Source organism: Nyctibius grandis, chromosome 7 (genome assembly GCF_013368605.1).
Source record: "Nyctibius grandis isolate bNycGra1 chromosome 7, bNycGra1.pri, whole genome shotgun sequence".
Taxonomy (NCBI): domain Eukaryota; kingdom Metazoa; phylum Chordata; class Aves; order Nyctibiiformes; family Nyctibiidae; genus Nyctibius; species Nyctibius grandis.
In genome coordinates, this window is record NC_090664.1 from 7,341,535 (window position 1) to 7,402,482 (window position 60,948).

General features: G+C 41.2%; 1 protein-coding gene across 1 annotated transcript; it reads left to right on the forward strand.

Annotated features, from left to right (window-relative positions):
- Nucleotides 1–25,337: 25,337 nt before the first annotated feature.
- Nucleotides 25,338–60,622, forward strand: ITPRID1 (ITPR interacting domain containing 1). The gene is given in 13 exon segments (XM_068405138.1): nucleotides 25,338–25,369; nucleotides 26,170–26,256; nucleotides 26,830–27,032; nucleotides 32,689–32,880; nucleotides 32,883–33,280; nucleotides 36,225–36,279; nucleotides 52,935–53,020; nucleotides 53,401–54,873; nucleotides 58,317–58,444; nucleotides 59,284–59,321; nucleotides 59,474–59,547; nucleotides 60,235–60,278; nucleotides 60,280–60,622. Coding segments are annotated over 13 exon segments (3,153 nt in total).
- Nucleotides 60,623–60,948: the final 326 nt, after the last annotated feature.

Below are 60,948 nucleotides of genomic sequence, written 5' to 3' on the forward strand. Positions count from 1 at the left end.
TTTCTCTCTTTCTTTATTCTGTTTCATCTTGTCTGAGAAATAAAAGACTGCATTTCAAGCTCAATAAAGCACTTACATGTGTATTTACAATAGCTTTACATATTTAATAAAGGCATTTCACAATGTTTTTGATGCTTTATCTTGTCACAGTGAGAACACTTCTAATAATGTTTTCTTCTTTTATATTTCAGCGCTGGCCCTTCCTGTCTTGATCTCAATTAGAGAAAATAAGGGAAAACGGAAAACAATCAAACACAATATTTCACACTTCTCCAGAGGTCTGTGATCTGCTTTGTTTCAAGTTCAAATAAAAGTTTGTGTCATTTCTTATTTAACAACATTGTTTTCCCTTCTCTGAATTAATTCATCCTAGAGGCAGAATTGTCTTTGGATTTTTCTCGATTGCTTTTTAACCCAGTCATAGAATGTACAATACACTAGTGATGCACTGTTTTTTTTGAACAGTTGCCTATAGTTTGGCAGTCTACTAAGTTTAACAGCTTTGGTCTCTGGAATTAATGTGTTCACACTTTGCTTGATCTCTCTGTATCTAGGGTGGACTAAGTGATAACAATAGTTCTGATAAAAAAAATGCATTTACTTAGGTATTTAAATTCTGTGACTAACCGTGTAGTGAAGTGCTGAACTGACATTGGGCATAGAGGAAACTAATCAAACTGTGGGAACTGCGTTTTTGTCACAAGAGCGAGCCCAGCATGTTTCCTGGAAAAAAAAATACTTGCACATGCGCTGCCCAGTAAGTGGACAGTATTTGGGGAACATCAGATATGTTGCATATATGCAGACAGTCTTTGTGGTAAACACTATGTGAATCAGATGTATCTTGGAAATGTCAGATTCAGTATACCTGGACTGTAAGATTTGTCCATACTTGCTCATTGCCAGGCACATATTATGACAAAAACTTATATTCCACCCAGCAGGAGAAGACAGGCTGGAGGGACCACAAAAAACAGAGTAGCTTTATGCAAACACCAGTTGTAGGTTTTCTGTTTGCAGAGAATTTAACTACTTACGGATGACACTTGAGGTTGTTTATTGAATGAAAGTGCCTCTCCCACCTTTGATGAAAGCAACAAAATTACCATGTGGAGACAAGTGAAAACTGACAAGAGGCTTTGTTTTTGCTGCTCCACTCCATGCACCTAGAAGTGTATCTGTGCAGCTTTAAAATTTAATTTAACAGCTTTTCAACTCAGATAGAACAAATGTTAAATGAAAAAAAAAGACTAGCATCCTTACTGAAAACATAGGATGTAGCAGCCAGAAAGAGTTTCTGCAAAACTTTGGTGTAAATGGTGGCACTGCTATTGCTGGCATTACTATATGAATTATTGAGATGCTTGCTGGTAAGTGGTAGAGATGTTTTGACTTCGCTACAGGAGTTTGGCAATAAACTTTATAACTTCCATATATTGCAGATTATATAGGATTAATATTATACACACAATGTAAGCAAGTACTCTGGTCAGCTGAATACACAGGCTGGGTAAATTAAGATACTAAGGAGTAATTACCTGTCTTGTGACCTTTGAGGTATGTCTCTCCACCTCTGCAAATAGCACCTTGCATGCAAAAATGTGTATTTTACTGGTGGGGCCTTAGTCTTAAAAAAGCATGCCAATATGAAGTGTCTGCCATAATGTTAAGGAATCATGATCTCAAAACCTGCTCTCATAGATGTACCAGTCATTGCTTTCCTTACTGTCTGCTACCAGTTAAACCTATGTCCTAGTTATGCCATCGTAGTGGATAGAGCAAGTTCAGGTAGGTTGCACACAGCTGCAGAATTTGAGTTTGCTTGTCAGAAACTGCTGGTACTCATGTTTGCCAACCAATGTGCTGCTTTTTTTTTTTTTTTTTAAGCTAAGTTCAGTGGTTTGTGATCCATAAGCTTGCAACCAGCCTGTTGTGTGCTGCCCTAAAAGCACGGCATCCTGCAAGGGCCCCACATTGACGCAGCGATCCTGTAACAGGTACCTCATTTAGCACAAAATGGGAGCTTTCTTCCCCAAATCTCCTCCCAGAGAAGAAAGTGTGGGTCATACTGCAGCTGTGAACAAGCTCAGACCTGGCCAGGATGGGCCACTACAGTGCTGTAGGAGATGTGGACTTGTTACGGACTGTGCTTAGAAGAGCCTTGCAGCAGGATGGGGACAGTTATCAAAGCACCCGCTCGTAAGTTGGCCCTTGCAATGGAAGAAAAAAGAAATTTTCTGCTCTGCTGAGCTTGTGTTTGGAGGCAAGACATTTATTCTGAGAAAGAGGAAGCAGAAGGACCATGTTGACCAGTGAGACAGCTGACTGTTGCAGGCAGAGCTGGAAAGGCAGGACGAGTGTTTCTAGAGTTTCTTCCCTTCAATTAGAAATGCAGAGGGAAAAAAAAATAAAGTTGTTCTCCCACTAAATTTTTTATCCCAGAAGAAAATGAGAGGAGAATACTCTCATTGCTATATATCAGTCCTTCAAAATGGTTTGTGTGCAGAATAAGTATTTCAGGTGAAGTTACTGTTTCTAGACAGTATTAGTCCCTTATGATTCTGGTGTGCTCTAAGATAAATATGTTGTTAGTTTTTTATAACCAGGTTTGTTATGTTCAATAAGTATTGGGAAGCTATGGTAGCTTTTCAAACTCTTTAAAAACAGGTGTTTCTCTATCTCTATGAAAGCGTTAGGAGTGGGATGCATCACATCTCACTCCAGCTGCTTGGAGTGCAAATATCTGTGCCTGAGCTAGTGAGCCTGGCTCCCTTTGCAGTTGGTCATCCAGACAAATGAATCCTGTTCTAGATGTCTGAGTTTTGTGGATGTCATCTTGCTTTTAGAGGTCATGTAAGCAAGACTGGTGGTTTTCATTTTTGGTATTCCACTCTTCCTGTTTTTGAACTCTATCACTAGGTAAACCCTCTCTTCCATCACAAACTTGGTACTGCCATATGCTGTTATTCACAAGAAAAGGTTTGTACTGATGTAGTTTATAAAGATACTAACAGTACTTTATATGTACTAGCTGAAACCTATTTACCGTATTTCTTATTCTTAAAGAGCTCAAATATTTGTTTGTATGATGGATGAGTGAAAGCTATAGATTCCCCCCCACCCCCCCCTCTAATTCCCCACACTTTGGGAGAGAAAAGGCAAGCAGTTATGCTTCTTAACTATTGGAAGTTTTATTCCACTGCTTTCAGCACAGTGTAGACATTGTCAAGTCCTTTGCAGTTTTTGTGACAAATGCAGTTTTTAATGAGCCATTTGCTGGAACAAAGTGAGGTGGTTGTGTGAATGTTGTTAAGTTTGAGGGAATGTACAGGATATATCGTGATGGGATTTGTTTGCAAATGTGGCACCAGACTGAAGGAAGATGACCTCCCATTTTGAGGTATCATTGCTTTCTTTTTTTCTTCTTCTCCTGTTCTCCCCTAACATTCAGAAACCATGAGTCAAGCCTCAGAGGAACACCATCAAAAGGAATGGAAAATAACTGACTTGGCATGTTTTTCATTTGTCCTTTCACAGTTGATTTTGCAAGCCTTTTTTGTAAAGACAACCACAAACACACTTTCTGTTCTTAATGAACAACTTTGATTGTTAAAGGTTCACATGACTCCAGTAGCTGGAGCGGTAGGAATAATGTCATGATACATTCATTATAATTGTGATATATTCATGGGAGCTAGCAGCTATGAAACAGATCTGGGGCTGAAAGTGTAGTAGTAAGCTTCCTCTTTCTAGATACTTCGGGCTAATGGAGCTGTAGCCTCCTTCCATTGGTACTTCCTTGGGGAGACTTTCCTGGCTATAGGGAGGCAGCATAGTCGCCTCACCAGTCACCTGCACTGTCGCTGCAACCAACTCCAGGTCTTGGTTTGAGATTTTCCTGCCATGTCCTCCCACACACTGTTTTTAGGGGTTGTCTCTTCTTGGCTGTACGATCAAAAAGTCCAGGGCTTCCTCTGTGATGGGAGCTCAGGCAGCCCAGGAAGGGAAGAAGTACTGCTTCCAGTTTGAAACGTACACACGTTAAGGGGGGATCTCTGAGCAGCAGTGGACCCTGTAATCATGATTTCTTGTGTGTCACAGTGACCATTTAAGTTTTGTGAAAAAGCCTCCCTTCATCAGTGGGGTAATATGGACAGCTTTTTATAGTTTGATAATAATTTATCAGCCTCTCTTCTGCAGTTCTTTGTATGCTGGCTGCTCTAAAAGCACACAGTCAACAAGAGAGCAGTGAACAGAAATATTTTCAAGAGCAGATGGGATGTACCTTCAAAAACCAGGATTATCCCAGTGAAACTGGGACATCTGGCAACCCTAAAAAAACGCAAACTAGATGAAATAAAAATTATGAGATGTAGGAGCTGAAAAATATGTCTTTGCAGGCAAAGTCATTAATCTCCTTCAACTCCCCTTTAGGTCCTTGGTGTAAAACAAGGTGAAATAGGATATTACTGCTTTGCCAAGCATTAATTCCTGTATAGTGATTGCCGAGCAGTGTTTTCAGACTTAGAAGTCTGAAAACACATCTGATTTCACATCGTTTCCTCCCTCTTTCCTGTTGTCCCCAATGCCATTTATAAACAAAACCCATCCCTTGCCAGCTTTGTCACTGGACCTAATTCAAAGGTTTCCCATGGTCTTTCAGGTGCTTTGGATCAAACTCAAGCCCACCTCTGCTGAGTGTGTTATTGTGCATGACACCAGCCTCTCTACAGCCCAGTTTGGAACTGGCTATCTATCTATCCTGGGACTGCTTTATAACAAGTCGATGTATATTGGCCTTCTCAAAACACCAGACAAAAATAGCATCATCTCCACAGTTTCACATGCATCATCTTAGTCCCACAGTAGGTTTTGGGATAGAAAGTTCACCAAAATGCTGAGTGTGAAAGACAGGGACAGTTGATCTGTCAGTTCAAGAAATCAATGTATCTTGCTAGAAAAATGTTCTAGAACTCCAAATGAACTATAAAATTATGTTCCTTGAATTGCAATGATTTAGAAATTATTTCTATGCATTTAGAAGGTACTCAGTGCTTGCAGCATTTACACAGTGTCTAGTGCAGTGGGATCCTTACCCCTGTTGGGGTGGGGAAAAATCTCACATGATGTTACAGATTATAAGGTCTGTGGGAATGTTAAACAACAGTGGTTTTGTACTGTGTTTCTTCAGCACGTAGCACAAGATCTCCATAGTGAAAATTTGTAATTTCAGTAAAGTAAAAAATTAAATAGTAGGGAGGTGTTTGGCCAGCGAGGCACAAGGAAGAAAAGGGAGAAAACAGATGGCTCCCATTTGCCTACTGCATTTTTACTGAGACTTATATGAAGTTTTAGTGTTGCATAGGCAAGTTTTTCCCAGAGAAATATAATTGCTCAGAAAATATATTCAGGCCATCAGGGTTGCTCAAACTGACCAATCCCATATGCATAAGAAATGTGAAAGCAGGGGGTTTGTTGATATTTCACAGCACAGACTGAATTTGTTTGATCAAATTAAGAGCATTTGCTCAAGCTTTTAACATTCTTTATATCCTGTCCCAGATTACTTGCTTTGATGAGGAACACCCCGGGCATTGGGACTTTTTAAAATATTCCCTTAGATAAAAAGACAGAGCTTTTTACGAGCTCATTCTAGAGTGAAAATGACCTCTACTGGTGGAAATTTGCATGTCTGTTCAATTAATCAAGTATTATCCAGGTCTTTTCATAAATATTTGTGTCCAAATGTTGTTGCTCTGCTTTCTCAATGTATTTTATTGCAGCGATCTTCTAAGCGTAACTGGAATATTTCACAGATGCTATATGTTGGACAATTGTCAGCTGTCTTCAGTATCAAAAACATGTAGGCCCAAGGAATATTAGGGAGGATGTCACAAATGAAATACTAAGGAAAAGACAGAGCAACCCCAAAGTATTTGTTCTTCTCTGAAGCATTTTGACTGTGGCACCTATTCCTGTGGCACCTCTCCTTAAAAATAATGTACAGACTCCTAGCAAGGAAAAAATTAGATCGCATAAGTGGTAGTAGATTCATTTTACTCCTTTCTGTATGGAAGATGGATTTGATTTCGAAGAAGATCGTTATTCTGCACTTACTAATAGAATCTATCTTTCTAGTTTTTCTATAGGATCCAAAAGATTTGTGATTTCAATCATGTTTATAAAATATGTAATTTTCTGTCTCCTCCTATAAAGGGCACTCAGTGAATGATAACAACCAACAAACTTTGCATAGACAGTGGTATTAATATGTATGCAGGCATGGAGAAATAGAAAATTATGGCCATACAGATTTCCTAGATTATGGCAGTTTTGAAAATGTTACCTGAAGGCACAGTACAATTCTCTAGACACCACCTTACTATTTTCTATGCCATTGTCAATAACCAAAGTGTGCGGACAAAGATCTGAACATAATCAAGAAAAAAAAAAGGGTGTTGTGTTTTTTTTTTTTTTTTTAAACTGACTTTTTGTAGTTGCTGTGCAGTGCTTGCTGGTTGTAACATAGTAGCAGAGTGGGGAAAAATGAGATGTGAAAACACGAGTGTCTTTCTCAACGTGCTTGTTTAAAAACATTTTTTTTAAAAAAAACACATTAAAAAAAAATCCCAGCTCGTGAAAGCTTCATTCGCATAAGAATCTGAATTTCAACATAACCCTGTTTTTCACGCGGGAAATAAAGTTCTGCAGAAACTTCCCAACCAGATGTCTCTAGGGAGTGTGCAGTCACAGGACAGGGCAAGCCCTGTCATTTACATGCTGTTTTCCCAAACTGTCTTTAGCTCTCCTACTTGGAGTCTCCCATGTGACAAAAACGAGGCAGAAAAGACATGGCACGAGCCCAGAATGAGCTCTTTGTGCCATGGGTTGCAAGAGAACACATATTAGTTGTTTCCCCATCCAGGTTTGTTCTTTGTCATGTTTCTGGCTAACTTCACAGAGAATGCTGGAAAAATATACTTTACGCACTTTCTTCTAATTTTGTACACTTCCCTCACACCCCCATAGAAAAGCAGACACATGCACACATGCAAATAGCTGTTTATTAATGACTGTCCTGTTGAAAAATGTTCTCTTATTTGCCTGATATTCTAGAAATAGCTCTGAGAGGAATAGTTTCTCTTCAGTGTCACAGGTCATCAACCAAACTTTTTGATTTTATTTGTACAGAAAGCATCTGTGGCTTTAAATCTCTGAGGAAAAAGCTGAGCAATTTGATTTTTTTTTCTTTTTTACAGGAGATGAAGAAGGAAAATTTAAAAGATTATTGCAGAAAAGTTGATAGAAAATCTAGCACTGAAAGGCTGAGTCCAGCTTGCTTAATTTCAAGCGTAAATCTGTATCAGCAAAACAGTAGAAGCTGTGCTTAATTCTAAGCACATGCTTTGCTGCTTCTGAGCCTATACTCTGGCCAGTTGCTCTGGATTCAGTGGGGGTTGCACTGAGATAAGGAGAGAAATTTGGCCATTGGGGTGTTTGTGCAAATCCACTCTGTCTACCGAAAATATAACCTCAGATTTGTCAGTGGGAGAGACTGAATCCCCCCAGTAATGAAATGAGCAACATTTTAATACCTGGTCTTTGGCATAGTCCTCTCTTGTGGCTCGTACGGAGCTGAGGTGACAAGTATGTGCCTTTTATCCTCTACTGGGGTCCACAACAAAGTATATCCACTCTGAAGTCCCAGCCAAGACTTTCCGTATAGAAAGAGAAGAACGTGAATGTGCTGTGGTTTCACATCAAACACAGAACATTTGCCTGCAAACCTGAGGAGCAGCTTACCCCTGCTTGGCTATCATATTCATCATATTGTGTCTCTCAGAAACTTATAACATTTTTTCCTGAAAGACAGACATGTCTTTTAACAGGACATAACTCCTCAAAATAATTTGAGATTGAAGGAGGAGCAGGGAAAGGAATTAGAGATGATTAGAACATGTTTTCATCATTAAAAACATTGATCTGCCAAAACAAGAACATTTTATAGAAATAGTTCATCTTGACCAGCTCTTGACCTGAAAATGTTTAGGATAGCCTTTCTTCCAGACTTGTTCAAAATGTGCCATTATAACATTTTCATCAAAAGATTTTTTTTCTTTCCAGTTCAAAAGGTTTTTTTACATAGAAATGGAGTTTATTAAAATTCATGTTTTCAAATTAAATGATAACAATAAAATTAGTTGGTTTGATATTACTAAAATAGAAACATTTAATGGGTTTGGAAGAGTTTGTAAAATTTCAGTTGGTACTTTTGGGGAAAAAGGGGGAAAATATTAAATAAGAATGGTGGAAAAATCAGAAATCTAAGCAAAATCAAAGGATTTTGTGTACGAGGAATGTTTAGAGAGAAAATGGGGAATGACATTTGACACAGCAGTTACATACTGGAGGCTGAGATGTTCTCTTTGAAACCCAGTTGCTGAGTCCTGATGAAAATCATGAAAGGATTTTTTTTTGTATGGTCAATAAATTGTGTTCATGGTAACGATAAATTGCATCATATTGGCTGTCACAAAGCCATTGGGATACAATGTCTGACTTGGTTAAAAAGCTGTGGAAAAGAAGCTGGTTTATTTCTGTTGGCCTATTTAATTTGATTTTTCTCAGTTCACCTCCTTAGTAGGTCCACTGAATTCTCTGAAAATAAAGGGAGGACAAGTGCAGATAAATTGCTAATCTAGGCTGGAGGACATTTTTCCCTCTTAAAGAGGCTGAGATTTCACTAGGGAAAAATAACATAATTTTGTGAGGGTGTTTGTTATATGAACATCATGCAACACAACTTTGTATTTAGAGACATCCATGCAGGCTCTGCTGGGCATCTTGCTGCATCTTCGAGGAATATCAACTAGCGCTATTAAACTTATTTATCTCTGGTAAAATGACATGCAATAGTGCAAACTAGTTAGCACTATATACCAGGAGTTTGATGGAGATCAGCACAGCTCTGTTGTGCTTATATTTATTATTTCCAGTTTTGAACATCTCTCCTCAAGCGTGAGCGAGGAGGGAGAGCGAATAGACTGAAATTACATGGGAAACCAGTGGTTAGTGTTTTGGACTACCTCACTGATGAAGTGGGAAGCCAAAAAGTGTAGAACAAGATTGGAAGGAAGAAAGGGGGAAGGATAAATTACACTTAATGAAATAATGTGTTATTTATGAGCATTCACGCATGGTAAGTAGCTCCCCTCCAGGAGCTCTTACAGAGATCCAGATTGGATTCCTAGATTTTTCCTTCATCTTGTTTTTTTCTGGTCTCAGTATTAGTTCAATTAACCTACTTGGTGACAGTTTCATGATCTCTCTATTTCACGAAGCCCATCCAGGATGAACTTTGAGCTTTCAATACACATGGAGGGAGGCATTATGAAGACTTTTCTGGTCAGGATTCCTGGTCAAACGGCTGCTTGAGTGCATCCTCATGAGTGTTGCTTTCCGAGTCTATAGCATGTTCTTGCAGAGAGGTTTCATCCCTGGTGAGGACTGACTTTAGATGGCCATAGGGAATATATATAATATTCATGTATAAAGTGGTATGCATACCTTAACATACATGTGCCAGGTTGCTAGAATCCTTAATTTACAAGGAGTGCAGTGTAGAGACAGAGAAGTCAAATTACTTACCCAAAATACTTAGTGGAAGTCAGAGGCTGAGCCAGGCTAAGGATATGAGATTTGCCCTGAGTGATATGCATGCTAGTTGGTCTGCTCAATATCTCTGGTGTACTGGGGCTATTGAAAGTGTCCTTGCCCCCACCTGAAATGGCACATCCTGCAGCAGTTGCTTCTTTGGAATATTGTGCTGCTGAGAGTAGCTTTACAAAGTTGGATTTGGTTTTTGTCAGGCTTTTTATTTTTTCAAGCCTGATGAGAGCAGGTTTGTAGGCTTTGGCTGTGTTGTTTTTTTCATTAGTTTTCAAGTGCTGAGTTTGTTTTTGTTAGCTCACCTGTTTGTTTAAGTCTTGTTTGTTCTTGGGATTGATGTTTGAGACAGCTTTGTGCCATTTCCATGAGTGGTGAAGGCACCAGGAAATTTTTATTGTTCTGATGAACTCTCTGGTTGCCACCATCCCCGAGCATCTGACAGACAAATGGGCCGGCTGGCTTCTTGCGGGCATCTGGACCTTCACACCTGTAGAAGATGGTGTGGACTGGCCACATTAAGGCAGTCCAGTTTTGGATGTTAGTGGGAGAATCTCCTCCCACCCTGTGTCTGCCTCACCGCTCAGGACTGCCCACTGTTCTGTATTCACGTATGACTCTGCACAGACAGGTTTGTTTGTGGCATCAACAGGGCAGCAGCCCTCACAACAGGTCTCACTGGCCCTAAAATCTGCACACCGCCAAATCCCCGCACCACTTTAAGAAAAAAACACAAAAGTATAAAACTTCCTGAACATGTCTATTCTTGAAAACACTTATGTGACACGGACTAGACAAAGTCTATTTGAAAAACAGGTTTCTTTTTGGAGTGAATGGGTGGGAATTATGAAAATATCAGCCCAGGTTAGGCAAATGCTTGTCATCTCTCCTATAGAAACAGGAAAGCTGCAAGAGATTTTCAGAGTTGTTGAGCTGAGATGGCAGAGCTACTGAAGACTCTCACCTGTCCCTCCTTTGGCTTCTGAAGGAGCATTACAGCACGCTCTGTGGTATCCATGCTGGCCCAGGTAAGCCTTGTTTACTTTCACTTATTCTTTATTGAAGTTGTATTTGTGTTGTAAGCCCACCCCTGACAGGCACTGCTGCCAGAAGGTTGACGCCAAGGGAATTATCTTTGGAAGAAAACATTCCTTTTCTGCTGTTCCACTGCGTGCAAACACATCTAATAGAGAGGGAAGGTGTGTCTAACAGCACGCAGTGTCTCGTACTACATTACTCCTTGTGTATGGGACAATGCCATTACCAGCAGCTAAAGCTTGAAGCTTATCACTGAGTAATTAAGTATAGAGTGTCTAATGATACCACTGTCTAAGATATTGAGCTGTGTAGTTTTATTGCTTCATATAAAGTTAGATTAAGTTATTGACTTATCAACTATACACTTTGTTTTCTCAGACATGGAGATAGGATTAGCTGTTGTTGAAATGGCATCTCTGTTTGACTAAGGGACATAAAATCTGGCCTAAACCACAAAAGATTACATATACTTACAGCCCACCCCCCCCATCTGCCCCTGGTATGCAAAGCATACTCTTTATCAACACAGAAAAGTAAAATGTTTGCCCTCGGGGTTTCCTGTGGCAGCTCACAGGTGGGGGAAACTAATGTTCGTGATGGATAGCAGAGTCTAGTGTGGAAGAAGCCTGAATCAAATTCTCAGTGGGTAAGTTTCAATTGACTTCTGTAGTCTCAGAACTAGACCTGAAGTGACTGTCAGTTAAATCGGGAGTAATTTTAGGCAAAATCTGTCTACTTCCAGATGAAAGAAAAATCAGTTGAAACTTTTTACTGAAGAGAGAAAGAAAGGAATAACTATAGTTAAACATTTGTCAGAGCAATTTTGGTGAACGTGTAGTATCTCTACTCTGAGATAGGAGGTCAGCCTCATCTGATTTCTTTCCTGATATGCTGACGTATACCAAGCTTGCTGGCTTCTGACTGAAGTCAGCCAGGATGCTTGTGAACTAACCTAAAGCTGTCCGAATCTGTTCCAAAATCATGTCAAAATCAGGTATGACTAGCTGCAGGCAAGCAGAATCAGTGTTTGCTTCTCTGTCTTAGGACATTACTGAGATATTAGTGAAATACATACCCATCCCATAATTGGTACTGGCTTTTTGAACTGTTATCACCAAATAAGAAGAGTGGGGTAGGGATATAAAAATTGGTGAGAACCAGATTCTGCTTGAACTGTATTGCTAGAAATAGCAACACATGTAAAAAAAGAGATTGCACTGATGCTATACTTTGAAATGAGCCCTGTAAGAATGACATTGCAAGGGCCAATAGACTTAACTATTGCTGTATCCTTTATGACTTAAAGATCCTAGTTTTATTGAGAAGAAAAAACATGTTCTAAATTTCAGTTCTGTAAATTTAGCCTTGTCCATAAGAGTCAGGGTGAGTTATTCCTGGCTCTGACAATGCTAAAATTAAAAATAGCAGGCCGTTTACCTCTTCGGGAGTATCTCTCTAACTCCCTTGAAACCAGTGGAAATAGCAGGATGTCTACCATTTATAGATTCAACATTTATAGAATTTGCAGTAGGGCTGATGTGAGGAGGAAGGGAATACTGCTTTTCCCATCCCTCTTGTGGTTGTGCAGGATTAATAGAATAATTAAAGCAACAAAACATTTTTACTAAAACAAACAGAAGACTGAACACACAGAGGGAACAGACCTATTGATTGGAAGACTAAGCCCAAACTTATTTTCAGACATTAAAGAAAACAATGCTTTTCATAGATTATTCACTCTGAGTTGTTTTGTCATTCAAGAGACATACCATCCTGCCTGCCTCACTACATCTTTTACTGGCCGGTGTACTAAGGTTTAAAGAAATCCCAGGAAAACCGTTTCCTAATCAATTTTGTTGCAGAGGAAGGAAAGGATCCTACAGGGCAGGAGGATGGGACTAAAAGTAAAATAAAATACTAAGTTCAGTTTTCAAGGAGACCTACTTATGGTCGGGATTTACGTTTGCTTTCGTCTGACAAGACAGGCTGGCACTGGTGTTTTCTAAGTTTTCATGTTGTTGCAGGGTGCATCTGGAAGAACACTAAGAGCAGCCCACAGGCAATGCATCCCCGGTCTGCACCACTGCAAGGGGAGACTGAGAACTGGGAAGCCCTAGAGAGCTGTCAGAGGCATGCGGAGAGAGCTGATGGTCCAGGTATTTGCTCCCATTTCAAGTCCCACCCTCCTCCCTCTCCCTTCTTGACCTGCTTCCTGGGCTGGTGTAGAGAGAGAGGAGGAAAGAGTAGACCCAGGACTTTATTTCATTGCCGAGCATTCTGGAAGGGTAGGAAAAGACTGAAGTGTGTGTGTGTATAAAGTCCAGTGGTGCTTATACAGGCTTCATGAGGCTGGGGCAGTATTTCTGTGTTTAACACTTATTCCCTTCCCTGTCCCTCTCCCCAGTGCCACATTCACTGAAGGATCTGGCAAATTCTGTCTCCTTGGTAGTTAACTTAGCTTTAGGGCTACTGGAAAGACCTGAAATAATCCTCAGGGTACATAAAGACTGGTGATGTTGCTGTGTGCCTCTAAAACTGGCCTCAAGGGCGTATATTACTTCACCGCTATGGGGTCTGAGTGGGAGTTCAAGGAGCGAGCTGAGGTGGGAGAGCAGAGCAAAGAAGTAACTTAACCCTTTTGCAAATCTCCCTGTTCTTTTATCATGGTGTTTGCTCAGGGACACGACAGCAGTGGTCTAGAGCTCCCCAGGAGCACAGTGTTAGCTAATGCGTTCAGGGCTAGGCATGGCACCAGTTGCTTGCTTTAGAAGAAAGGGAAAAGGCAAACACATCTGGGGCTGATGCTTCAGATAGGTAGACACCAGCAGGAAACAAATCCACTGATGTGAATGGGATTATATTGGTGCAAAGCTACTATTTTTATGGACCCTTTGGTGGGCAACGGAAGGGTTGGTCATCCTAATTATTCCTCCATACCTATAGAGAGCAGTGGTGTAAGGAAAGCTGCTTAGATGATGCTGGTGCCCTATCACTAGCTGTGGGCCACTCTCCTGAAGTGGGGAGCCAAGAAGAGTATCCTGGAATGATATAATTGCCCTAACCCCTTCGGGGATGGGCCTAGTCCAGTGCTAAGGGAGGAAATATTTTTGCCAAATGTCTGATCTGCTGTTCTGGTTAATCTGTGCCTAAGATCCCTTGGAAAGAAAAGCCTCATTTCACAGATGTGGGCTAACTCTTTGGGATCCAGTTCCTTTTTCACTCAAACCAATGGCAATTTGGCCACTTCTATCCATAGAAGCAGGATCATACTGTTTGTATTCCATGTGACTTGAAATAAAAATGATGTGTGACTACATATCTGGCAGAGCTTGAAACAATAAAAAAAGAATTACTGACAATGTAGCAATCTAATAGAAAAACAATCATCTGCAGTTTGTTTTAAGGAAACAAGACAATTTCCCTCTTTGCTATTAACTGTACTGTGCTGGTTCCCACTAGGTCTGCTTAGGGGACTGTTCATCTTGCTTATTTAACTGGATTTTGTAGAAAATTAAGGTACTTTATATAGTGCTTCTGCAGAATGAAGAGGACACTCAGCTAGATAAAAACTGTTGCATAAAAGCCCAGCAATCATAAGACTTGGCCGCTACCTATTCTATTCCAGTGTTTGTGGAAATCACTTATTCCAGATTACCAACGTATTGGTTCGTCTCTAGTACCCCAGGGGGGAAAGCTGGAAAGTGAAATGATTGCCATACCTATCCATTAGCTATTTCAAGCTAGGTAGCACAAGAAATACCACTTCTTCTGCAGATGTGCATGATTCTGCCTCTTCCTTCTTCATCTGAAATGCAGCATCCTTTACCCTTGTTCTCTTGGTACCAAGCACAGACCCAAAGCTGGTGGTTGTTTTACTTGTGATCAGTCACGAGGAAGAACCTGGGACACTCTGTGTTCAGAATATCAAGTTGGGTGTCCTTCACTGCTCCTGGTTGTTTGCAATGCAAATGGGAGGCTTTGTCTCACATAGTGCCATATCCATGGTAACCAAATGAAGACAAGTTTGCATTACTTCCTTAGTAAAGTGTAATCCTTCCCCTGGTACATGTGCCAAAGAGGCATACGGAGTTAAAGGGACAGCAATATATTGATTGGTTACGGAAACAACCAAAGCAACTTCTGGCTTTTTTTCTTTTGTTTTCCTGTTTCAGTTATCGCTGCCCTCACTCCTTCACCCTCTGTTTCCCATCCTATCTTTTTCTAGTGTTCCCATTGTTAAAAAGTAGACTAGCCTTGATTTCCCTTTGCCCAGAGGCTAAGCAAATAGCCATCCTTCTGAACTGTCAACTTAAATACCTCTTCTTGGCAAACAGCCTTTCCTTGCCCTTCCTGGTATCTTTAAAAAAAAAGAAACACCCAAAAAACCCCCCCCCCAAAAAAATAATGGGGGTGAAAAGCTAAGCCAAGAACACCATTTCTTGTCCTTCAGTTTTTCAGATTTTGGGTCTGTGGCAGAGCAGAGGCGCAGATGCACCAACCTGCAACTATTCCATTATATTAACAGCTGGATCAAGCCATACAGGTTGGAGTTTATCAATTTTTTTCATTGTAGTTGTTAAAAATTTAGAAAGTGTTTTTTTTTTCTCATCTGATCTGTAAGATATAACGTGAGAAATGGTCTTCTTTTTTTTTTTTTTTTTTTTTTTCTGGTTTTAATTCCACTTAAAAGAGCTTAATTCTACATTCAAAGAGCTTTGATTTTCTTCATAGCTTCATAGACTGCCTCTTTTGTCCAGCCCGGGATGTTTTTTAGCAAAGAGACCAGGCTCAAACTGAGTGTACCTCAAAATTATTGCTGTTGTTGCTGTTTTCACTGTTGTTGTTTTGTTCCCTTGCTTGTGACAACCTGTGCACTGAATTTATGCACTTTTCCATATGTATCTGGGAGACTTAAAATACAACTCTTTCTCTCCCTCTTCAGCACAGTCTTATGCTGTTTCAAATGGAAACATCTTTAGCTATCATTATTTAGCATCATCTGTTATGTTTTTTCTGAGTTAAGACTGAACTCACATTGTGATTAAAATGCAGCATGATGATACCATCAGATTCCTATTCAGTTATTCACAGTGAGCAACACTGATTGTCTCATCCAGCTCTAAGGACTTCTACTTTGAAAAGAGCAGAACAAGTTGATATTGTGGCCTCTGAGCAGGAATTTTACCAAAGGCTTCACACAGACAGAAACCTACCCAAATTTATATTTACCAACATGTGAGTAGGCTTGAAGTATTATTACAAGCTTTCACTACCTGGCGTGCTTCCAGAAAAGCTTCATTCCCTGGAGTTACTTCACTGGTGACTTTTCACATGGATGTTCCAGGGTGCTTTGCATATCAAACCAAGTATCTTTCATTTCTTTCAGGGCAAATGGCAGGCATGCTGGAGAGACAAAATAAATGTATCTTCCTATGGTAGCTAGGATTTCAGTGTGCTTAACCACTCACAGATTGATGGGCAGGGAAAGGGGACCTCAACTTAATTTAGCTGCCCAAAGACAGTGACTAAAGTTGAAGACTGAAAAGTTTTTTGTCATCTCCTTTTGCTTCTAGTAAGAGAAAACAAGAGTCCTCAGTCTTCAAGCAGTGGTTTGTCCCAGGAAATGGCTACTGAAAAGAGTGAATACTACAGACCAGAAATTATGATTGTTACTACTTGAGGGCAGTGTGCTAGCTGCATCTTTCTTCTTGTTTACTGGAGCAGAGATGGGTAGATAGTTACCATGAGCTTTCTCCCTGATGGAGCTGCCATAAAAAGCGTAGCCAAGCCAGAATGCCAAACACAGCTTGTCACATAAATTACTCCACAATATTAGTATGAAGGATCTTCTTTGTTGTTTTTCCTCGTGTTCTTTTGTTTTTTTAATGGTTACCTAAACGCAGGGATTGATTCAGAAACTGTATATATATGAGTTCATAGATTTGGTAATAGAAAACCTTCTCATCATAGTTATGAGATCTAAAAAAAGCATTTAGTTTTTATTCTCCATTCTGTATTGCAAAAGCATACTTAGTGTTTTGCTGTCACGATGAAACAACCTGATCACCATGAATATCCTCAGATACTTTTCTGTATGGAGATGGAATGTCTTGGGAATTTAACAGCCTTCTTAAGTCAAAGTATCTGAGATTTGCTGTTCCCTCCTAATTCATATCTGTATAACTACAAGTTTAGTTGCATATTTTTCAATTTTAAATTTAACCATGTGCTGTTTACTCAAATATTGGTGCACCTGGATATGGAGGTGTTTGCATTCATAAATGTCTAAAGAAAGTGGATAAATATTAACCAGGTGTGACTGAGTAATCACTTGACAAATGGAAAAGGAAGAGTAATATTAACAGCTCTATCCAGTAGGTATCATACAATGTGAGAAATATGGTGTGAAGCTGATGAAGTTCAAGATCAAGTGAAACAAACACACTTTACTATAGTTGGTGGCAAGGAGAATGGTTCTGTTAAACGCTGGCAGCCGAAGTGAGACAAATCTGCCTGGGAACCTGCCATAAACTGTTTATGTGTTTTTCAATTTTTAGAAACTTTTCGTTTCTTGCATTCTGTAGTAAAGATCTGGTATAAATTTCTCACTGATGCTGAGTCCTCAATTTCTACCTTGAAAACTCCTTGGAGGGGCGGGGGCGGAGTCGGGGGGAAGAGATTTCCAAGATGTTCTCAGTGTGTTATCAAATGAATAAAACACACAGAACATGGAAACCAGCCAGTCATTCATTCCATCAACAGATTTGCAGAGCTAAATTTGCTTCTGGAGAGCAGTTAGAAATTAAAACACACAGATGATGAGTGGTGCTGGCACCCAAATTGTGATCAAGAGAACACTCTTGTCTGAAAAGATGTACCCTATCAGATTAATCATTATGTGTTAATTAATTTGAAATCAAATGGATGTCTTCTGCTGTCTATGCACAGAAAATTAATGGTGATAGCACTAATTAAATATAACGGAAGTTACCTCTGTACTTTCACATCTGAGGCCAAGCTCTTTATTGCCCTTCATGTTGTGTCATTTACAGTTCAGGCCCATTGTAGCATCTAACCCTTATTGTGCCCTTCTGTAAATGTCTGTGCAAGTCATCAAGCGATTGAGAATCAGGCCAGTGGATTATTCAGCTGAGAAATGAGCTAATTTCAATTAGGCTAGCTCTAAACTTTGACTTCTAACCCTAAGAAGGTGTATCACTGCATCTCCTCTGCTGTGAGTCATGCTTACATGAAAGATTGTCCTTCTGCCTCACTCTCTCCCTTTACTCCCCCAAAACACTGTTGTCCTTTCTTTGACCCCCCTTCTGCTGCACAGGCATTTCTCCTGGCAACTTCTCTGACAGATGGGAGGCTCCATTTCCTTGCAGTTTTTCAATTTGACCAAATGCAGCGACAGATATTTTCCCACCATTCTTGTGTAAATACAATGCTCTGACTGGAAGGACTTTGAGAGGTCACAGCAAGTAGACGAGACTCTGGACTTCCTCTGCCAAAGGACTCAGAAACACAGTTTATGCTGTACATCCCATGCTCTGTACTAATGAGATTGCTAACCTGTTCTTTCAGTCTTTTACTCTTGCCTATTTATTAGTCTTAAGGTCTCCTAAAAGGTAGCAATAGAAAATAAATCAGTGGTTATATCAACCCAATGACAAATGACTTAACTAAAACTGAAAATCTAAATTATTTCAAAGAATGTCAAGTATCCTGGTTTATTTGTTCCACCCCAATCATTGGCAGTTGGCTTTGTGAAATCTTTTGTCTCTGATGTCACATCTGGACTGTTGTATGTGACTACAGCAGACCTAGACATTGCTCCTTTGGGTTTTCAAGCGAGGTGAGTCATAAAACCACTTCTCTTAGCTGCAGTTCACCTTGGTGTGTAGGCTTTTTGCTCAGGAATTGGTGGCAGTGTCCCAAGTGATTCAGATCAAGCAAAGCTAAGTGGAGACATCTTCAGTGGCTGCTGAGCTGTGCCTTCCTTGAACCAACACTCTCAGGGTCAGACAAAAAGCCTCCCAAATTCACTAAATATAACAGCATTTAATAGATGTTCCCTTTCAATGCTATGGCCACTGATACCAAACCACTTAAAAGCTGCTCTTGTGGGGCTTAATCCGTTTTTCTCTCTGAATGTCTTTGACACAGCCTGGTTTCTATCTCTCATCATATGCACCCCCCTTCTCCCCATCCCTTCTCACCATCTCAGGAACAACCCCACCTTGATGAGACTAATAATTGCATTGATCGCTGTGGGAACATTGCCTTACAGGTTTGCTGGAGCAGCTTTCACGGTCTGAGGGGGTAGCAGTTGGGCAACTATGTCAGTGGCATGGTACCAAGCCCACTTTTGGTTGCAAAGGCATCTGAATGTGTGGAAAAAGGTTAATTTCTGAAAGATGTGGGGACTGAAAGGGAACAAGATGCCCCAGCACTGGTCATTGCAGAGGACTTTAAAATTTCTGTTACAGTGGTACTGAAAATAAGAAAAAAAGCGTGTTGTTACACTGATGAGGGTACAAGGTCTTGCTAGCCAAAAATCTTACAATTCAAATGGATACCATTGGAAAGAGGCAGTATTATTATATTTGCATTGTGCACAGGGAACTGAGGTGGAAAAAGAAAGGGAAAACTTGCCCATTCAAGAAGGAATCCATGTTTCCAGAGTACCAGCCCAGGGATTCAGCCTCAAAAATAGCATCCCACCATATGAACAACAATAAAGCTCTGTATTGGCTGATAGGCTCTAGAACCGCTGCTGCTGCTTTATGATAAGCAAGAGTGGGGGATCTTTCTCTTTAGTTTTCAGACTTGTTGTGCGAGATGGCATCAGATCCAGGCAAATGGATCAGCCATAGCTTTGAGATGGACAAGGCAGGGATTCTGTTGTGCAGCAGAACATCACGGACTTATGGAGATAAAGACTCTCTACTGTTAAAAGTGGTAGACCACCCTTTTCCTACACCACTGCTTGGTAAGACTGGGAAAAAAGGATTCTGCAGATTCTCAGCATCCTATGGTGACAATGTATTTTTGCTGTACTAGTGCACTTGTACTGGAGACAAGCATTTGTGCTTTGCTCTTTGTCACTAACTAAGTCTTCTTTTTTATTCTCAGTCTTTTGTTCTTGCCCACGGAGGTTCTAGTGGAATTTGTGCACCTGTTTGTATTTCCTATTCAAACGTTAAATATGTACAAATCTGTTGTTTCCCCAGGCCAGTTTATAAGTACCAGATACTTAAATTGATACTCAGTGTAATATTTGTGGTTGCGGTTTGCCTCCTTTCTCTTCCTTGGATGGCAAAAAAATCACCATGTGTTGCAAAATCTGATCTTATTTTCATCAAAACTTCACCTTTGTTCTACTGTTCTCACTTCTGCCTGGGTGAATGTCACCTAACACCTGGGATCGTCTCACTAGCCATCTCAGAGCTCTGTGTTTTGTCCAAGGCTAGGCTGCTTCTTCCATCAGTGGAGAAAAGCACCTCCAAACAGCTCCTTCCTCCTAAAGCAGGTGAACTGCCACGGAGGTGCCTTACTCTTCGTATTGACCATAAACGCAACCTAAAAGACTGGTTTGGAGAAAACATGCTGGCTTACCGGGAGATCTTATTCTTCAGTGCACCAGTAATAAGCTTTCAGGGTTACAGCTAGGCAGAGACTGGCAGTCCTAAAACAACTCTGTTGCTCTGTATTTTAACAAAAAATAGAGTAATATTGCAAATCCATGTATACTGTATTCTACACAACAAAATTAGATCTCTAACGACTTGAGTGTAAAGACTTGTGATTGCTGCAGTCTTTCCATGTCTTTTCTTTGTGTTAATGAGAGTTGCACCATTGAATCCAGAAGGTGATACTGCAACAAAACCGCCTCCCACTTTATCTTATGTCCGACCGAGCCATGTTGCAGATCAGCATGTCCCTCCCTCCTCTGTCACAAAGAGCAAGCAGCTCCTTAAACTGATGGTCTTAGTGGCTTTGGTTGATTCTGCAGGGAAAGAAGCCTGCCCATAGCATTTTTCAGCAGTGAGTTAAATACTCTGAGCCATCTTTGCTTACCTTCAAGTTGAAAAACTGAACGGAAAGGCAGGAGAGCTGGAATCTGTTCGTGACTCTGCTGGAGGCTTCCCGTGTGCTTGGTAAAAAGGAGGAGATAATCCTCCCTCCACACAAGACTGGACTATTTCCTCCATTTCAAGCCATGCAGGAACTGTGCTTTGGGATGCATTCATGAAGAGTCAGAAAAGCTAGTTTTCCATTTTCATTAGGACTGCTAGATACTTCCAGAATATGGATGACTGACAGATAATAGAGACAAATTAATATTTCAGGACTTTATTTTGCTTTCCAAATTTGGTTTAAAAAGCCCTCAGATTACTAAAGGAAATTACTAGACCCTTCTCCTAATATTTCTGATGCGTTCCAGGATTCACCATAAAGGAAGCCATTCAATAAGGTGGTTAATTTTGATAAACTGATCTGGCAATACTTTACCTAAAAGCTCTACTTTTATTTTTAGAAGACTACAGAAGGAAATATTCATCACCGGTTGAATTCTTGTGTTTGTAAGTTTGGCTCTCATATTAATTATTTGTTGCCTGATTTCTCCAGTAGGAAATATAATGTCTACAATGTTGAAGTTCCCGGTAGGAAAATTGTGACCCCTGAAAATTCAGAACAAAACATTCTGCTTTGGCTGATTTCAACCAAAGAATGAGCTTTTTATTTTGTTGAACTGCATCAAAATACTCTTTCACAACTATTCAGTCTGTCTTGCTTATGACCAAGTGCCTCATGAGAAATGTGTCTCAGTGCTTTGTTCATTTCCAGGGTATTCTTTGAAGGATAGCATTTCCCATCGTGTGTCTGGATAGCTTTCTGATCAAGCTATCTGCTACATCATGGGAATTTCATAATGCTGTGTGCCCCAAGGGAGATATAGCCTGCTGCACGAGCACGATTTATGGTGTAAACTGTGGTTACACATACCTACAGCTCTCTGAGGCAATGTGCTACCATAGCGAAATATAGTTTGATCTTGAACTTACTTAAATTCGAATCTATTTTGTTCACTAAAATTCTGATTTTTAACTTTCTGTCTTTCTTCAGGATAAAAATAAAGTCTGAAGTATTTCCCATGAACTCTTCAGTATGACTTCATGCATTTGCTGCTTAAGGAAATCCAGCTGAAGAGTATTTGGTTAGAGGCAGTGTTGTACCAGAGAAGCAAAAAAAAAAAAAAAAAATAGCAGTAATGTTATGTAATAGTCGTAGCAGCATTTTCCAGGGGCAGGGTAAGGCCAAGTCAGCCAAACTCATGCATTGCAGGGCTGGCTATTATTACTGGTATCACTAAGAATGCCCATGTCACCAGGCAGACACAGATCAGCTGAGAGCTGTCGTACAGCTGCCTCTTATGTGATGCACTGAAAAGGCTTTTTCTTGCATTCCTCTCACTCCTGCCCTGGATAAGCTGATTTAATTAGATTCTTAGTAAAATTTAAGTTCAGAAGTGACAGACTTATGCAGAATACTAAAATTTCATGGTCTTTGCCTTAAGCACAAATGCAAGATTTGAATCTCAACACTTAACAGAGGCTGATGTGTGCTGAGGGGAAAGTAGATGGTGTTAACATGCAGAAAAGAAGATGAGCTTGGGGCTTTGTTTTTCTATCAGCCATCCCCACTCAGTTTGTCCATGCCCTGAGTGCTGTGCCTGCCCATCGGGCTGCTTTACTGACCTCATCTCTTTTCAGGAAAGAGCAGCCATTCTTTTGAGGATTTAATTTCTTTGTCTTTTTTTAATGGTTTTTAATCTTACAGTCTGTCAACAAGTGAGGATAGGCTGCAGGGCCAAGAGCGGGCAGGTAAGGCAGAACATCATTTCTCATTTCTAATAAGGACTGCTTAACCACAAAATATCAAACACCACAGACCTCTGAGGGGGACTTATTGGGAAAAGCTGATATTCATGGATAAACTGTATATTTTTCCTCCATTTGGAGGCATAATGAGAAGGTTCTCACATGAGTTCTTCAACAGAAAAGTCTTAGGCTCACCTTCTTCATTGGCATGATTTGATTTTCTTCTACTGAAGCAGTGGAGGTTTCTAGAACAGGTTTGCACAATGGTCTGGAAGTTATGGTACAAGAGTTTCAGGTGACGGAAATTCTGCCTAACCTGAATGCAGAACTTCTCGCTTGTTCTTGCGTACTTTCCTGACCTGCTGAATGTAGTGAATTCACAGATTAATTTTTTTTAGGAAAGGAGCCAGAAGCCTAAATCACCTCACAGCTGCTTATATATTCCTAAACATGTCAGCATTTTCAGAGCTTTTGGAAGCCCAAAAAATTATTTATCAATCAGTGCTTCCATATCTACACTTTTTGTTTATTGGATTCACAAGAGATGCAGTTCAACAATATGTGATTTAATCTTGTCTCTTGTTCATCAGAGATTACTGAGGCTAAAATGCCTAATCTTCCCCTAAGTATCAGAGGCCACATTTTGCTTAGCAAATATATACTTAGAAGTGCAGTAAACAGAGCACCAATTAGCACCACAGTTGGTTTACAAAGTAGTTTTTATTTGTTTGTTTGTTTTCGTAAGGTTTTCTGACAGATTTCTAAAGGGCATTATTTCCCCCAAAGTATCTTCCAGTTTAGTAATGAGATTCAGTGTTTCTTGTGTCAGGAACAAAATACTTACACAGTTCAGGAAATGTAAATACTGTACCCTCCCCATTACTATTTCTGTGACCTCTTAAATACAGAGAAAACAATCTCTAATATTTCAAAATGTCAAGCTCTCTAATGAGGAGCTTTTCACGAGTCTTAGAGAAAGAAGTGGAGACTCTAACCATGAGTGAAATGGCCCATATTGCTCTACCTGCAAGTGCAGAGTCTGTCCAAGTCACGAGGTGGACATAGGCTCCTGAGCAGTTTACTGCCACTTAATAGGTTGGATGGCTTAGCCTTGGTAGCAGTACGTTGTCATGTTCTTGACCCAGAGCAATACAGGACAATTCAACTTACTTTAGCCTACAACAAAAGATAGTTAAGGTGTCATACCCAGAGTTTATCTGGTTTGAGGGTACAGCCACACCAGCTACGGCCTCTCACCCAACTTACGGTAACCTATCAAGTTCTGACCATTTGATCACGAGTCTCAGCTCTTGATTTTTGGTGACCTACTATTTCGTACACCTCCTATAAACGCCAGGTTTCTCATCATTACATTATTTACTTAACGCCCTGGGCAGTGTTACACAGTGCTAGGTTTTTAATTTGTATTCATTCCGTCCCGACAATATGAGACACTGAGGAAATCACAGCAGCAGCCAGTCTGTGGTATAATGTTCTGTTGCAGAGAGGAGTGCCCACGTGCTGCTAGGGAAAAATTATATTAACTCTCACTTTCAGATCTTATTTTTTACATTCTCAAGCATTTTTATAACGAATCTACAGCTTCTATTGGCATGTGAGTAAGAAATGGCATACAAAAAGAAGCTAATTCTTATTCAAATTATGCTTGGTTTGCTGCTAGAAATCTGGTTTATGTTACCACAGCAAATCACAGGATGTCAGTAACCTTTATGTTATGGATATGCTTGCACTGAGTGAGCCAGAAGGAACTTATGTTAGAATTTATGAGTAGAAGAATAATCCAGTAGACAACGTGAAAGGATGTTTTCTCCTTCTTTACTGACACAATTTTGTTAAACAAAAAAGAAAACTTTAAAAGCTAGACAAAAAATATTCATCTTGTCAAATGCAGAAGGATATCTACTGTGTTTTTAGGCAAATGCTACCCCAGCTTTCAGAGGATCAACAAGTTGTGTTATTTCAGTGTTAGGAGGGGAAGTGATAACTACAGGCACTGCATATTTGCATCTGACATTCCCATTTCATCATCGTGAAACAATGAAATGTGCACGTTACAGCTCATAGGTATAGCACACTTGGATTCCAGTAAAAAATGTTAGCAGTTCTTGGACAAATATTTTCTCCTCCAGAAACTCTTGCAATTGTCCTGCAACTGTCTCACTCCTCTCAAACACATTTAGAGCATGATGTGAAGCCCAGAGGAACCAATAGTAAAATACTTGCAACATTTCAGTGAACTACACCTGAAAAGCTGTTAGACACAAAAAAAGTTGTATCAGCAAGTGCTAGAATGAGAACTTAAAATAATATATTTTAAACATTTTTTTTTACTCAAAACACAGCGATTAGAAGTTACGTGTTTGCTGTATGTATATCTTCAATGGGTCTGCAGCAGATGGTGGAATGTAATTCATACAGCTTACCTTTAAATAACAGGGGCTTAGAGTGAACCACTACTTGTTTATGAAATGTAAAGGCACCTGTTTTCCTCTTCTTTTTGTCATGTGTTGCATTTGTCTGTGACTAACATATACCATGAGTTTAGCTCCCCACAATGGCATTTTTCTGCCACTTTGCCACTCAGGCTAAAATATTTCCTTATATAATGCAATGGGTCTTTTGATCTTTTCTCTACTTTGAGACATTTCTGTTTTGAGGGGGGAAGGTAAGAAAATAAATTATTTTTATTTCTTCTTGTTTGCAGTTTCCATATCAGTACCAGAAATGGTACAAAGGACTGTAGAAAGCTACAGAAAGTAAGTGTCAGACACTGTCGAGATCTGTTATAAATTCTTTTTTCTTCCATCTCTTTTTAACAAAAGGAGGAATTTTTAGTTTCTTTTTTTTTTTTCCTTCTCTCAAACTGATAGCAACACTGTTAGTTCAAAAATCCACATAACCCTCAAGGCTTGTTTAAGATGTGAGCTGATGGATAACTTACAGTGATAAAAAAATTATCAAGGCAATGCTTCCACTCTGTATAAACATTTGCTACTGATCTTGATAGGTATGTGTAGGTAAAGTTAAGCCTGAGTGTAACAAAAATATGTCATCTTACCTATTGAGAAAGATGCTACAGGATGTTCCTTTTGCAGTGCACGGACTCTGAAAAGCAGTTATTTCTCCACAGATTAGTGGATACAAACACAATGAGAAGTGAAAGACAGAATTATTCTCAGGTGCCACTCCTGCTTCTGCAACTCATTGTGCCTTGTCTCTCCAAAACTTTGTTAAGAGCAATTATATCTTTTGAAGTACTGCTCCCTAAAGGTTCCCCAAAGATTCACCATCTGTCAAAAGTGAGCCATTCTGCCACCTTTATATTTAGCATTTACTAGTACCTCACACCTACATTTTCACACCTACTGTAACATACTGTTCTTGAAAACAAGTGTATTGTCACAATCTCATGCTGACTCTTCTTCTAAGGCATTGCTATTATGTATCATTATAAACCAAGACAAAATGCAAATGTTTACTCTAGGAAAAAAATCATAATGACATCCCAGAGGACCACATGAGTAAACACATTTCATTGTTGCTTTTTTCCAACCAGGTACCTGCAAGAGTTTTCAGAAAGTCCAGTTATATCAAGATGCAAGAGTCTTGGCTCTTCCCTCTCAATCACTGGTGCACCCCAGAGGTTAGTTATTTCCATGTATTTCCAGTTAGGAATACAAGGTGTTACCCCATTTAGAGATCGACAAATGTGAGTACAATTTTGAATAAGTAGTTCAAGGTCTTAGTTTGTTAGACCAAGGTTTAACAAGACCATAATTACTGTCTTAATAACAGATTCCTAATCTCAAATGCATTTGTACCAGTGGGGGTGGGGAAGAAACCTCTGTGAAACTCTAGTGAGCTTTGAATCCGCTGGAAGGTAAAAGGCTGTGAGGTCTTAGGGCAGTTGCAGCATGCCTTATCTTTATTGTACCCAGAGAGAAGTGAGCCTGCAGAGCTGTGAACCTACACCTTTTATTAATGTTTCTTTTGCTAAGCTATCTAGATCCCATGCCACCAAATTCCTCTGGAGGAAGGAACATGTGTTAATCTCTTAGCAATGTGACCAAAAATGACTACTTTCACTTAAGCAGTACTCTTCACAAGAGGGGAGAAGGGAAGAGAATTATTTAAAAACGAGACCATATGATAGATACTGCAAGAGAAAAGTGGTACCAAGACAGTGGTGTAAATAATCCTGATGTTTTCACCACAGCATCACTGAATGGCTGGCGCTCTGGGAAAAGGATCCAGTGGAGATTCTTCTTGATTTGGGGTTTGGTACAGAAGAACCTGATATCTGCACTAAAATCCCTCCGCGGTTCCTCAGTGATGCTTCTGTAGCAAAAGGGATCAACATCCAAGTATTTTTGGAAGCTCAGAAGCAGCGGATGAACATTGAGAGACCAAACCTATATAGTAAGGAGAGACATTTTGGCAAAAGGAGGAATTTTAGCCAGGAGGTAAAACAAATAGCAGGGGGTACTGAGAGGGTAGGGAAGAACAGGCTTACAAAAAAATGCATAAAGAGACATGTATTCAGGAGACATCAAAGATCCTCACATATGCCTTTGTGGCAATGATACTTCCTAATTTGACTGAAATGCAGTTTGCCTCTTCTCAGCTGTGGACTCTGATTTACATGTTGGAGCTACCAGCTTGCGGCATTTTAAAACATAACTGCCCATCCCGTGTAAGCCCTACCCCGCCACCAGAGACTGTAGTTGGTGTCATAGAGGCTGCATAACTGAACATGGGTCCATTGCCCCAGCCACTTCACTGGCTGCACATACCCACCCTCATTGGTAGTATAAGCCAATACACAGGATTTTGAATTCAGCCAGGCCAGAATTGAGCAGATGACAAGATCTTAACTTCCCACGACTAGAGCTGCCAGAGCTTGAGCATCAGACCCACAAATCCCTAAATAAAACCTAACAGTTTTGTCATTCAAATATGCCCTAATATGTAGATAAGGATCATATTATAAGTACAATTAAATTGCACCATTTAAGGCACAGAGTCATAATTTTTACTCATTTAGATGGTTTTAGTTCTCATGTTGTATATTTTGCAGTTGAGAAATGAATACAAGGTCCTCACCCTAAAGATATATCTGCATTAAAATAGCATTGTTAATTCACTGGCATATCACCCATCTGGGAAGTCCAATTTTGACATCATTTCCCTTCGTGTTTGCTGCACAGGACAGCCAGATGGCTCTTGAAATCTTTTGTTTACTTAAGATGCTCAGCGAAGCAGGATGTCTCACATAGCCCATGCATTCCCATTTACAAGGAAACAGTATGGATGGAATGAGAATTGAAACAGAAATGTCAGAGCATTGTGGAAATGTGTTTTTCTCTCTCTCTTCTGTTCTTTTATTGCAAGCCCCGTGCACACATTTCAATATTTACAGCAAACTGACATATCAAACAGGTTTCTCAGCTCTCACTCTCTTTCTCTCTCTGTAACTCCTCAGAGAAAGAGAGGGAGAGAGGGAACAGAGATAATCAGTATGAGTGGATGGTGGATGGAGACCTCAGGGAAGAAGGTAGAGAAGCAGGAGGGAATGAGAGCAGTGAAAGAGCCTCTGAGGGAGGGAGTTTGCACAGTGAAAGCAGGCAGTGGTAAGCCAAGGTGCGAATTTAATGACTCATCTTTCAGTCGTCCTCAATGGGAGCACTCTTAGTACATGTTAATGGCTTTTCGATATGGGGGAGTTGCTGTGAAGTAAGATAAGATGATTTGAATTTGTCCTTCGGTGGGTGTGAAGTCCATCAAAACATATTATCTTGCTTTTGACAGTTTGGGAGGGGGTTTTCCACACCTTCTGCTTAGGCTTCCTAAGTATGTGCCTGGGCTGAGAACATTTAATTGAGAGAGCTGGGATTCATCTTTCAGAGATACTTACCTCTTCTCTTTTCACTGACTACGTTTCCTTGATGCAGTGATTAACCTCAGCCTAGTTTACTGCACCAAATGATAGGCATTTAGCTGAAGCACCATCTCAAGGAGCTTAATCACTGTAGAGTCTTTCTATCTCCATAGCAAGCAGAGAGTCAGGCAGCTCCTGCAGGTGATCATCCAGCCACCACTTAAAGCACCTCTCAGAAGAAGCCAGTCTGTCTCAGTGACCATGTAGGTAATCTTGCACTTGTACCTTCCTACAGGTGGTGTTCCAGGAGAGGACTTACAGCTAAAAGGGGGTGTATCAGGTTTAGGGTACAGGCTCCTGAGGAATATCCTCAAATGGCATTTGTTTGCAAAATGGTTTTTCCCAGTCTTGCCAGACTTAGGTTATCTAAGGAATTTGCAGTGAGGTATAGCAAGAAGGAGGAGGGGCAAATTCATGTTTATTAGATTTGGAAACACATTGCATCCCTAGAGCTGGACCTAATCTGTCTTTCTTCAGTACTAATAACTGCACCTAAATTTTCAGGCACCTAGTGAGCCTGCTCTTTTAAAGCAGAAGCCTACACTCCCTGTGATGGCAATAAGGAGAACAGGTGCTTTTGAAGGCCACCAGAAGAAGACAGACCCTTCTCTGTAAATGAAGTAGAAGGTCTAGACTTGTTCCACGGCATTTACCTCTCCATGAAACTTTTAGGGAACTCCAGACCCAGTACTGTCAGAGAACTGCTTCACTAAGGCATTAAAATTAAAGTGCCAAAATGAGGCAGACTATGTGCCACCTGTAGACATTTCAAGACTTTATTGAATCACTGTTACCAGAGACATACTGAATGAATTCAGTTATTGTCACCCTGTTTGGTTTATTATTACTGAATCATTTCAATGCAAATACAGTCTGAATCCTCCTATTTGTCTCTAGCCATGGAAAAGGAAGAAATTGTTTAATCTGAGTTAGTGAATGCCTGAGAGGTTATCTCATTGTCAGTTTACTTTCTCCTATTCTCTGAATCAGCACAGAAAGTTATTTGATTTAGTATGACATGTGTTACTCTGAGAAAGTGAGAGATGAGGAGGATTATAGGTAAACATGGAAGACAGCAAACGTGGAGGAAAAAAGGAGGAAAGAGAGGTGAGAGAGACCAAGGACTTCCATAGCAGAATGATCCCTGTCCACTTCCATGTTTCATTCATTTCCTAGTGCAATCCTTTCCTGTTTCTGTTTGGCTCTTTCTTCCTTGTGATGAAAATAGTTTTCTAGACCTGCTTCATTGCTGATCTGACCTTTTAAAACGCCTGCGGATCCTTATAGAGTTATTTGTTAATTATGTCCTTGCTTGGTGCTGGGTCCCCAGCATTTGTAGAGTTTTCAAAAGGTTGAGTTCACAAAAATAAGGTGTATTTTTCAAAAAAATGTCAGTCACCCCTTCGTTTTCTCAGCCTGATCAAAAAGAAAAGCTTATCCCCATCATTTGCCAGTGGTGAAAATTTTACTGATGTCGTTAGAAGTGATATTTGACTTCCTAACTGAAGAAATAGTCACTTGACAGTCAGAAGTTATATTAAGTGAAAAGTAATTATATTTCTGAATATGTTGATCTCCAAATTCTTTGAAAAACTTCAAGTTTCTGAACATCTTCATTCAGAAATGTTGAAATGTTTCAATATGACATTGAATAATATAAAAAAAAAAACCCCACCACATTTCAGTACCATCTTCCCATACTGCCATATCTAAATCTACTTGGGGTTTGGTGTCTTGTTTCTGTTGATTTTTCACACTCATTTCTCTCTGTCTCAGCTGCTGCAAGCCCCTCACTGGAGCTGTAGTTGAAGTCTCACCCTCCTCTGTGAGATGAGTGTATTAGGTAGACACCATTTCCCATGATACGTGGTTGTCCTGTAACCACCACAGGTCAGCTGGGAGAAAGGAGATATATGTCAGCCAGTAAATCCATCCCTAGAAGAGAAATTAAATGTAAATTGCTAAATGCATTCTCTGAAGTACAGCTTTTATTCAAGCAGAGGCAGTATTGCCAAGATTGAAGTTGAAACAATCTAAAAAAAAAAAAGGAAAATAATATATGACAAAGTGGACAATGCTGAAATTTCATTTTTACTTTTGCTGAGAAAAACTGAGGAATTTCAGATGTCTTGATTTTCTCACTGAAAATTCTGATTTTTTTTTCCAAATTCTACCATTTGCTGTGAAAAAAAGATGTTGATTGAAAATTTCTTGCTGGCTCTGGAAATGGTCTGTGTTCCTTCATTCCACTGTGGGCCTACTAGTGACTTTCCAAATCTTCCAGGTAGATAATTATGTCAGCCTATGTAATACCAGACTTAAGGGAGGAGGAACAAAACCATGAGCTTCCCTTCTTAAATTATAAAACAGTTGACCGTAAAGTCATGGGAAGCCCTACACAAGATACATATTCTCGTGAAGATTCATTGATCTTGTTTACAGCACAGCCATTTGCTGTTTCGGCTGAATTTTCTAACGAAAATAATCCGTGTTTATGTCCTTTAATATCTCATCTGTGCTACAGATTTCGACTACTTTGCAGCAGGCTGCGGGGCCTAAAGAGATCTTATCAGCCTCTTGCCTATTTAAGGTGCGACCCTTGGGGAGCACCCCTAGAAACTGAAGGGACTGCTTGTCTGGAGAGAAATAGTCCATGAAGCAAGGCTGTCCCTGACATAATTTCTTCATGACCTGTGTATTTATTACATTGCATATGAGTGCGGGGATTTTTAATGTTGTTCATTTATCATTTCTCTTGTTTGATTTGTTCTTTAGGTGTCCCAAGCTCTTTGAAATAATTTTCAAAAGCTAAGCAGAGTGTAAAAACTGTTTCATATAGCAGCAAGTTTGGTTCTGGTTCAAATCAAAATAAGGACTGGATTGCTGTGCCACTGTCAGTCAAAGATTAGCACTTGGCATTTTTATGGCCTGCGGATAAAATGTGCTTTACATGGAGAGCACGTGGTAGCACAGTGGATGTGTAAAACCAAAAAATTATTTACTCTGACACCCCAAACTTCTGCAAATGAAAACTATACAACACTGTGTAATGAGTGATAACTCCTTTAAACAACATCAGGTCAAACCTTTGCTATGTCTTAAAAATTGGCAGCAATGACAATTATTTCCTCCAGTGTTAAAAATCAAGCAACATCTGGGCAAAGAAAAAAAAGAGTATTCTTGAGATATAGTAACTATCAGGAATTATATGTCACGGTGTTGCAAATGACCAACTCAGATCCATGTTAAATATCCCCTTGTTGTCTAATTGTCAGTGAAGCAATAGCCTGCATGCAGACTACATGCAGTAAATTAGGCTGCTCTCTAGGAGAAATGGCAGCCAAGAAAGCATTTTGCCAGCTACTGTCCTCAATGAATGTCTCAAGGAAGGAGGAGTCTCAGTGACATATTCATGCCTTGGGATAGGTACAGACACAACATGCAAGCAAATGGGTTGCTTTTCTTTGTATGAATAACTTCATAGTGCTGTAGTGATGGAAATCAGCAGGATCCCTTAGAGAAAACTTTATCCGCTTCTCTTTAGATGTTGTGCCATGGAAAAAATGACCCAGAAATTACAGGAGGTTAGTACAATGAAAAAAATCTGGGAACCTTTATACGACATCAGCTATGAGTTTCTGGGGGATGTGTGCTTTGCTTTGTGCTTCTATGAGAAGGAGAACATAGCTTCTGTGGTCAATTTTTTTATCAGTTAATGGCTATATGCGTTTTGCAGTTATCCTGGACAGCTGCCAGCTGTAAACATTTGAGATCAGATTTTAAAAACTTTATTCACATGGATTTTAATAAATCCCCAAAAATGGCATCCAAGTCTGGCCCAGCCAACCAGAGAATTTTAGGCTGGATTCTGTAACCTTTATTCACACAGAGCAGTATTCAGCTGCACTTGACCCAACACATTCAACGTTGCATGTTTGTCTAATATAAAGAACTATGCAGTGAGGTCTGTGTGTAGACTGAATGGATCCTCTGGAGGCAAATGGGAAAATTTAGCCACTTTTGAATGAGGTATTTAGTATGTTTCTTGGCAATGACAAGTTTGAATAATCATTGTAACTGATTATTTCAAGTTATATTTTTAACAGCCATGTTGCCTTCTGTTCTGCCAAATGTAAGAACATTTTCGACAGCTGGAAGTACTTGACCACGTAACCAGTGCCCTCTCGTCTTTGCTGACAGACATCAACACTCAACAGACCAAAGCACAGGACACCGGCGGGGATGAGACCAGTCTCCTGGATGCTGCGAAGAGCAGACCTGCGCTCACACAAGTGAAGTGGAGAAGAATAGGTCAGCTCCTGAGAAGGGCTTGTCGCAGAAAATGCTGCTGAAACAGGGCTTGCTGGCACCCAGGGAAGCCAACTTGCCCAGCAAGAAAGAGCAATCTCCCTCTTGTGCAGATATTGCTGAGAGGGGAAGAGTCCAGCCTGGCTTTTCTGCATGTGTTACATTGGGCTGTCTGATGCAGGAGCAAACCCCCAGAGACAAAGGTGCCTCAGCATATCCCACATCCCAATCTCCACCAACTCCATTGGGGAAAACCTGGGTTTCATCACACCTAGTTGCAGAACAGCCCCACCTTTCTCCTGCGTGTGACGTGCCTGCCAAAGACAGATCAAGAAAGGAGCCATCTTTGCTTGTGACCCACACTCTCAAACAAGTGGCTGACCTAAACTGCAAGCTGCCAGACTCATTTGAAATGGAAGAGGTGAGGTGGATTTTTATGTATTGCTTGCTAGCAATGTGTCTCCATCTATATTTATGCTATAGGTTTGGATTGTCCTTTTTCAGGGTGGAAGCTAAAGTAAATTACTTCAAACACCATGTGGCAGCATTATGAGGAAAACCAGTAGGATTTACACTACTTATTGGGGTTTTGATTATTTTAAACTTTGAGTTAGGATACTGTCAAAGAAGTTGGCACTGAAGTTACTGAGGTAAGATTCATTCAGCAGTATTGCTACCAAAAAATAGTAACCAAGAAAAGTCTCCGAACCAAATTATAGTTTAGAAAGCTGACATTGGTTTATTGCAGCTGGGTGCATGGAGGATCTCTCCTCCTAGCATGCACACCTAGGAACAAAAGCTTGCTCATGATATGCATTACAGAAATGTGAATATTCATATAATTCCAAGAAAAGCCCACCTATTTCAAGAAACTTATGCATATGCTAATACATTATGTAATTTTCTTTGCGCGTGCATACTAAACCAATTTAGGGGTCTTGAGTGGTCTCTGGGGGTCTCTAGTGGTCGCAATTCCCCCCCGCCCCGAATTGTGCTTCTGCGCAAGCGTGGTCGAGGCCTTCTTGTTTACAAGTGCAGGTGGCCTCAAGGAGAAGACATTGTTCTGGTTCTCACTGGACTTATCTCTCCTCTGGTGCCAGAGATTGTGAATCACGTTAATTTAGACATCACAAAGTTGTTTTTCACAGTCTTGTTTGTCTTTGGCCGTTTTTATAATTAGCAAGGAACTTAACAGAGACCTTGGATTTTTCTAAGACTAAGCGCAAGCAAGAATCATTGATGACTATAACATTGTTATCAATCCCATAAGCAGACTCTATCTACAAAACATGCAGTTTGCTTCAGAACATACTGTTATTCTCTATTGTTCTAGCTGAAAAGAAAATTACTGACAGGAAAGCTGATTCTGTGTAAAGGTAACACAGAGCAGGCCTTTTAGAGCCTACTCTGAGGCCTACTCTAGCTAAACCATTGCTGAACTGTCTGGTATCAGTATGATAATGTAAGATGCTAATGTGTTTTATGCAGCAATGTGGTTGGTTTTATTTTTTAATAGAAGAAAGTTGCAGGAACACTAATACTTATGGTAAAGGATATTTTTTCAGATCCAGTCATTAACCAGGATTGGATTTTGGATTTTTTTCCTATCTTTTTTTTTTTTCCCTAAACTCAGTGCTCTTTCAGAAAGCTGTGTTATAAAATTAACCTTAGTTTTATAGCAATGTTTGAAATATTTTATCGTTCTGTAAGCTGAGCATCCTAAAACCAGAACAACTCAGAACAGCAGCTTGTCCTCATATCCAGTCTGTTAAGTCCACAGTATTCAGCTATCTGTATGTTTTAGCAACAGTGGGTTGTCAGTGGGGGTTCAACGTGAAGTAGCAGAGACCAAGATACTTGCGAGTCCCTTTTTTACATCTAGAGGAGATGTGTGAGCAGCAGTTTTTCTGGCCGTACTACTGCAGGTAAAAGGGCTATGGTAGGATACTCTCCAATCATACAGACTCCACTGGGATGCTGACAGGAATACTCTTCCCTTTCCAGCCATCTTACATGAATGAAGAAAAGGAAGGAGTCCAAAAATTGGGCTCTGCTGTAAGAATCAAAGAAAGGAGGAGAAATGGGATGCTTGGCAGCTCCCTGAAAACACATGGAACACGTGAGGGAGGGAGCAGTGAGTGGCTGGAAAAAGTGAGAAGCTTAAAAGTTTTTTCCAGTTTTTAAAGCATTGGAAAAATGTCAGGTTAGGGTGGTAGCATTCATCTAGAGGAAAGGATATTTATCTTTTCAAGTCCTTTCAAAGGTGTATTTTTCTGTGAAAGGTGTGGTGCAGCCTTTGTGTTGGTAGAGCTGACTCAAGAACCAGGGCATAGGCCTGACTATCAGCCTCAGTGGGGGAAAGGCTGTCTCTTAGATATCTCTGGCACAGTAAATTTATAGTCCCAAAGCAGCTCATATGTCTTTATAAAGCACTTAGCATGCTGAACTTGCAGCTCTGTCATTAGAGGCTCACACAAAAGTGAGGACATTGACAGAGCAGTAAATGCAGATGATCGTCAGCTCCCCAGTTTGATGTCTAAGATAATTTGGTGAATGCTGTATGTTCAAATTAGACAGGGTATATTTTGTCTAACTTCTGAGTATTTTCTACCACATCATTAAATTCAGGCTGCAAGAGCCATGTACTGGCTGAAACCATCAGGACACCTAAATTGTTAGTCTGGCAATGACCAGTAGCAGATATATAGGGAACAGAATAACAGTCACATATAGAGGAATCCTTCCCTTGTATTCTTCTAGCCTTTAACAGTGAGGGGCTTAGAGATTTCTTGAGCTAGAGACTGCATGGAGGACACAACCAAAATGCATATTCATGTGTTGCTTGTACCTAATAGATCCCCTTTTCTATAAAGTTTTTTTTCTGAAGAAGTTTGTGCAGCATCATGACATGATGTTCCCCTTGGTACTATGAAAAAGTCAAACGGGTCTTCATTCTGAGAGGAAAAAAAATTCTGACCTTACACACACTCTTTGGCAAGAATTTGCCTCCATATGGTTCCATTTTTCTTGTGTTTCTGCTCCTAATTTTCTTTTTTCTAGGGACATTTCTCTGAGGCTGTTCAAACAAGATTGTTAGTGTCTTTATGCATTGGGAAACTTTATGTATTGATTACTTTGAGCAAGGCTTGGAAAGGTTCTGAGACTAGACCCTGGTTTATGACAAGAACAAATATTTTTAAAAGGAGACAACCAAAAAAGAACCATCTGAAAGATTTTGGTTTTGCTTTTAAATGTTCAGATTTTTTTTTTTTGTTTTTCTTCTAGCCCCCCATCATAATAAGGCATACACTCATCATCATTACCATCAATAAGAATTTTTCCTCCTCTCTTCCTTCTCTTTTCAGATTCAGAGTTTTGAGGATGAAACTCCACGTGGAAATGCTCCTGGCACCACTTCACGTGAGTGTTAAGAAACAGACAATTTGCCATTTTTAAAAACACTGTTCCCATGTAGCTGCTTCTAAAGCTTATCTTAACAATATGTTTTCCCTCTCTGCTCCCATCACCTCTGGCGATGGATGTTCTAGATACGGCAGTCTAGATGATATGACTTGATAAATCATAGGGCTGTAAATTATAGTCAGCTTGTCATGGAGACACAGTGAGTGCCCATGAAGAGGGTACCTCACATGCACAGCTCTGAGTGTTTGGGATCTCTGTCTGATGCTTTAAGGAGACTTCTCTACTCTTCCAAGCAACACCAAAGCTTCCCTTCTTCTTGGTGAATTATTTGCCAGACTCAGACAAGCCCTTATCCACCAACTCTCAGATCCCTAGCTGGTAAGTCAACCAGGAGTCTGCAGATAGTGGCTTTGCAGCCACTCTGTACACAATTCAACCAGGACTGTGCAACCAGGACATTCTGGTGGCAGCATGGCCTCTACCCCACCATATGAGTCTCCTGTATCACACAGACTAACACCACATGAGCTGACATAGCATCAAATCATGTGTTAGAAACTAAATCATTTGAGGAGTCTATGAAAGGATTAAAAGCAAAGCTGTTAGACCAGATGTTGTGCTGTCATTTGGGGCAATCTGAGTTTGGATCGTGAGAAGCAATTTCTGGCAGGGCTGGTGCTGTTGGAGGAATGGCTATTCAGCCTCCAGAGCATGGAGAAATTGACCTTGCTCTCTGGTGACGCTTTCCAACCAGTGCTTAGAGCAGGACTGGCAGTTGTTTTTTTAAATGGGACAGAAATTTAATGTGAAAGAACTAATAAGTAGCAAGAAGCAGACAGCAAGGGACAAAGGTGAAAGTTTCGTGAGCCCTCAACTTTTGAGGACTACATTATATCACTTTTGGGGAGCCAGCACAAATAATTAAGCAACCCAAGTTCATACACAGATATCTAAAAAAAAAATTCAGATATCCATGGGTGCTGGTCATTCATATATGCCATTGGCTGGAGTGGCAGCTGGATTTGCAGGAGTGAAATCGTGAGCCTGTTGAAGGCAGAGACAGAAGTCACAGTGGCTTCAGTGAGGCCAGTGTGTGGGACTTTCTTGGTAAACGCTAGAGCTGAGTAAATGTGATGGAGTATAGCATGAATTCCTCGTTTCTGGAGGGTTTATTTTCATTTTCAAATGATCTGTAAGCATACATTTGCTGTTTTTCTAGGTTTTTGGTTTTTTTTTTAAATCTGTGTAAAAGATTGCATACCTATGGCATTCAACTGCTCTTGTCACATCTTCTGGCAGGGTTGTGTATGTCCAGTCTGTCAACGTGTGGCTCCAGTGACTTTTGGGATTTAACGTCAGTTTCTTCTTGCTAATCAGACTGTATGATTTGTCGTCTGAGTTACATGAGGTTACTTTGATTTTGTTTTCTGATGGATGTCTTTATCTTCATGAACAAAGACGAGCCCCCATACCAATAGTCTTGCTCATAGCAGTATCTATGCGAAGAACAGGAGTGATGAAGTGAAAAACACCATTTGGACAAACATTCAGCAAGAAATGAAAAAAAAAAAGAGAATGTGGACATAGCCCAGTGGGGAAAAAAAATAAAAACGTAATAACATACCATAAATGCTTTTTTCCTTTCTTTGTCCATCTCTAAAAAATTATTGTGCTATTTAATGATGAAGAGCATTAGTTAAAGGATTTAGCAGACTGTGTAGGTATATCGACCACAATATAAGGAGAAAAAATAACTGTATGCCCTGACTGCTCTTTTAAGACATAGGTATGAACATGTATTTAGTAGTAATTTCATGACAGAAAAATGCAGAAAGTAGTTATTTTTTTTTAATTCTGCTGTCATCCAGTTAAGTGATCAATCAAAATCATACAAATAAACTGCACTTATGTAAGATTTATGCCTTTGCAGAACCATAATACAATTTTAGAGTTTTGTTTAAACACTGCAATCTCTCTCTCTCTCTCTCTCTGTTTTAGTGTCATTGATGTGTGGCCTAAGTTTAAAGTGGAGATTTCCAGTTTTGTTTTTTTTTTTTGATACAAGCTTTTTTCATATTCTTTCTCTTTTTCACACTGCTCCTAAATGGCGTACCCCTTCATACCCATGGGAGTTTTATAGCGACTTCAATCTGCTGTGCATCATGGAAACAGTCTAAAAATTGCTGGTTATGAACATAATATTGTTAGTAGTGAATAATACACAGTTCTTAAGAAGGTTCCTTCCAAATTCAGCACAATGTGGCTGAGACCCATGAGAAGGGGTCCTCAGAGTAGGAGGGAGTGGGAAATACAGTCCATCAGGAACCTACACAAGGAAAATCTCAGCTCCCAGGAGAGCATGCCTGAATTTAGATTTGGCCTCCAAATTCCCTAGGGCACAGGCTACCTGTTTTTCAAGGCTCATGCAGTGCCTGATAACATAAGGGCCAACTCTCATTTGTTTGTGGGCTCTGCTGCAAAGAGTATGAGTGATGATGAAGATGTGAGAGCCTGACATGACTTTGCTGAACTGGGAGCTCACCTGAGTGGGGAAGTGTGAAGTGCCCACTATGAGAAGAAACAGAGATAGATAGGAACAGACTGCTTTGCCTAGGTGGAGCATATTAGAGACGGATGACTTATGGAAGTACTTGTCCCAGTGGTATTGTCCCTTGGCTCTGTAGCCTGGCCTCAATTTTAGTCCAATTGCTTAATTTTCTACACTCCCCCTGAAAGCCAATTCCCTGGCTGCTGTGTGTCTTCTTTATATTTCTCCATAATGTAGATTCTGGCTGTTTAACTGCAGTAGGCTTTATGATAAGGCTTTTTTTCCCCCTCTTTCGGCAGAATGCTGAGACTTAATTTTAAAAGATGCTCAAACCCCCCAAACATCCCTGAATGACTTACAGGGATGAAGCAGAATGTTTTCTAGCTCTGTTTTAGAAAATATTACAATCTTTTTTTATTAGGCAATTTTATCATTGTTATAAATAAGTAATTGTACTGGGGAGAAGGGATAATCCTTATTTAATTAAATTCATCTATACTCCCAGGTTGGCAGCAACCAGACATATGTGAGACTAATACCCACAGCCTGCCTGTATGCATGTGCAATTAAAAATTCACTCTACAGTAGCACTGGCAGTTTAGTGTTGCTTTTGGCATTTACAAATTCTTTTATTTTGTGACTTTTTTTTTTTACCATACACATATGCTGGAGCAGATGTTGCTTATTTGTTGTTTATTCAAATCTGTAGGCTCTGGCAGCTAACTCCATTGTTCTGTAATGAAGCTTTATTCACTGTCCTGTATTAGGACCCAGCAAATTCATGACAGGCAGAGTTAGCTCTCAGCAGGAGCTACAGTTATTGTACTTACTTATTGGCTGTTTATATTCTAAAGCTCACAGTTGAGAAAGCTGGCTGGGCAGGGTAAGGGTCTGGGGATGCTGCGTGCAGAGAAAAATTACTTGACTCCACTCACTGTATCTTTGCACTGATGAGGTGCAGGCTTGCATGTAAACTCATCTGTTGCAGGGATTTCATATTCAGCACTTGAAAAATAGAGCTGTTCTCCCACTCCACCCCCTCTTCCGCTTTGTTCTCCCCGCTCACCCCTGCTGCTCCTTCCTTTTTCAATTAGACTTCGTGAAGCATTGGGTTTAACTAAAGGATGTTTCAATGTTGCTCACCCCCGTTAACTCAGCACGTGCCTGAAAAATTCATTAGCAGCAACCTCTACTAGGAAGGCATCAGAAGTTGGTGTTATTTCTTTGCGTGTTGTAGTCACCTGCCCCCCCGCCCTTGCTCCTTATTGACTTGTCTCTCCCTCTGCGGGGTGGCCACATACCCAAGAGGCACGAATTCCTGCACGGTGCTGACCCAAGCGGATACGCTGCTCCCGGGAGCTTGAGCGCCAACAGAAAGGCATTAGCCTGCTGGAAGAGCCCTTGGTAGCCCATGAGGCAATCAATCTGGAAAGTAACCACCTCCATCTGGCTCACTGTGACATGGTAGCTCGCTACCGAAATGCTTGTGATTCATCTTGTCCCAATGAGTGGTGCCAGGGATCGCATACACCCAGTTTTTGCGGCAGCTGGGAACGTCCTAGCTTCCCGCACGCTGAGCTAACACATTAGCTCCTGTGACTTACCAAGTAGCAATTCTTTCAGTTATCACACCTTCACTCCTACTCACTAACTCCTCTGATGGTTTGACACCATGGGAATATTCACAGAATGCAATTGGTATTTCTTCTAATTGACTGAGTGCCAAGAACGTGAATCCTGTTTATTATCCATTATCCATTGTAATGTCTGCCTGCAGCTGAAGGAGCAGTATCTTCAAAAGTGCAAAAAGAAAAGACACATATACTTACTATGCTTCAAAGAGTACAGAATTTTCCATGTACCTTTCTCTAGTTTCGATATTAAGAAGTGAACAGCTAGTTTGTATTTCTTATTTGCTGTAGTGCCTACATAACACTGGTTTTCTTCACGTATAACACAGTGACTTTTAGTTTTAAGTACAGATTAAAGGAAAGGAAAAGGCAAAGAGCTGGCCAAAGGGAAGACTTGCTAAAGCTGCAGTCAAAATTGGGAGCTGAACTTAAAAATGTCCTACAACTACTCTTGTGTTGATACTGCCTGACGTTTGTGTTAAACTCTGGCATTGGTTAACGATCACATACAGTCTCCAAATATGAGTTTTCTCTTCACAAAACATGATGAATCCATAATAGATAGATCCCTCTTTGCAACAGTTTTATCTTCTGCAGGTGACCTGGAACAAAGGAGACATCCTCCTTCTTTAGCCACTTTGGGTTGCCTCCATTTGTTTTATGATGCCTCAGCCCATATTTTTCCCATCTTCTGCACATGAACCATGTAAAGGCCTTCTTATTCTTTCCTGTTTCTTACATAAGGGACCTGTAAGTGTGAAGAAGAGGAAGCTGTGTCATTTTAATGCATTTTGTAGCCCGAAGAAGTCTGGAGGGAAAGTCCTGTGATCCCAGAAAGAAGCAGAGACTAAGAAAAAAGAGCAAAGTTGTGAAATGATGAGCCTTCAAACTTTCCTGCATTTTTTTCCTGTCCAGAAACATCCTGAGCTGTCTGGTTCCCTCAGAGAAGTCCTCCTAGAAAGACAATTTACTTCTGCAGCTCTTGAGAATACCCTGGCTGCCTTGCTTCTTGCCAGGAGAGATATCCTCCTTGATGTATCTCACGCACATGCATATGTCTAAGTTCAGCAACGGGATATAAAGATGGAGACCCAGGAGTTGGCGACGCCATATTCACAGCACAAAAACTGGATGGGCAGCAAAGAAATGAAGTCTGGCAGATTTTTGACATGGCTTCTGGGAGGTCACACCATCTGCCAGTGGTGTCAGGACACCCTGCCCACAGTCTTCAGGTCTAAGCAGCCATCCCAGGAGCTTTGGGGGTTGTGTGATTTTCAGTGAGTACATTCCTAAAAGTCATTGCACGCATGTGTCATATTTTAGGTCCTACTGCAGCAGGCTGATTCATCCTAGTGGGAAAGGATATGCGTACACTGCATACTTAAAGCAGATGGCCCAGTGAAAGTTATAAAACCTGCTGTTGTTTAAATCTTAGGGGGGGGAAAAAAGCCATAAAATACCTTAGGTATCCAGGAGAACAACCAAATACTTTGACAACGAAATACTTAAGAGACATCGGTTTAGATTAACAGTGATAGCCTTTTAAACAAGAAAAGTTCTGAAATGAAATCTAGTTCTGCTCAAGTTGTGCTAAGATCTTGAAATGTCTTTCCTGATATTTTTTCCTCTGCCTTTTCTTCCCACACCCGCAACAGAGCGTAGAAGGATCAAAGCCTTGCCTGTGCAGTCATGGACCTCCAGGTTGCTATACTAATTGTTCCAGTTGACAGCCTGACCCTTTGAACTTTGCTGCAAAATTCAAAATCCCAACCCCATGTCCAGCTCGGGCTTCGAGGCATCTTTGTGAGAATGTACATACTTTTTTTTTTTTTTCTGACGGCACCACATTGCTTTGCCATGGTTGCTACAGGAGTGTTGATTCCCCTCACTGTCAGTGACACCTGTGCGAAGGAGACCTTTGGTATTATCCTGGGTGTATTTTTATGCTCTAGAGAACTCTGATTTCTTTACAGACGAGAAACATGATTGCTATTCCATAGGATCTTCTACATACTTGTCAACTACTGTCTGATACTTAGCATTTCTCCTTGGGAAAATATCACTGACAAAGAGAGGTAAGCTCACTAAGCCTGATGCTCTTAGATCCCCTGAACACGGTTTAACGGCTATTACTATGGAAATAGAGCTATTATAATTGACTGTTGATATCTACAAAGTAACACCCAAAAGCCAGATACCTGTTCTGGCCTCCCAGTTCCTTTGGGCACTGATGACCAGGCAGAAGGTGCAGGACCTAGGAAATACATAGGGGCTTTTCATTCATTCTTCCCAAAGATCTCTGTAAGGGTTGCTGGAAGCCATCCTCTGTTTTGTGAGGTGCTCTCAGTTGCAGAGAGCCCTACGAGGCTCCCTGAGATCGATTATTTTTTATTCATTATCTCTGTGCAGCTGCTACTGGAAGAAGTTATGATGTAACGTGATCTACAGTGTAGGCTGATGACATTCAGCTCTACCTCTCATTTTCATCAGAAGCAGACACAACCATCACCCGTCTCTCCTGACATTTGGCAGCAGCACGAATCTGAATTAATGACAGTTGGCTGAAGCTCAGCTGAAATAAGATGGAAGTGATACTGACTCTCAAGGAAAAGTAGGAGGAGGACCTGACAAAGCCTGAAGCTGTTTCATCAGTTGAGGGAAGATAAAAGACCATTGTCAAAGTGACTACAATTTCAGGTTTTGACTAGATTCATCACTACTCCTAACCTCCCAGACTGCAGAAACATCATTTATCACAGAGAACTGCCTGCAGTGTTCTCTCTTTTCCTGTCAAATTCAGCTCTTAGATTACTCATTTATACTTTTATCATTTCTAGGGCAGTATGTTCTTGTGTAGGACAGGCAGGAGATGATGGGAAGCTCTGACTCACGGGGAAGGCAGCCACCTTGCTCCTGAGCATGGCAGTTTGCAGGGGTGCATCCGTCACTCTCAGCGACAGCGTAGGAGATTCATGATGTCGATCTCTATTACCAAAGCTGACATGACCTTTGTCCCCAGCTACTCTAAATACTTACTGTAGCTCCAGACAATCTATTAAAGGGGGTTTCCAGAGTAGTGGACCAAATTGTCCTGGGGATATTCTTGAAAGCGGCAAAGGTGGAGACTTCTGGGTGGTCAACCTTTGTCACTGAAGCCCACAGATGTCAGTTTTGACCTTCTCTAGAGAGGCACGGGGTGGTTCACTACTGCAGGAAATTACATTCTTTTCAGTGATGTACAAGGCAGAGACCATGCTTCCCCCTTGCCCATATTCATCTCTGATTTGGGTAGGAAGGAGGGGAAATGAACTTTCAAAAAAAAAAAAAAAGAAAATGGTTTCACTTTTTCTTTAATGAATAGCTTAGCAGATTATTATAATCTAATTCAGTTCTATCCCGAAGCTTCCTTCTACACATGAGCTCAGGACTACCTGTAATACAAGAAAGTGAAAGAGAGAGACCACCCACCAGCCCCAGGCATTTCACAAAGGAGTATATTTATACTTGCTGTTGCGGCACTGCCTGTAGTGCACAGCAGACGTACTGAAGCTAGTTTTAAATCAATAAATACGTGCACCAGCTTTAAAGTATGCTAGCATCTAGTGCAGGTACCAGTGGCTGTCTAGCCATGGCATCAGGGGGGCTGACAGTGCACCCTCTCACCCTGCTTTTCAGACAGGTTTTGCAACCTGGGCAGTGCTTCAGGTTGCTGTGCTCTGCCTGCCAGATGTGCTGTGCCACAAGCATGATAGACATAACTGTACTATACACTGAATCTTAAGCCAAAAACTTGGCTGGATCTTGATATAAAACTGTTTTTTTTTCCTCTGGTGTTTTGGAGGAGGACTGAAGCTGAATGCTCTTATGATAGATGCAGATTTGCTACCTAGCTATTTCTGCCATGCTCTGGGCCAGCGCAGTTTGTGCGTTTAATGCTCCATGACCTTGTTCCCTCAAGTGCTTATTGCTGATCTTTGGAGAGGATCTAGGCCAACGTCCTCCTAGGGGGAGGTGGGCACCCAGAGCTCTGCAGGGAGCCGGGCCCTGGGCGAGAAGCGGGAGGCTGCGCAGGAGGACATGAAGCATGATGTGTGCGCTCCCAGCACCCCTGGAGCTATGCATGTCTCCTGCTAACGATGGCTGTGACAGCCACATCCCTTCGATAACAATGTAAAGAACTGCAAGACGGACCGTGGAGATGACGCAAAATATCGGTAGCTGTCACACAACATACGTGCCCTCCACCTTTCGCCCCCCCTTTGGCCCTATCTCACTTCTGAGGTCGTTGCAGTCGTGGGGGCTGCAGAGATTTCCCACCTTGTTCACGGTGAGTCTGGCTTCACCACCACAAAAAGAAAAGTATACCTGAAGTCCTCCATATGCTAGTGGCACTCAAAGTAGTGGGGAGAAGCATATTGCAGACTCCATGAGAGCTGGGGTAACTGGGTTTTGACAAGCAGAAGGAAATACCTCAGAGGTGCCAGGTTTTGTTGACCTAGTAAGCTCTTCTGAGCATAGACTGTTCTATTCCGTTAATACAGCATCTACCAGCATGGTGGGGCACAATTCTAATAGAAATTGCTTTATGTAGAGATTTTTTAAAATATATATTCACCCAGTCACACTGTGTTAGGTGGCTGGCATGAAATTCCCCTTCAATTTAAAGGGAGCAAGGGACAGACAAATTTTTTAGCTACACTTGTTTTGGAATAGGAGTTTTTGCTGCATCCTGTGGATTTTGGGGTGTATTATTTGCTTTCGAGTAATAAGACTGTTCTCATAAGATAGTTTACCTAATTTCTGCTAGAATGTCATTGAAAAATAAAATTTGCAGAAGGACATCGATAAAAACTCTAGTCTGTGCTGGCCTTTGGAAACACAATTTGGTTTATGTGCTGCTGCCATCTGGTGGTTGTTCTCCTGAAATGCAGCACAAAACATGCAGCTGTATAGACAGGGGTCAGTGCTGCAGCCCTGCTCCAGTGACAAGCAGTTCTGGACTGATCTCTCTTACGGGCAAGTTGTAGAACTGTGTATTGCGTTTGGTTAGAAAATAAATATAAATTAGATTTTTCTCACCTCAGTTTCCTTGTTCATCAGCTTTTCTGCAATGTGGAAAGTGAATAAATGTTATAGAAGTTGTGCACAAATATTAGAAGAAAGACTAAGACACTTTTTCTTGGGATTTCAGTGGCACTAAAAGAAATGTGTATGTTCATAGTCAACAGTCAGTGGTAGGTGCCATTGCCTGTGGGGGAGCTACTTCTTAGACTAAGGAAAAAGAGCAGAGTATCCTGGGAATGAAGCAGATTTTATGGAACATTACCATAGGATCAAGTTTTGCCACATTCATGGGAACTGATATGAATAACAACGTTTCTTTTCCCCAAATGCTGAAAGTTGTACAAAATAATTTCTTCTGGTGCTCCAAGGTTGAGTGAGCTTCAGAAAGTCCACTGCTCTGGATAACATTACCCAAAAAAAAAAAAAAAAGGGTTCTTTGTGGCTTATGCAGAATACGTATTTTCAGAAGACTTTTATTAGCTCTTAATGGCCATATAGTAGAGTGTGGTACTTAAAACTGATGGTGCCTATCCTCTCTGAGTAGCAGGAGAGGGGAGTAAGCTGCAGCAGTTCTCCCATCACAGGACCAGACCATCTCCAACGGTGCCATGCAGCTGATGTATTCCTCTAGCACATAGCCAGCTCATCCTGCAATGTCATTTTGTGCGATATCATAGGTGGGGCAGTGTTGTTAAGGACAGGGATTTACCAATTTGCAGAGCAGGTAGTGTGAAATGCCTAAATAGGAAGGATCCAGTAACTACTCAGAATCACAGAATCACAGAATCAATCAGGTTGGAAGAGACCTCTGGGATCATCGAGTCCAACCATTGCCCTGACACCACCATGCCAACTAGACCATGGCACTAAGTGCCATGTCCAGTCTTTTCTTAAACACATCCAGAGATGGTGACTCCACCACCTCCCTGGACAGCCCCTTCCAATGTCTAATGACCCTTTCTGAAAAGAAATTCCTCCTAACGTCCAACCTGAACCTCCCCTGGCGAAGCTTGAGGCTATGTCCTCTTGTCCTTCCTATCGCTAGTTGCCTGGGAGAAGAGGCTGACTCCCACTCCACTACAACCTCCCTTCAGGTAGGTGTAGACTGCAATAAGATCACCTCTGAGACTCCTCTTCTCCAGGCTAAACAACCCCAGCTCCCTCAGCTGTTCTTCATAGGTCAGACCCTCCAGACCCTTCCCCAGCTTGGTCGCCCTCCTCTGGACTCGCTCCAACACCTCAACATCTTTCTTGAAGTGCGGGGCCCAGAACTGAACACAGTATTCAAGGTGCGGCCTCACCAGTGCTGAGTACAGAGGGACGATCACTTCCCTAGACCGGCTGGCTACACTATTCCTAATAGAGGCCAGGATGCCATTGGCCTTCTTGGCCACCTGGGCACACTGCTGGCTCATGTTTAGCCGGCTGTCGATCAGCACCCCCAGGGCCCTTTCCGCCAGGCCGCTCTCTAACCACTCTTCCCCCAGCCTGTAGCGCTGCATGGGGTTGTTGTGGCCCAAGTGTAAGACCCGGCACTTGTTCTTGTTGAACCTCATGCCTTTGGTCTTGGCCCATCTATCCAACCTGTCCAGATCACTCTGTAGGGCCTTCCTACCCTCCAGCAGATTGACACTCCCACCCAGCTTGGTGTCATCTGCAAATTTACTGAGGGTGCACTCAATGCCTACGTCTAGATCATCTATAAAGATATTGAACAGCACCGGCCCCAGAACTGAGCCCTGGGGAACACTGCTAATGACCAGCCACCAGTCGGACTTTGCCCCATTCACCACCACTCTCTGGGCTCGGCCATCCAGCCAGTTTTTAACCCATCGAAGAGTCCACTCATCCAAGCCTCGGGCACCTAGTTTGCCTAGGAGAATGCTGTGGGAGACAGTGTCAAATGCCTTACTCATTCCAGATAGACTACATCCACAAAATGAACCTATTCCTAGTTTGAAAGTACTGTTTGAAAACGTATTTTTGAAAGTCCTTTTTTTTGTCATGTAGGACAGAAATTCTTGGGTTTTTTTCCTTGTGTGTTGCAAAGTCTTGGAGAATCAGAGCCTTCACATCTTCCATATGCTGCCACTAGAGCTGTAGTGCTGAGCAGCTTTGGTGGACCGAGCACCTTTGAGTATTTGATGCCTGTATTTGGGAAACAAAACATCCAGAATGCAATAAAGTATGTATTCTGTTCTTGCACTTCTGTGGACATGGTGTCACCTTAATCCACCCCATCCTTTACTGCTCCACTACTGTTGAGTTCAACTGTTGTTGAATGGATGTGCTTCTTAAGGTCCAATCAGTGAGATATTTGTGTGTCTATTTAACTCTGGGTGTGGGAATATCACGCATAGACTTAAGCCTGAGTCTAGTTTCCCTGCTGAATTTAGCCCGAGTGTTTAAGCTGTAATGAAGTTAATGTCTTGAGAGTTTTGTGTGAGAGACTGCAAAATACCTTTGCTTGTACAGTGAAGTGGAAAAGTCTTATTCTAAGTCTTTCAGGCTTCTTTTTCTTTTAGAAAATATCTGACTAAATTGTGGCTTCTGTGCATTATTTAGCCCTGTATATGTAGCAGATAGTTTTAGAAATATTTATCCACATCAATGTCCAGCAACATTTAAATAGCTACAAAAATATCTAAAATTTGAACAGCAATTCTAGGTTGCAGTTGTCTGTTCTGCTTTTTTGTATGACTGGATAAGCAGTCCAGATTTTAATTTGTGAATTTAAAATTCGAATTTGCACAAATGTTCTTGCATTTGAGGTTTTTGTGCCTATGCTTTCCCACGTACTCAAATAATATAGAAAACCAAATATTGAAGTACATTCATCAATGTTAACGTGATTCAAAACACATGCAAAATATGCTATTATTTGCAAGTAGTGCAACAGCTCTCATGGCATCTTTTGCAGTTTGCAAGTATTCTTCAGCCTGGAAACTAGAAAGAGGTTGTGTTATTTGCAGCCAAGTCCACAGAAAACCAGCCGCAGAGTCTTCAGAGATAAGTAAAACTGTACTCATGGTAAACCTAGGAGCCCGATAATTTCAGAAAGTTCCTGCACTGATGGTTGCTGAAAATGGAAGCCATTGTATCTGTATGCAAATAAGGGAGAGAAAAAAGTCTCTTAATGAATTTGGATTGATCGAGTAAAGGGTTGGGAAGCTGTGGGACCTTTGCGATTTGGAAGGCATGTGCTTTCTTATATGAAACAAAAATGAAGCAGAAACATGATAAGTTCCTCTAACCTATTTTTATTTAAAATTCAGGCAGAATAGCTAAACTCTCCCAGTTCAATTAGCACAGAAAGGCGAAGAGCCAATGTTTTCCTCACCAAGGTCTTCAGGGGCGATTCTCAGGTTTCCTCTTTCCAGCATAGCCAGATGTATTCTCCGCACAGGGCCCAGAGTTGTAATTTTTAGTTCATATTTGAATACTGGTCTGCATCTCTACTTCTTCTCCAAACATACTTTATCTTCCCTTGGTGTGATGCTCTGCATGTATTTGCAGAATCTCTACAGGTTTGGGTGTCTCCACACACTACGAGAACTGGGTAGAACTACATGAATAATGGATATTTTGGTTCAGTGGCTGAACCAAATGATCAGAGAAAAATGCAGTTTGGGTAGAGCAGAAAGGAAAACATGTTTTGCTTAATGTTCAGGTGATTTAACCCTTTTTTTTTTTTTTTTTCACCATTCTTCTTAAATTAAAAAATGTGGTTCCTTTCAGAAAAGAAAAAAGCACATCTAAAAGAGAAAGGTGAGAGCATTTTTAAAGTGTCAAAATAAACTATGTAAATTTTGGCCAACTTGTATCCCTCCTAAAGACAGTCTTCCATTTGCTAAAATGTTCATTTAAACATAGGGAATTGTTGCTGTGAAGAAGTGTTGTCCTTAAGGTGACCTCGGCCACTGCTGAAAGGGCTTTAGATGCTAGTCCATTCCGAGACAAACCACCACCAGCATCCAGCCTAGACGTTTTCAGAAACCTGATAGATAGAGGAATTTGTCCTAGACGATCTAGCAAAGACCTGCTTTGGACCCCTGCAAAGAGTCAATCTCCTAATAGAGACTCGGGTTATGGCTATCCTCGCTGGGTGTTAGAGCCTGACAAGAAAAACTGTACTGTTACCATTGGCTATTACTATTAACATTACTGAAAATTTCACAAAGAGGGAAACTCTGTTCCTTCTCAGGACAGCATCAGGCATGGTCTAATTGGCGGTCTCAACCGCTATTTGGGACACTAAGGGGAAATGAAGTGATAGATTGGCCCACTCCTCACCCAAAACACAGTTTCCCTGATATGCAAATGCTGCCCTCCATTATGCAAACATTACTTGGCTCTGGTATACAGACATTAAACCAAACTACATTTACATAGGTTGAAACTGAGCTACCTCAAATTGAAAAGGCTATCATGTTTAATCTAGTTTTGCCACAGCCCCCGCGTGCAGTGTGACCTGCCTTCCCAACACAGCCCTGCTCCGCGTTTCTGCCAGGAGCGTGTTGTTCAGATTTAAGTTCTTGTGAGAGCGCTTTGAAAATCTCTTCATAACTTTTTTACTTCACCTTGAATTGGAGGCCCATGTTTATTTTTACTAAGTCTTTTTTTAAATTCAGAGTTCCACTGAAATTGAGGGAATTTTGACTGGCTTTGAATAAAGTGTTACACAGTCAGAAAATCACCACCTCATGTTTTAAAAACTCCTTATCTTCACCTGCCTACCTTCATCAGGACATAGCACACTGAGCAGGATCTTGCAAGTCAGGGCGGAATGTAATGATTAAGTTAGGCATCTGAATGGAGTTGGAAAAGAACTACAGCTCAGACCCTCAGAGACATCGCTTTGTGCTGGCTATATGGGGAATTTAAGCCTTTACCCTAGGGGTATTACTTCATTACACATCTAATATGTAGGTAGCTGCAAATTAGATGCCTTACTCAGATGAAGGTGATTACATGGCCTGAGGACAGGAAATCACAGGTGAAGTGTGCTTGACATGGTTCTCCTACTATACTTTCCTTCTCTTTTATAAGTTTCTGTTTTGCTAACATAAAAATTGTAGATACTGGATTTATGCTCAGAATGGTCATTAGGTTCTATTATATTACCATTTTACATACATATACAGACAGCCTTTCAGCGTGGTTTAAGCCTTGACTTATGTACACACCTTGCATATTTAATCAATGAGAGCCATGCTAGCAGAGCACACACTACATGTCCTTCCAGCGCAAGTCCAGGGAGACACATGGAGGTCTTTCTGTAGCCTAACTGTAGTGATATTAACTTGGTCTGCAGACATTTCATCCAGTCTTTAATGTCTCACCTGTGCCTAAATATCAGCCTGGAGTCCACCGTCACTTGTTTTGGGTAGGTCCCTAGCTAGTGCATGAATGTAAATGTGGGTGGGAAGGCTGTGTGGTTGCAATACACAAATGCAATTACTGTTCTTGGAAGAGATGCATTGCATTTATCATAATAAATGGGTCAAACCTGGCTATAGCCACCTAGTTTTGACCAGATCAGAAGATGAATTCTAACTGCACTTACTCTTCTATTAAACGTCACAGAGTTTTTTTCCCCTACACGTAATGTCTAGTAGCATGACAGCTACTTTGGTATCCTGCATGTCTCAGGAGAAAAACTGGCACCTTCAAACACTAGGTAAGCAGATAATGTGGTCTTCTAACTCTGTAAATGTTAAAACCTGGAGGTCCGTTGTTATGATTGTAGGATTCAATTGAGTATTTGAGACTCAAATAATTTTTCTTTCTTAATTTTTTTCTCAAATTGGTTGGAACTACAGCAGCTGAAACATTTCGGCTTTTCAAAATTTTTCCTAAGCCTTTCTTTCTTCATTTTTATCTATGGAAAACTGTAGGCCAGACTGACACACTGGAAGCAACAGCTGGCAAACATGCAAAGGGTAATTGAAACAGCTTTAAAAAAAGTTAAGAGAATCTGTAGAGCAGTCTCTCTGGGGGAGAAGCTGAACCATGATGTCATTTGTGGGAAACTGCAAGGATGAGTTTTGAGACCACCCACAAAACAGGCAATATTCAGCAACTTCACTGCAAGTTTTGTAATATATGAGATGGGAAGCATATATTTCTCACCTGAAATAGGGAAGTGACTGACTGACTGATGTGCTGCTGATGATACCAGGACTGACAATGCAAGTAATTAATTTAAAAACCATAAAATGATATCTGGCTTTGATTTTACAGTTGCTGATTGTGTGATTTTCATTGACTGATGCTCAAGATACATTTAATAAAGCCCACAGTCTGTTAATGTGTAAAAACATAAATTGTAGAAATTTTTTTTGCTTTTTCCAGTACACAAATGAGAATTAGTAACTCGGGTCTCAGAACTGCTAGGTGAATTGTCATATTTTTACGGATGTAACCAGAAGATAAAAAAAGCTGTAGGATTCAGTAGTAGTTATGTATGCAAGGAACAAGAGAGAAAGTGTATCCAGTGTGTCTTAGTTTCCATCCCTTCCCCAGCAGACTTCCTCAGCCTGCTCCCCCAACTCTACCTCTGGTTTTGTGCCAGGTGTCTGAGAATAAGGGCATTATCTGAGGACGAAGGTTGTCTGAAAGTGCAAGTTATCCAAGGGCTGAGAGGTATCAGGATGTACAGGATAACTGAGGGTTTACTTTCAAGCATTTGTGCTTTTATAGAGGGTTGGCTTTTATTCATTAAATCGGCTAGTTAATGGAGTATATTTTATTTAATTGCAAAAGTTGGGGTAAGAATTGATTTAGCCAGCTGATGCGGTTGCTAGATTAGAAACCTTCTCTGGAGTAAATCCAGAATATCTTCCTCTTGCCTTTATGTCTTGCCATGCAACCCTACATCATCTCTGCTTGTTGCTGTGGTTTCTTGTCCTCAGACTAAAAAGCAACAAGGATGATACACAGTGCCTCAAAGTAGAGACAAACTGGTCTAGGGAGAGACTAGGGCAGCTCCCTTTCGCTGCAGGAGTCACCTGGTTGAAGCCATCAAAACTACATTGGTATGAATGAGACTTGGTCTGAGCCAGTTCTAACAATCAAAAGTCAACCTTTTTTTTTAGGAAAGGGAAACCAATGTTTGGCTGCTTTATAGGATATTTACATCATGTATGTTGCGCAAATACATAAAAATCTGAACTCTGCAGCTGATGATTACACTGGTGAATAAGTCAAAGCTTAGTAACATCAGCAGTAGCTGTACTGAGCACACTTTGTTATTTTTTCTGGTTGTAGCAATATTGCAAGTTTCTGGCCAGGATCAAGAATATTTCTAGAAATGTACACTTAAAGTGCCCCTGCTTAGCTCTATGTTAATTTTGGGTACTGCTTTCTATTTTTCTTTCTAATTTTTCTTATTCTTTTGGTTCCCCCAGCAGAGGTGATGGTGACAAGAACAAGCAGCTGCCTGTCAGACAGCAGTGGGTTCATGGAGGAGCTGCCAGAACCTGTAGTTTTTCAAGTAAGAAACGAGAAAGAGTCATTGGTAGGTATATAAAAACTCTGTAGCTCTGGCACAAGTAACATTAAAAAAAAAAATTGTGGAGTTGTGAAAGCTTCATGAAAACAAATTCATCCTCCTAGAAAAAAACCTCAGAAGGTAAGAAACTTTCTCCGAACTTTGCGCAACTCTTCCACCACACTAATGCAAGATTTGTGCAAGGTTACAGGCATTAGAGAAGAAATATTACATGAATCTTTAATTCTTTGGTTCATTGGGTATTTAAAGATGTATTTAAAATTGTCCTGGGGGTGCCCAGGGCAAAATAGTGGTGGGCAAACCAGTGTGATAGAACAAATGTAGTATTTCAATTCTTTTTTTTTCTTTTTCTCCCACTTCAGAATGCATCTTTGTCAGGAAAGAGTAGTTTTATTTCTGATATCCATAATCAAGAAACAGCTCTGCCACAAAGGACAGTTTTTCCTATGTTAAATCAAGATTTTCAACCAAAGGCAGATGATTGTCTTGCTAAGGTGTTCATCACAGCTTGCAAGAGCATTTTGACAGTACCTAGATCAACGAAAGCATGCAGTGACCAGGGAGAAGAGACTCATCTGCTACTGACTGCAGAAAATGGCAAGTGTCAGGCATAAGCTGAGCCACAGACCTTTGTACAAGAAATGTTATGTGACATGGACAAGAAAGAGGATAAAACTGGAAGAAAGCAACAGGAAAAAGACGAGTGCATAAGAGACCATAGTCCTTGTTTCCAGGGTGATACTCAGGATGAAGGAGATCCTAGCTCCTCAAAATTTGATCGTCACTTATATTTTAGTACAGACCAGAAGAAGGTGAATGTAACCTTCATCGAACTGAGTAATCTAAACCCTGCAGTCATCAGTAAGAGCAAAATCAGAAGCGAAGATAAAGGTGAGAGGTGCCTGACTGAAAAGGACATTGGAATTGCATGTCATGAAAGTGCCCATCGAGGTCCTACGGGACATGTTAAAGGACCATGGTGGGGAGTGGAAGTGGTCAGCAAAGATGGTACCCTGCTTGCAGTGAATGAGGTGACAAACGGGCAGAAGTTCTGCAAAGTGGATGGTGATTCAAAAAATACAAGATGCTTCCCCAAGACGGGGCTCCCAGAAACTCCGCAGCAGGGCTCAGCAGCGCAAAGTGGGAGCAGTGACGCTTCAAGATGTTCTCTGCAAGTATCTCGGAGGCATCCCTCCTGCCTAGTGGAAGGGACTGAATTAAGTTCACCTGAAGGTCAAGAGACTGGTAGCATAGGGGAGATGTTAGGTGCCAACCAATCAGAACAAGGAGGCACTGTCCAAAATTGTGAAATGGCTTCTGCTCCTCTGAAATCTGTTACTGTTCAGATGTCTTCAAGGATGGAGTTTACTTCAAGGGTGAAGTGCACAGGGCAAAATGCTCCTGCCAGTGAGAGCCGTGCTAGGGAAGATCTTGTGGACATCTCTGACTTGTTAGTGCACTGCTCTGAGAGGGGTCCTCTCGTACAGTCAGACCCAGGGGCTTCAAAGGATGATGTGAAGCAGACCACTGAAGCCTCCGGCCAAACTGACATCCATACCAGAAAACCCAGGTGGCCACCTGTACTGCTTCATCCACCCCATAGTCACTTGACAAAATCAGCCTCCCTTGACACCATGCTTTATGGTAAATACAGGTCATACTACTGGGGTGAAGCCTCCGGTGCTAGAGGTGCCCAGGGCAGTCACTGCTGCTGCCATGACTGCTGCCTGTGCACATTCCCTGTGGGCTGCTGGTCAAACCGTGCCTTCACTGAGCTGCAGCTCTTGAAAACACTGATGCTCCTCCAGAGCACTGCAAAACATAATCTTGCTCTGGTGAGTGGGTTTCTTCATATACATGGACAGCTGACACACTTATGAGCTAAATGCACAAACTGCCTTTTCCTTTTATCTCCTGCCGTGCTTGCTTTTTAGTGAGACATATCTTGGGAATAAACTGAGGAAATGGATAGCTAAAGAAGCGTTCCCTTCAGGACAAAAATGGCAAACATATCTGTGTACCTTCAGTTTTGTTGGGCTGCTTCTTTTAGCAACTTACGTACATTAGTTCAGTCTTAAAATGGTTACTGCAAAATGGGTGATAAAGTTTACAGGTCAAATGAAGAAGTGAGGGTTGAGAAAAGAGTTTCAGTGAGTTCCTATGAATGAGCTGAGTTACAGTAACTGAGTAATTTACTAGACTGCAGAAAGTTATACAATTTAGTGTAATCCTCTTTTACCGAGAACTCATTTAGGTTATATTACTTAGTGTTTTTATTCAGATAAGATACATACCACAGGCCAAACTGCTCTGAATCAAAGTGAATTCTGACTTCTTAAAGCCTCAAGCTATTTTACCACAATAGAATAAGCAGCTTACATTAAATCTAAAGTCCCACTAAGATTAATATTTTTAATAAAAATACCTATCATAAAAAGTCGCAGGGTTTTTTTTCCTTTGTTCAGAATTGCTGAGAGTTCCCAAAAGTTGTCAAAGACTCAGGGTGTGTTGGGGAAGAAAGCAAGGAAGAGGGTCAGGAGTCCAGAGGAGGGCCACGAAGATGATCAGAGGGCTAGAGCACCTCTCCTATGAAGACAGGCTGAGAGAGTTGGGGCTGTTCAGCCTGGAGAAGGGAAGGCTCCGGGGAGACCTTCTAGCACCTTCCAGTACCTGAAGGGGGCCTACAGGAAAGCGGGAGAGGGGCTTTTTACAAGGGCAAGTAGTGACAGGACAGTGAAAGGTGTCCCTGCCTGTGGCAGTGGGGTTGGAACTAGATGATCTTTAAGGTCCCTTCCAACCCAAACCATTCTGTGATTCTATGATTCTATGGCTTTCGCATCCTGAGAAAAATGTGGCAGGAGCAGCACACCTCCTGCTTGGTTTATGGGCATTTCCATTTTTCCTCTTCTCTTTGCTCTCCATAAGGAAATGAAACTTGAAGAGTTGTACAAATTGGGGAAGAAAATCATTAGATGAAAAGTCCAGAAAGTGAATCTGGTGAGTTTTATGCTGCCATATCAGCGTATATATAAACCTGCAATGTCTTGTCTTTGAACAGTATATTGGAAAACACGCCTTTTGTCAGCTATCTTGCTGTTGCCACAAGATGGCAGTGAATTAGTACCTTATGCTGGACTGGGAAGCCTTTTCTCATTGCTTGACTACTATTTTATCACTCTTTTAATGGGGGCTAACGGTGATTTGTCTTCTTCAGTCCGCGGACAGGGAATGTGGGAGGAACAGACTTTGCACCATACTGTTATCCAAGATCTGTTCTTAGGCATATGGCTCCACACTCAAGTCACTGTGCAATAAGTGAGTGAATTTACTGAATATTAGCCACCCTGCAGAGATTACAACTATGCCTACTTTGTACTTTGTGTTAAAGGTATGGTAGTTTCTACATCTTTTACTGAGAGAAGCTCACTCAGGTTGTGTCCCATTTACCGAGGGCATGAATGGGGAATGCAACCTCCACGGAGCAACTGTTGACAGTAAATTTTCCCTTTTTACGTGCACCTTACCTTAAACAAGGTCTTGCATGACAGTAGTCCTGGAACAGTCAGTCCCTTCTCTGTCCTTGCTGATCCTGAACTCTGAATAAATCTATGTGAACTTGTGCTCTGTGTTATGCTCAGAGTCAGTGCCAGGGGAGCTGCCCATACCTCTTTTACAAGGGCTGACACGAGTTTTTACCAAACCTACCCACATTGTGCCTTTTATATCTTTTGCACGGTGCTTTCTAGATTTTTATTAGCTTTGAGGAACCAACTAGAAATTTTTCTGTGGCCCATTGACTTCTCCCTAGTGTCCTGAATGACAGGAGCTCTTCAAGCTCATTTGGGCACAGTTTTTGATGGCTGGAAGTCCTCTCTCTGCCCAAATTTGGCAGTGGGTAGAAGAAATAATGATTACTATGTGGGCACTGCTCACTTGCACACTGCACACTCCCATCTAGGAACAAGGAAACTGTGTGAGGGTCAAGATTAATGTTTGGGGTGGGGGGGCAAATGAGCAATCAGTCAACACTTAATCTGAAGGTTCTCGTAACACATCTGACTGCCTCAATGGGGTGTGATTGCTGCCCTGACCCACAGCATTAAGAGCACTAGCTGTGCTCCACATGGAGCAGGCACTTAGGAGAGCTCACCTCCACTGCATTTACAGTACTGACCCTGTCAAATCACTATTAGTCTCTAATTAGCCCTTTCTAGTGCAATCCCATGGCTGTTTGGGCTAGATTTTTGAATTTACTGCTTTGGGACGGTTTCTCCCTGGGTAATGCACATCAGGAGTGTGCCTAACACAGTAGCTGCATTGAAATGGAGACTGAGAATGAGGTTTCTCAAATGCATGTGGAGCATCTTTTGCCCTCTAGCTGAGGCTGATCCCCCAGCAGCAAGGACTTCCTCATGTTTCAGGCCTTGCTAGGACTGAGGAACACATTCAAGTACACAAACATGAAGAGTTCATCAAAGGATGTGATTGCAGGAATCCAAAGAGATCGGGCATTTCTATGCTTTGCAAATGTGCCTCTTGTTCCCTAGCAGTTACGGTGGTCAGCAGGGTGCAGGTTTCTACACTGTCTTCCCATGGCTTACAAGAGAGCAAAATCTGCCAAGATGGGAACATGCCAAACACCTTCCTGCACAAAGTTTGCAAGAACATTTGCTCTGTTGCAGTACTTGCGTGTACATCTGTTGCAGTAAATGTCTGCATTTGGTTAGATAAATACAATTCTAGGCTTCTAACTGGTAATAGATGAGAAATTATCAGCGTAACACTTAGCAGAAAGCATCAGGAAAGACACTTTTCCTTCTCATAGTTCTTATATATCTTCCCTCTCTCCCTCCTTTTCCTTTTCAAAACAGTTTCTAACTTCCAGTGGACAGTTATTTAACCCATAGCAACTCATCCTGCTCAGATATAATGTCTGACAACAGTGCAATAACATCAGAATTTGGCACATTGCGTCAGATCTTTGATCAAAGTCCTTCTCCTCTTCAATGGCAAAAATCAAATTCTCACTGGCTCGACTAGTGCCAGAACTTAATCCTGCATGTTCTAGGAGAAAAGGTGGTAACTGGGATGTGAGTAATGCACCCAGAGCAAACTCACTTGAAGTGCCATCTGGACTTTCACAGCAGCTGATCACAGTCCCTGTTGTGCAGATAAGAGGAGGATCCATGCTGTTCCGGCTGTCAGTTTCAAATGCACCTGACATGGAAGAACTCAAAGAAAAGTAGTAAAGCGGGTATCTTCTTGCTTTTCTATGTAGTGTACCCTCCATGAAATAGAAGCAATGAAGAGCTCCTGCCAGCACTTCCAGGAGAAGCTGGATGAGATTGAACAGCACTTGAACGAACAGCAGGTGCTGTTTTCTGACACAATGTCAAATGAAGAAAGGTAATGGCAGCCCAACACACTTACCTAAATCCAAAGTTAGCATCAACAACAGCCCATAGGTACATGCAACATGTGTGGTCACTTGTGTTACTACAGCACTTCTGGTCAGTGAGGTGCAGCTGCGGGCATCCCTCAAGTAGAGGAGAAATGTATTGTGATGTGATTTTTGCTCAGAGGAAAGTCCAGCTTCTCTCCACACTGTTCAAGTCTCTTAAACATGAGCATTTTGAAGGGGAAGATTGCTCCATAGAGGCAGGCTAGATTTTTAGTGTGCAACCACTGTGTTTTAATAGCAATAGGAACACAGGAACAGATCTCAGTCAGCTGGAGCTCGGTGTCCCAGGACAATGCTGGGTTCAGGGAAGGAGGTGGGAGTGATCTCTGACAAATCAGTCCCTTTAGGCCATGTACTTAGTACTCATGATCAATGGGGTGATGATACACGAAAAATTGAACTAGCTCTTCATGAACTCAGCCCAAGTTCACAGGGATTACCAAGAAGCCTCAGGTTCACGAAAAGTTACTAGGGGCTTCCAGTCTCGAGCTGCCTGAAAGTAGGGCATTTATGCAGTCTTTGTGCTGGTGATAAATCAGAAGTGATAAACCTGCCCATACTCAAGCTGGCTCTGCAACTACAACGTATTTAGTCTTGTGACTGGGATAATCAAAGAAATGAGAGTCAAGCAGACAAGGGCTGTTGTTTATTATTTTGTAAGGTATCCTGTGATCATGGTTAAAACCAGAACTGCAACAAGGGAGATACAGGCATTACGGTGGGGCTGAGGAAGAGGAGGGTGTTCACTGCTCACTCAAGTGTGCTTTCTCTGCTGTCTGTACAGGAAGGAAGGTAGACACCTGCAAATCTTACGGCAAGCGTGTACATCTGTTGCAGTAAATGTCTGCCTTTGGTTAGATAAATACAATTCTAGGCTTCTAACTGGTAATAGATGAGAAATTATCAGCGTAACACTTAGCAGAAAGCATCAGGAAAGTCATTAGGCTTTCAGTCATCAGAAAAGCATCAGAAAGAACATCAGGAGGTTGCAGAGCTAGAATTTGGCTGAATGATCAAGCTTTGCCAGGTCAGGGAGGACATCCTTATGGTACGTTGCACAAGCCACTTCTCTGGGTCGTGTGGGGGGAGTTTAAAGTCTGTCCTACTATTCAGTCTTCAAAGTGCTAATTCTAAGGTACACCTGAATAAACTTTTCAGTGCCAAGAATAGGAGGGTTTCCAATCACAGACTTACTGTTTACATCTTTGACTCTCTTTGACTATGCAGCTTGAGCTGAACCACCCAGGAAAGTGTCAATACTTATAGAAGTGACTGTACTCTCCTCTGCTCTATAAAGTTCTTGTAATTTCCAGAATAAAGTGACAGGCAGTCAGCCTACAGAATTACTGATAAATTGTTACTGGTCTGATTCTTTTCTGGAATAGCTCTCCATCTGATAAGGAAAGGTAGAGAAAACATGATCAGGGGCTTGGTTACTTGTCTTTGATTTTTCCCCGACAAACTTGGGTTAGAGGGTCAAGACTGCAAAGTTCACAGATTGAAGTCCATTTGGAGCTTTTCCACTAGGCAATTAGATCTATCTGTTGGAATAAAATGTCCTTTAGGCCTTTCTGCTCCTTTTTATGGCAACATCTCCTTTGCCAGATATTGCATGTCTTCTTTGGACCAAGCAGAAGAAGCAGGCATGCTTCATATACTCTTGTGTATCCTGCTTGATTCCTTTTGTTATATTTTTTATTACTGCAATATGCTTTTCATTCTATTTTCTCTGCAGCAGCTGGACCAGTTACTAGTAGAACAATCCCATCTGTTTTCGGAAGGGAGAAAGAAAAGCCCAGAGTAAACAGGAGTTTCCAGGTGCTGCTGACACTGCGCATCCTCGAAGCGGATGTTCAAAAATGGTGCCCCAAAGAGCTTCTAGCAAAAACACCACAGCAACAGGTTCACTCTCTGCCCTGCAGTCAGGGGCACCCCCAAAGCAGTTTACTACCAGCACAACATCTGAGCCAAATTCAGACGAGTCTGACCCACAGGAGCCCTCCACCAGTAAAAAGGAAATAAGAGGACCTCCCCAAAAGAAAAAGGACTTTAAGGCATTTTTACACAACCTAAGGAAACGTTTCAGTCTTGCCCTCAAGTTTTTAAGTGGAAGGGGTTGCTGACCTGCAATGCAGTTTTACTGTCCTGTGTCTCATTGCCACAGCCTAGGTAAGGACTCTTTCCCACTAAGCCGCATGTTCCTCCAAAGGAAGTGTTTCAGAGCACTTTCAGTCTGCATAGGCAACACAGGTAGAACTGGGACTGCACCTGCCTTGATATTTCTCAGTAAGCTGAGGCAATGTTCTAGATACTCCAGAGAGAGGAAGGTATAAATGCATGAATGGTATTTGGCTGCCTTGCTTGAACTTTGAACGCAATTGTTTGACTGACTAGTATATTCAATCCTTTCCTACCATGTGAAATTAGTAATTTATGTCTTCAATTTGTA